The sequence below is a fragment of the Sarcophilus harrisii genome, chromosome 3 (assembly GCF_902635505.1).
Source record: "Sarcophilus harrisii chromosome 3, mSarHar1.11, whole genome shotgun sequence".
Classification (NCBI taxonomy): domain Eukaryota; kingdom Metazoa; phylum Chordata; class Mammalia; order Dasyuromorphia; family Dasyuridae; genus Sarcophilus; species Sarcophilus harrisii.
In genome coordinates, this window is record NC_045428.1 from 461,977,051 (window position 1) to 462,028,748 (window position 51,698).

At 34.6% G+C, this 51,698-nt stretch overlaps 3 protein-coding genes across 3 annotated transcripts; all 3 read right to left on the minus strand.

Annotated features, from left to right (window-relative positions):
• Positions 1-9,448: 9,448 nt before the first annotated feature.
• On the minus strand, positions 9,449-10,384 carry LOC100929057 (olfactory receptor 8G1-like). Its single transcript, XM_003764335.1, has one exon. The coding sequence runs from the start codon at positions 10,382-10,384 to the stop codon at positions 9,449-9,451; it is 936 nt and encodes a 311-aa protein (XP_003764383.1).
• A 15,158-nt stretch (positions 10,385-25,542) lies between these two features.
• LOC100928798 (olfactory receptor 8G1-like) lies at positions 25,543-26,505 on the minus strand. The gene has a single exon (XM_003764334.2). The coding sequence runs from the start codon at positions 26,476-26,478 to the stop codon at positions 25,543-25,545; it is 936 nt and encodes a 311-aa protein (XP_003764382.1). The 5' UTR covers positions 26,479-26,505.
• Positions 26,506-42,746: 16,241 nt separating this feature from the next.
• Positions 42,747-43,679, minus strand: LOC100928538 (olfactory receptor 8G1-like). Its single transcript, XM_003764333.1, has one exon. It carries the CDS (start codon positions 43,677-43,679, stop codon positions 42,747-42,749), a length of 933 nt encoding a protein of 310 aa, XP_003764381.1.
• Positions 43,680-51,698: the final 8,019 nt, after the last annotated feature.

Here is a 51,698-nt window from a genome sequence, read left to right on the forward strand (position 1 = left end):
CACTATTTTTTCTCCCTTTATACTATTCCTGTTGGTGATTTCATTAGCTCCCATAGATTTAATTATCATCTTTATTCTGATGATTTCAAATCTAACTATCCTGCCCTAACCTCTCCATTGGTCTCATATTTCTAGATGCCAAATATGTATGTTAAACTCAATCTGTCCAAAAGTGAATTCATTATCTTTCCTGCTAAACTCTCCCTTTCTTTTAGAAGGCATCATCATCATTACAGTCTACCAGGTTTCCAATATAGGTATCAACCTCAACTTCACTATCTCTCACCTCTCAATATCCTATCCATTGCAAAATTCTATCCATTTCACTTTTGCAACATTTTTCAAATATCCCCCCCCTTCTTTCCTCTGATATTGTTACCACGTTGGTCAAGGCCCTCGTTACTTGGACTATTTCAACAGCCTGCTGATGGGTCTGTCTGAAACAAGACTATCTCCATGTCAATCCATACTTCAAGCACTAATGTGATTTTCCTAAAGCACCACTTTACTCAATAACCCCAGGTAGTAGAGGTGGAGCCAAGATTGTGGAGTAAAGGTAGGAACTCACTCAACCTTTCTCCCAAAGTGCTCCAAATTCCTTTAAATAATGACTAAAAAATAAAGAACACCCCAAAAGAGAGAATAGGACATTTTCCAGCTGAAGACAATTTAGGTCAGAAGAAAAGGTCTTAGACAGCAAAGTGGGAATTCAGAATGCAATCCCAGTGCAGGTCACACCAACGAAGCCCTAGGGGTCCCAGCCCTGGCCCCATGCCAGCAAATAGGAATGAATCTACTGATCTCTGAATCAGTGGCACTACTGATAAATTCTAGACTTCTCAGTCCAGAGTCAGCAAAGAGGACTTGGAAGATCAGCAGAAAAGTTTTCTGTCAAGCGGGTCCAGTGCTCAAACTCAATACAGGCTGTACTATCACAGCCTCAGCCCCAGCCCTGACTCTAGCAGCAGCAAAGCAGGACTGTATTGCTTTAACATGCTAGATCTTACAGGTACTTATGGAACTCTTCTCACAGTTTCAGGGCAGAAAAGAAAGCTTATTGTCAGGTCCCTAGAAGAATCTCTGAAAACAGCTGCAAAAAACTATCAAAGTTTGGGACAATGCACACTCCACCCTGGAAAAAGAGCTCTACTTTAAAAAATTAAAGATCAAGTAATGGGCTAGAAAAATGAGCAGACAACAGAAAAAAGATTCTGTCCATTTAAGGTTACCATGGTGACAAGGAAGATCAAAATTCATACTAAGAAGAAGATAAGAAAGTCAAAACTACATCTTTAAGCCTCTAAGAAAAATAAGAGTTGGTTTTAGGCTATGGAAGAACTCAAAAAGGATTTTGAAAATCAAGTAAAAGAGAGGAAGATTTAGGGAAAGAATTGAGAACGGTGCATGTTAAAATACAAAAAGCTTATAAGGAGAATTCTTTAAAAAGCAAAAATTAGCCAAATAAGAAAGAGATACAAAAGCTCATGTGAAAAAATAATTCCTTAAAAATTAGAATTAAGCAAATGGAAGCTAATAACTTTGTGAGAAATCAAGATACAATAAAACAAAACCAAAAGAATGAAAAATTAGGAAAAAAAGGTAAAATATTTCACTAGAAACTAAACTGGAAAATAGATTCAGGAGAGATAATTTTTAAATTATTGGTTCATTTGAAAGTCATGATCAAAAAACAGTTTGAACATAATTTTTCAAAAAATTATCAAGAAAAACTAGCCTAATATTCTAGAAGCAGAGGATAAAATAGAAATTAAAAGAATCTACCAATCACCTCCTAAAAGAGATCCCAAAATGAAAACTCCCAGGAATATTATAGTCGAATTCTGGAACTCCTAGGTCAAGAAGAAAATATTGCATATCTCCAGAAGAGAAATAATTCCAGTACAGTGGAGCCAGAATCAGGAAAACACAAGAGGTAGCAGCTTCTCTATTAAAGGATTGGAGGGCTTGGAATATGATGTTCTGGAGAGCAATGGAACTAGGATTACAACCAAGAATCACCTATCCAGCAAAAGTGAGTATAAACCTTTAGAGGAAAATTTAGAAATGCAATGAACTAGAGGAATTTCAAGCATCTGTTATAAAGACACCAGAGCTAAATAGAAAAATTGATTTTCAAATACAGGACTGAGGAGAAGCATAAGGAAGTAATCAGGAAAGGGAAATCATAACAGACTTAAGGTTTATCTGTTTATATTCCTAAATGAAAGGATGAGACTTATAACTAATAAGAACTTTCTCATTATTATGGAAGTTACAAGGAAAATATGTAGAAAAAGAATAAAAGTGTGAGTTGAATATGAAGGGATAATACCAAAAAAATTTAAATTACAGGGTGAGAGAGGAATATATTGAAAGAAAGAGAGAGAAGTGGAATGGTGCAATAAGTTATCTGCTATAAAAAGAGGCAAGAAAAAGCTTCTATAGTGGAGGAAGGAGAGAGAAGAGAGGGTGAATGAGCTTTATTGTCATCAAAATTGGCTCAAAAAGGAAATAACATACATACTTAATATTGGTATAAATATATATCTTACCCTGCAAGAAAGTAGGAGGGGAATGGAATACAGGAAGGAGAAAGGGTGATAAAAATAATAAAACACTTTTGAGAATGGACAGGGTGAAAGGAGAGAGAGAATAGAATAAATGGAGGGAAATACAGTTAGCCATAGTAATTATAAAAATAATGTTGAATCAAGTTTCTCTGATAAGGCCTCATTTTTCAAACAGAGGAACTGAGTCAAACATTTAAAAAAGGATAATAGCTGTGCTTCACTTGATAAATGATCGAAAGATAGGATCTATGTCCAAAGGCCATAAATTCATGCATATCCTTTAACCAAACAATGCTACTACTAGTCATGAATTCCAAAAGAGATTTTAAAAAAATGAAAAAACTATATTTACAAAATTATTTATAGCAGCTCTTTTCTCAGGGCAAAAAAACTGGAAATTGAGGGGATGCCCATCAAGGGGGAATTATTGGATAAATTGTGGCATGTGATTATGATGCATATTGTTCTGTGGGATATGATGAGCAGGATGCTCTTGGAAAAAAAAAAAAAAAACTCTGGAAAGTCCTCTATAAAGTCGAGCAAATGAGATGTACTGCATATAAAGTAATTGCAATATTCAAGGATGATCAGCTATAAATGACTTTCTCAGCAGTATAATGATTCAGAACTATTCTGAAGGACTTATGATGAAAAATTCTATCCATAATCAGAGAAGGTAGTGATTGTTTCCGAATACAGTTTGAAGTGCTCTCTCTCTCTTCTCTCTCTCTCTCTCTCTCTCTCTCTCTCTCTCTCTCTCTCTTTCTTTCTCTCTCTTCCTCCCTGCCCTTATTCCTCTCTCCCTCCCCTTTTCCCTCTCTCTCTCCTTCCCTCCCTCTCTCCTTCCTTCTTCTCCCTCTCTCCCTTTTTCCCTCTCTCCCCCCCCTTTATTTTTCTTCATGATTTTTTTAGGATGGGAAATTTATGTTTTCTTTTATAACATGACTTATGGAAATGTTTTACGTAACTTCACATATGGGTTCTTAATGGGAGCAGGGAATGGGAATAAGAGAAAGAATCATGGAACTCAAAATTTTTAAAAACAAATATAAAAAAATATTTCAAATTAACTGGAAGAGGGGGAAATATTGAATTAATTAATACTTTAAAAAGGTTCAAGTAGCTCCCAATCACTTACAAGAACAAATACAAAAATCTTGGTATTCAAGGTTCTTCAAAATCTAGTCCTTCTCCCCCAACTTTTCAATCTTTTTTTTCTTATTTTACACTTCATACTTTTGAATCCAATTACAATAGCTTCCTTGATCCATGAACAAAACACTCTGTTTCTTGACTCTGGGCATTTTCTTTACCTGTTTCCTTTGCTTGGAATAGTTTATATTCTCATTTCTGTTTTCTGGATTCAAGTATGAACTAAAGCCCCTTCTTTTACAGTAAACTTTCCCCAACCCCTCTTAATCTGATTGCCTTGTTTTTCTTAATTATTTTCTCTTTATTCTGTCTATAACTTGTTTGTACCTATTTTTTTTTGGCCTCCTCCATTACATTATGAACTCCTTGAAGGCAAGGGATTTTCTTTTGACTTTTTTGTTATTCACAATACTTATCTGAGGTCCTCCATTTCAACCAATAGAGAAAATCTCAGATTGTACCTAAGGAAAAACTCCCCAGTCTCTCGCTGGGGATAAGAACAAAATAGACATTTCCAGCTTCTCCAAATTTGAGTTTCTTCCTACCTTTTTTTTTGCTTCAGAGATCTGAAGACTCTGGAATGTCATGATATCTCTCTTGAAGATGGAAGCCAGAAGACAAAGATCTCTCTTTTCTACAGTTCTCACTAACTCTGTTTCTCTCATTAAAGTGAAGCACTGAATAGTCTCCATCAATGAGAATAGCCCCATACAACTGCCTCTTGCAATCAAGGCATACACACACAAACACATATGAATACATCACACATACAACATACATAATGAAATACAACTTATCAGTGTTTGAATAAAACTGGTTGGCATCAGGAAAAAGGAAACTTACTAGCCAAAAATCAATTAATTTTTTTTTATGAAGGTGAATGTGATTTGAGGCAAGTTTTATGATTCATGAACTTTCATTTGTAATTTGTTCTTTCTGAAGTTGTCAGGTTTCCTTCTCCAATTATGGCATCCATTGAAATCTAGTGTTAAAATAAACCGAATTTAGAATCAGGCCTTTAAATAAATTTATCACAAAGTGTCTAGGATTTTCATAGATAATAATACATGTTCATTTGTGTTGTTCTTATCAAAATATTAATTTATTTAATATAATTTTAATATTTAATTTAAAAACAAAAGAAGTTTCGAGCGAAAATATAATATTCACAAATGTTGCGTTACCTTATTCTTTTGTTGTAGTTTTTTACAAGGCAGTTGAGTTTAAGTGACTTGCCCAAGGTCACACAGATAATAGGTATTAAGAGCTTGAGATCAGATTTGAATTCAGGGCCTCCTTATTCTAAGGCTGGTGCTCTACCCACTGTGCTATCTAGCTGCCCCCTTATTTTACTCTTTTAAATTTCAATTTTATGTATGTTTTAAAGCTCTAGGCTCTATTTTCACTTCTCTCTGCTTTTTAAATTGGGGAACTCATCAGCTTCCATGGACAGTTATAATCTTGGTGTTGATGAATCTCAACTCTATCCAATCCTAATCTCTCTCTTGAGCCCACATTTTACATCTTCAGCTTTGAATTGGACATTTCAAACTGGATGGCCCATAGATATCTTAAATGTACTATGTCCAAAACAAAACACATTGTTCCAAACTACAGCTTCTAGAATGAGAACTTATTTTTTTGCAAAAATTGCTGGGAAAAAATATAGATTGCCAAGATTAACAGAAGAAATAAATTATTTAAATAGTCCTATTTGAGCAAAAGAAATTGAACAAGCCATTAATGAACTCCCTAAGAAAAAATCTTCAGGGCCAGATGGATTGACAAATGAATTCTACCAAATAGTTAAAGAAAAATTAATTCAAACAAAACATAAACTCTTTGGAAAAATGGTAAAAAAGGAGTCCTGCCAAATTCCTCCTATGACATAATGGTACTGATACCTACACCAGGAAGAGCCAAAACTGAAAAATTACAGACAAATCTCCCTAATGAATATTGATGCAAAATTTAATAAAATATTAGCAAAGAGATTACAGCAACTTATTACCAGGATAATATATTATGACCAAGTAGGATTTATATAAGGAATGTAGGACTGGTTCAATATCGGGAAAACTATTACCATAATTGATTATGTCAATAACAAAACCAACAGAAAACATAATTTCAATGGATTTCAATGGATGCAGAAAAAGCTTTTTGACAAAATACTGTATGTATTCCTATTCAAAACATCGAATAGGGATAAAGGGGGCTTTCCCTAAAATAATAAGCAGTATTTATGTAAAACCAACAACGAGCAATATGTGTAATGGAGAGATGTTGGATGCATTCCCAATTAGATCAGGGTGAAACAAGAATGTCCATTATCACCACTATTATTCAACATTGTTAGAAATGTTGACTCTAGCAGTAAGAAAACAAAAAGAAATTAAGGAATTAGAATAGGCAATGAGGAAACAAAACTATCATTCTTTGCAGATGATATGATGATATATCCAGAGAAACCTAGAAAATCATCCAACAATGTACTTGAAACAATTTACAGTTTTAGCAAAGTCAATGGATATAAAATAAACCCACAGAAATCATCAACATTTCTATATATTAATGACAACCCATCAACAAGAGATGGAAAGAAAAAGTCCATTTAAAATAATTGTAGACAAAATAAAATATTTAGGTGTTTACCTGCCAAGACAAACTCAGGAATTATATGAACACAATTACAAAACACTTCACACACAAATAAAGTTAGATCTAAACAACTGGAAAAATATCAATCGCTCATGGGTAAATCAAGCTAATATAATAAAAATGATAATTCTGCCTAAATTGGTCTATTTGTTCAGTACCATACCAAATCAAATGGACAAAACATTATTTTATGGAACTAGAAAAAATAATAACAAAATTCATCTGGAAGAACAAAAGATCAAGAATATCAAGGATATTAATGGAAAAAAAATACAAACCTACCTAGTACCAAACCTAAAACTATATTATAATGCAGCAATCAACAAAACCATTTAGTACTGGCTAAGAAATAGACTGGTAGATCAGTGGAATAGATTGGATACACATGACACAATAATCAAGGCCTACAGTTTTCCTGTATTTGATAAAACCTCAAACTCCAGCTTCTGGAATAAGAACTCATTTTTGACAAAAATTGTTGGCAAAACTGGAAAATAATGTCAGAAACTCAACATAGAGCTATATTTCACACTCCAAAACAAAATATCTTCAAAATGAGTACATAATTTGGGGATAAAGATGCCATAAACAAATTAGGAGAGCAAGGGATCATTTACCTAGTAGATCATTAGAGAAGGGATGAATTTACAACTGTTGATTAGAAAAATGCAAATTAAAACAACTCTGAGATACCACTCACACCTCTCAGATTCCCTAAAAATGACAGGAAAACATAATGATTAATGTTGGAGGATGTGGGAATACTGGGACACTAATGCATTATTGATGGTATGAAATTAGCCAACAATTCTAGAGAACAATCTGGAACTGTGCCCAAAGGGCTATCAAACTCGGCATACTCTTTGACCCAGAAGTGCTCCTACTGAGTCTGTATCCCAAGGAAATCATAAAGAATGGAACCCATACCCACATATGCAAAAATGTTTGTAGCAACTCTTGTGTGGATGCTCATTAATTGGGAAATGGCTGAATAAGTTGTGGTATATGAAGGTAATGGAATATTATTTTTCTATGAAAATGATGAAAAATCTGGTTTTAGAAAGGCCTGGAAAGATTTACATAAGCTGATGCTGAGAAAAACAAGCAGAACCAGGAATAGATTGTAAACAATAATAAGAAGACTGTGGTATGATCAACTATGAAAGATTTTGTTCTTCTCAGAAGTTCAGTTACCCAAAATAATCTCAATAGACTTTGGACAGAAAATGCCATCTGCATCCAGAAAAATAACTATGGGAATTTATTGTAAATCGACACATGGTATGTTCACTTCTTTTTTCTGTGTTTTTTAACCTCTCCTAAGGTTTTTTCCTTTTACTCTAATTTTTCTCTCCCAAAATGTTTTCATAAAACAATGTATTTTTAAAATAAAAAAGAAAAGCCACTATCCATTTCTTTTGTCTTTTAAGAAATGTATATATTTGAATCATTACATTAAGTCCAGTGTCAAGAATATACAAGCGTAATTAAAGTACTATGAACATTATATGAATAGTTTTAACTTGCTGAGAAACTCACCTTTTAGTTATGTACTGCTACTTCTGAATTTTTTTTTCTGAGTTGTTAGCCAGGTCATCAGGGGTAATGGTAGAAGACAGAAGACATTCCATGATATTCATAGAGCAATTATATCTGGATTTTCAATTTTACATTAAGGGTGATGAGATAGTCTTAGAGTACGTGTCAAAACAAATTTTAGCTCAGGCTATCTGATTTATCTCCTTATATCATATTAAATATTTACCTAGAATTATTTCCTAAGATATAAATATATTTTAAACATATAACTAAATGCTGCAATGGCACAAAAGACACAAAGAAAAAAATGAAAAGCCTCTGCCCTTTTCCTTAGAATAACATTTTATAACCTTATTATAATACTCATTCACCACAATCCTAGTTTCCTCTTTCTATCATGAAACACTTCCATATACTTTAGTTCAAAGATGAAGAGAAGGCATCTTCACAAAGCCTTTAACATTTTCTAAGATAGCTAGATAGCTAGATAGCTAAGATAGCTAGATAGTGGCTATTCAGAATCAACAACCAGGTTTAGCAGCTATATTCTCTCTTTGTGGCAATGAGGAAAAAGAAAACAACAAATCTTTTCTTCTCAGATTATTTATACTAAGTAACCCAACTTTTGAAATTTGGGGATCCATAATGAGCTCTAGATTAATTACATATACCTGTAAGGAGATCCTTAATAGTCTCTCTATTTGGTTGATATTCCTGTTAGAACAATGGATGTACCCAAAGTCCCAGATAAAAGTTGACCAAAGAGCGTCATGAGAATTGTGTACTGACAATTCCTTCTTATACTTTTTGGTAACAACAACAAAAAAACCCTATATCTTCATTTTATAGCTCAGTTCTAAGTTTCTATAAACCTTGAGGTTTTGGCAAGGCTAATGGTAACTGATAGTTACGTAACTTATTATAGGACACGGAGACATCGACAGAATTTGAGCACTCTGCAATCCTTAATGATGAGAAACTTTACCAAGAGAATGAAATTAATCACATTAGCAGTATAAAACAGAAAAAATTTTAGCCACAGACCCAGCCAATTAGTTGGTTGGGTAGATCACGTACATAATAAGAGGAAATGGGTCAAGTTTGAATGAAAGAATATAGCAAATGGAAGGCAAAGTTAAACAAAAAGCAGAGCACTTAAAGTACATAAAGTGATCATTGCAACAGTGAACAAAATTTACAAAAAGATAAGAATCTTGAGAAGTAAAATCTTTAGAGTATAATGGTAGGTAGCTACCATTTTGTGGTTCTTAAAACAGCATTGTTCATCAAAACAAAAACACAGTATTTTGATATTATTTATTAGTATATTTGATTATTATGAATACTCCAAGAAGAGCATTATAAGAAAAGAAAAGAAAGAGAATCATGGAATGATTTCAGAAAAAGATGTTGTGAGTAGAAAATGTATATCAGTGTATCTTGATATCTGAAAAAAAAATTTTTTTCCAGAGGGAATACAACTTCAAGAACGAAGTATAAAATCATTACCCTTGCACTTCTTTTCTTCACCAGAACATTCTCCTTTCCATGAATTTCTTCATGGCAACTTTCACATCTTTGTTTCTCAGGCTGTAGATCAAGGGGTTCAACATAGGAACAAGGATTGTGTAAAACACAGAGGACATTTTTCCTTGTTCCATAGAACTGACTGAAGAGGGCTGCAGATACATGAAGGCAGCTGAGCCAAAGAAGATAGAAACAGCTGCCATGTGAGAGCTGCAGGTGCTGAAAGCCTTGGATCTCCCTTCAGTGGAACGGATGTGGAGAATGCTAGCAATAATGAAGATGTAAGAGCTAAGAATGGTTAGAGTTGGGGTGAGGATATTAAATGCACTGAAGCAAACAACCACCACTTCATTAATATAGGTACTGGAGCAAGACAGCTCTAGGAGGGGATTGAGATCACAGAAGTAATGGTTGATGACATTGTCCTTACAGAAAAACAGTCTAAGCATGCATCCTGTGTGAGCTGTGGCACCAACCAAGCCCATGAAGAATACACCACCTACCAGCCAAATGCATACCTCATGACTCATAATGACATTATATAACAGGGGCCTGCAAATGGCCACATAACGGTCATATGCCATAGCTGCTAACATATGACACTCTGCAATTACAAAAATGAGGAAGAAATAGAGCTGTGTCATACAGTCATTGTAGGAGATGATGTTCTTCTCTGACACAAAATTCACCAACATTTTGGGAGTAATTACTGTAGAATGACAGAAATCAATGAAAGACAAACTGCTAAGTAAATAATACATGGGGGTGTGAAGGTGAGAAGTGACTCCAATCAATATCATCATTCCCAGGTTTCCCACAAAGGTGACCACATAGATGCTCAAAAATAGTAGTAAAAGGGGAATCTGGAGTTCTGGCCTGTGTGTTAGTCCTTCAAGGATGAAATTTGTCACTGCAGAATTATTGCCTCTGTCCATTTAAAAAGAGTATTCTGTTGGAATGGGAAAAAAGCAGTACATCAGAGGAGATCCTCATAGTTTGTCAGCAGTTCATAAACAATGGGATACCGTGAGGCAGTTAGGTATTACAATGGATAGAGCACTGATTCTAGGGTCAGGAAGACCTGATTCAAACCCCACCTCAAATACTTAACACTTCCTAGATGTGTGACCCCAATTGCAACCAAGAAAAAAAGAAAGAGAGAGAGAGAGAGAAGAATCAGTCACAAAAATATGCCTACCAGTGTTTCTTTGTGGCCAATGATTCATACTTGATATCTGTATCTGAAGTCTTAATAAAATCTCAGATGACAAGAAACAATGATTCTATTCCATTTCAAAGATAAGAAAATATTTTTGAGATGTTCATTTTTAATCTGAGATCAAAACTTGAAAATGCATTGAAACTGTGGCCCTCTCTTTAATAAAATACTACTAAAAGACAGGGGCTGGAACCACCTCGACAATTACTAATTCTGCACTTTCCCTTATAGTGAACTATTTCTTCACCAAGCATGTTGATATCTCCTAATGACCAGGAAGGCTTTTCAAGATGTCTTTCACAAAAATCTTAACTCCTATGACTCTAGGCTTAAAAGGAGACAATTACTCACCTGGCAGTCTTGGAACTTAAGGTTATCGTTCTCATTGTTCTAGATGATGAATGGTATTGATTAGGTTCATATTGACAGTTTGGAAAACTGTCCCTATTTGTTCTCAGCCTAATTAATAGTATGAATCTCATACATTGAACTTCTTTAAAAATTCTGAAATAGAGATCCAAGTTTCTGTTTGCAGGTTTTGAGAGAGAGTTTTCTCTTCAGATGTAAGGGGTCAAGCAGCACTTATCAATATAACTGGAGCTGCTGGCTTATTTGGTATGATGAGCGTTTTCTCTTAGGACTGGAGAACTTGGGAATTTGATTAGAAGTACAAATGGGCACTCCTAAAGTCTCACTTCTATCTCACTAGGGATAAAATAATTCTAATGTCAAGTGTTTTATTTTTCACCCTTCTTTTACTCCTATAAATAAGTTTATTTTGAATTTTAAATTGGGTTTATTATATTAAGTCTCTGCCTTATGTTTCAGAGGGAAACAGGATATATCGTGTATTAGTAGTGTAGAAAAAGTATTTCATATGCTATTTCTTAGATATATACTATTTGGTGAATTTTTTTCTTTTCTCTTCTTATAGAAAAGAAAACTCTTAAGATAAGGGAATTTTTTTTTAGATTCAGTTACTTTAAAAAAAGGTTTCATTTTTATGGAAGCACTATGAGTCTTGGAGTAATGAATAATTTAAATATGATTCCTTTTTATAACACATACTTATGCAAGGGACAGCTAAATGGTGCAGTGGATAGGGTATTGGGCCAAGTCATTGAGTCCTCTTTGTTTTTGTTTGTTCTTAAATAATAGCTTTTTTATTTTCAATATACATGCAAAGATCCTTTTCAACATTCACTCTTTTTAAATTTTTATTTATTTTTATTTTTTATTTTTTTAATAATTATAACTTTTTATTGACAGAACCCATGTCTGGGTAATTTTTTTTTTACAACATTATCCCTTGCACTCACTTAAGTTCCCACTTTTCTCCTCCTTCCCTCCACCCCCTCCCCTAGATGGCAGGCAGTCCTATACATGTTGAATATGCCACAGTATATCCTAGATACAATATATGTATGCAGAACCAAACAGTTCTCTTGTTGCACAAGAAGAATTGGATTCAGAAGGTAAAAATAACCCGGGAAAAAAAACAAAAATGCAAACAGTTTACATTCATTTCCCCGTGTTCTTTCTTTGGGTGTAGCTGCTTCTGTCCAGCATTGATCAATTGAAACTGAATTAGATCTTCTTTTTGTTGAAGATATCCACTTCCATCAGAATACATCCTCATACAGTTATCGTTGTTGAAGTGGACAATGATCTCCTGGTTTTGCTCATTTCGCTTAGCATCAGTTCATGTCTCTCCAAGCCTCTCTGTATTCATCCTGCTGGTCATTTCTTATAGAACAATAATATTCCATAACATTCATATACCACGATTTACCCAACCATGCTCCAATTGATGGGCACCCATTCATTTTCCAGTTTCTTGCTACTACAAAAAGGGCTGCCACAAACATTTGGGCACATATAGGTCTTTTTCCCTTCTTTAGTATCTCTTTGGGATATAAGCCCAATAGTAAAACTGCTGGATCAAAGGATGCACATTTTGATAACTTTTTGGGCATAATCCCATATTGCTCTCCAGAATGATTGGATTTGTTCACAACTCTACCAACAATGCATCAGTGAACCAGTTTTCCCGCGTCCCTTCCAATATTCATCATTATTTTTTCCTGTTATCTTAGCCAATCTGACAGTTGTGTAGTGGTATCTCAGAGTTGTCTTAATTTGCATTTCTCTGATCAATAGTGATTTGCAACACTCTTTCATATGAGTGGAAATAGTTTCAATTTCATCATCTGAAAATTGACTGTTCATACCCTTTGACCATTTATCATTTGGAGAATAGCTTGATTTCTTATAAATTGGAGTAATTCTCTATATATTTTGGAAATGAGGCCTTTATCAGAACCTTGAACTGTGAAAATGTTTCTCCAGTTTGTTGCTTCCCTTCTAATCTTGTTTGCATTAGTTTTCTTTGTACAAAAACTTTTCAATTTGATATAATCAAAATTTTCTATTTTGTGATCAATAAAGATCTCTAGTTCATCTTTGGTTACAAATTTCTTTCTCCTCCACAAGTCTGAGAGGTAAACTATCTTATGTTCCTCTAATTTATTTATAATCTCATTCTTCATGTCTAAATCATGGACCCGTTTTGATCTTATCTTGGTATACGGTATTGTGTGGTCCATGCCTAATTTCTGCCATACTAATTTCCAGTTATCCCAGCAGTTTTTGTCAAATAATGAATTCCTATCCCAAAAGTTAGAGTCTTTGGGTTTGTCAAATACTAGATTGCTATAGTTGACTATTTTGTCTTGTGAACCTAACCTATTCCATTGATCAACTAATCTATTTCTTAGCCAATACCAAATGGTTTTGGTGACTGCTGCTTTATAATAATATAATTTTAGATCAGGTATAGCTAGGCCACCTTCATTTGATTTTTTTTTTTCATTAATTCCCTTGAAATTCTTGACCTTTTGTTCTTCCATATGAATTTTGTTGTTATTTTGTTCTAGGTCATTAAAATATTTTCTTGGAAGTCTGATTGGTATAGCACTAAATAAATAGATTAGTTTAGGGAGTATTGCCATCTTTATTATATTTGCTTGTCCTATCCATGAGCACCTAATATTTTTCCAATTATTTAAATCTGACTTTATTTGTGTGGAAAGTTTTTTTGTAATTTTGCTCATATAATTCCTCATAATAATGACTTTCCTTTGGTAGATAGATTCCCAACTATTTTATGCTATCAACAGTTATTTTGAATGGAATTTCTCTTTGTATCTCTTGCTGTTGAATTTTGTTGGTGGTGTATAAAAATGCTGAGGATTTATGGGGATTTATTTTGTATCCTGCAACTTTGCTAAAGTTATGAATTATTTCTAATAGCTTTTTAGTAGAATTTCTGGGGTTCTCTAAGTATACCATCATATCATTTTCAAAGAGTGATGGTTTGGTTTCCTCATTACCTACTCTAATTCCTTTAATCTCTTTCTCAACTCTTATTGCCGAGGCTAGCATTTCTAATACAATATTGAATAATAATGGTGATAGTGGGCAAACTTGTTTCGCTCCTGATCTTACTGGGAGAGGTTCCAGTTTTTCCCCATTGTACATGATGCTTAATGACGGTTTTAAAAATGTGCTCCTGACTATTTTAAGGAAAAGTCCATTTATTCCTATCCCCTCAAGTGTTTTTATTAGGAATGGATAAAACATTCACTCTTGAAAAATCTTGTGTTTCAAATTTTTCCCTCCCTTATCCCACCCCCTTCCCTAGACAGCAAGTACTCCAATATATGTCAAACATGTACAATTATTCTATACCTATTTATACATTATGCTGCACAAGAATATGAACACAAAACTCAAGAGAAGCATAGAAAAGTAAACGGGAAAAATATATTATTTAAAGGTTAAGCTGTTCAGATCCCTGGGTGAGAAAACTATAGCTATAACTCTTAAGAACTATATCTGTTACTGGGGCAGAGAGAGGGAAGCATCACATGGACAGAGAATGTGGTTGTGAATGGACACTGATGTGATATGAAAGAATAAGATATTAATAAAAGATATTTTGATATTTAATCTCAAAAGTGATAAGGAAGGAAAGTACATTTTGATAAAGGGTACAATAAACAATGAAGTAGCAATGATTCTAAATTGCACCAAGTGGTAGAGAAGCCAAATTCCTAGAGAAGATTTTGAGTCAGTCATAGGAAGAAATAGACTCAAAAGTATATTAGTGGGAGATCTTAACCTTACCCTCTCAGAATCAGACAAATTTAACCACAAAATAAATAATAAAGAAACTAAGGAGATTAATAGAGTCCTAGAAAACCTAAATATAATAGACCTCAGGAGAAAGGTGAATAAGGACAGAAAGGAATATATCTTTTTCTCAGGAGTACATGGCACCTACACAAAAATTGATTTTATGGCATAAAAATCTCACAATCAAATGCAGAAATGAAGGAATAATAAGTGTTTCCTTTCCAGAAAACAATACAAAAAAGCAATAAAAAATCAAGGAAAAATACACTATCAAGGAAAAATCCACTAAAGATCAATTGAAAATTGAATAATCTAATTGTAAAAAAAATTGAGTGGGTCAAACAACAAATCACAGAAACAATCTAAGAAAATGACAATAATGAGACAACATACCAAAACCTATGTGATACAACCAAAGCAATTCTTAAAGGATATTTTATATCTCTAGATAGCTGCTTAACAAAATAGAGGAGATATCAATGAATTAGGTATGCAACTAAAAAACCTAGAAAAAGCATAAATTAAAATTTTCACTTAAATACCAAATTAGAAAATCTGAAACTCAAAGTAAAGATTAATAAAATTGAAACTAAGAAAATTGGTGAACTAATAAATAAAACTAAGAATTGGGTTTTTTTTTGGGGGGGGAACCAAGAAATTATATAAACCTTTGGTTAATTTGATTAGAAAAAAAAGAAAGGAATCATGAACACCAAAAGTGAACTTACCACTAAGGAAAAAGAAATTAATGAAATAATTAGGACATATTTTGCCCAAATGTATGGCAGCAAATCCAAAATTCTAACCAAAATAGATGAATATTTATAAAAACATAAATTGCCTAGATTAACAAAAGTAGAAATAAATTATTTAACTAGTCCCATTTTAGAAAATGAAATTGAACAAGCATTAATAAATTCCTTAAGAAAAAATCTCCAGGGCCAGATGAATTTACAAATTAATTCTATCAAACAGTTAAAGAAAAATTAATTTGAATACAATGGAAAATATTTGGAAAAACAGGTAAAGAAGGAGTCCTATCAAATTCCTTCTATTACACAAATATGGTACTGATACCCAAATCAGGAAGAGCCAAAACAAAGAAAATTACAGACAAATCTCTCTAATGGATATTGATGCAAAAACTTTAATAAAATATTAGCAAAGAGATTATAATAACTTATCAGCAGGATAATACACTATGATCAAATGGGATTTATATGAGAAATGGAGGACTCGTTCAATGTCAGGAAAACTTTTATCATAATCAACCATATCAATAACAAAGCCAATAGATAACCTACATAATTTCAATAAATGCAGAAAAAGCTTTTGATAAAATACAGCACCCATTCCTACTTAAACAAAAAACAAACAAATTTTACAAATCAGTCATAAATTTCTATAAACTTTGAGGATTTGGCAAGGTTAATAAAAGCTAGCAGTATTGATAGCTGATGGTTACACAGATTACTGCAGAGCACAAACATTCATTACACAGCTTAATACAGAAAACAAAGACATGCAAAGAATTTGAGTAATTTACAATCTTTAATGACAAGAAACTTATCAAGAGAATGAAACTATCACATTAGAAAGAAGTATAAGAAAGAAGGGATTTAAGCTACATGCTCAGTCAATTAATTGATCGAGTAGACCAAATACAGAGTACAAGGAAATGGTTCAAGATTTAATGAAATAATATAACAAATAGAAGGCAAAGCTAGAAAAAAAGCATAGCAGTTAAGGTACATAAACTTCTTGTTGCAACTGTGAACACAAATTGCAGAGATGAGGGTCTTGAGAAGTGACATCTTCAATGGTAGCTATACCACTTTGCAATTCTTAAAATTGCAGTGGCTTGTCAAAACAAAGACTAATATTTTGATATTATTTGTTGTTATATTTAATTCCTATGATTGCTCCAAGAGAATGACTATAATACATTTGAAAATATATAGAGTCATGGAGAGATTTCATTAAAAAGATTCTGAGTAGAAAGTATACATTACTGTATCTTGGCATCTGAAAAGAAAAGATTTTGTCAAAAGCAATACAACTTCCAGGCAAAGTATAAATTCATTACACTGGCATTTTCTTTTAACAATTTCCCTTGTTCCATGGAGCTGACTGAAGAAGGCAGCAGATAGCTGAAGGTAGTTGACCTAAACAACATAATACATAGCAGTTTAGAGATTGTCTTTGCCCACTAAATAGTGAGCTCCTTGACAGCAGATATTGTTTTTTTGCCTTTCTTTGTTTTTCCAGCACATATCACAGTACCCAATACAGCGGGTTCTTAATAAATGCTTATTGACTGACTTGTCAGTAATTTGAACAATGTTAGCAAGGAAGATCAGTTGTTTAATTTATAAATGAATAGAGTTATATTTAGGATGCAGGCTCAAAAATTTTCTTACAAATTTTTAAAAATGCAAGATCAAAAAATGTGGAGGAGACCCTTGCTCTAGGCAATCATTAACATGTATGTTCACATCAATGAAGATAATTAAATCTCCAGTTACAGGATACATGTATAAGAACTCCCTCCAATTTCTCATATAGTCCCTCAAAAATAATTCCATCCATACTGTCTCTCTGGACCGATGTAGGTTTAGTTGGCACAATTATTTCCATAATTTATTTATTTAATATCATTGTCCCAGAATACCTGTAACCACATCCTATTAGGAATCACATCACAGCAAATCACTAGCTTTCCTGCCTTAAACTCTGACAAATGCTAAAGTAGTAGCTGTAGAGGACTGAAACTCTGAATAGGTTGAATCTGAGAATGCCCAGCACTTCAGGCTAATTACCTATTCAATGTGAGATAAGGGCTTTATTAGCATATATTTGGATCATGGCTCTCTTCACCTTTGGTGCGTGCTAAATGTTGGGTAGTAAGATAATCATAGGCAAGGATTGGGGGGACAAAGTGAGAGAAAGGAGAGTGACTTGGTATGCTTAGAACTGGACAAAACTTGTTGTGGTTTTCTGAATATACTAAGCTCTGTAGGATACAAGCCCAACGAAATAAGCAAATGGGAATTAATACACCTATCACCTGTGACCAACTAACAGGTGTAGGTTCTTATGCAGACACGTCAGCACAGATTAATTACCCTACAGAAGCATATGAGCAAATTGCTGCTGCTGCTATCAAAGCTTGGGGCTTTATTCCAGGTAAACAAGACAGAAGAGAAGCCTTTGCAAAAATAGAACAAGGTCCAAATGAATCCTTTGTTGATTCTGTGGGACATCTGCAGACAGCTGTCATATGAACTATTGGTGAAAATGCACCAACAGAAATTATGATAAGACAACCTGCTAAAGACAATGCTAATGTGGTTTGTAGAAGAGTTATACTAGGACTATGCAAGGATGCTCCTTTAGAGGAGCTCAAAAGATGTTGTGCCACAGTGGGCAAAACTACCTTTTATACCCAGGCTATGATGCAGACTTCCCAAGATCCAAACATGGGAAGACAGGGTCTCTTTTTGGCAAGGGACTTCCAGAGAGACTCATTAATGCTTTCATTGTGGTAAAGTAGGGCATCTAAAAGTTCAATGTTGGCATAAAGACAGAGTGAGAAAATAAGGTGGGAGGACAAGAACCATAACCCCATGTCAAAAATTCAACAGAGGCTTCCATTGGGCATCAGAATATAGATTGATTCAGGAAAATGAGATGGGTGGGGGCAGTCCCAGGGCCAAAAACAAAAAATACTTGGGGCATGATGGCAGCCAATGCTACACCTAGAGAGTCTTTAGAAGTTCAGTACTCAAACATGACCAATCAGCCAAGAAGTAATCTGATGGGAGAAAGGGATTATGTAACCAATCAGCCAGGAAACAACCTGATGGGAGAAAGGAATTACAGTTGGGGAGAATAGAGTTGTATGCACCTGGGACTACTGAGATATCCCCTGGAGAGGTGAAATCTGTTCCTCTCCAGCCTGTGGATCTCTTGCCTTCAGGCACAGTAGGCTTGACTATTTCACCTCCTGAGAGCACTTACAAAACAGTGTCCATCCACACACTGATGTGAGAAACTGGGGAATGTGTAGGTAATATCCCTGTCACTAATACAGATAGACAATGTGGGACTTATCAACCAGAAGGAGTAGGATCAGGTTTACTAATACAGACTCCTAATAAGCAATCTGGTGATAGTTGTCCAGATTCTCACTCCAAGCAACAGAATCCTGTAATATTCTGGACAGCAGCTGTGAGAGCTGATCATCCTATGCTCACTATCTATATAAATGGCATACCATTAGAAGAATTGGTAGACATAGGTGCAGATCATACAGTCATTACATGTGTCAACTGGCTCAGTCACTGGCCAAAGATTAAAGCAAACACCTATATGTCTGGCATGAGAGGATCAATAGCAGCTGAAGTTAGTGCTACTCCTTTGAGATGGACATTTGAAGGCAAAACAGGAGTTTTTACTACTTTTATAGTTGGAAAAATCCCCATCAATCTGTGGGGAAGAGACATTTTACAACAGTTAGGATTACAAATGAGTACTTCAGTTTTTTAGGCAGGGCTGCTGTTGAAGGCCTGCCAACACTCTCACCTGTTCCTATTCAATGGATACACCAGTGTGGATAGAACCGTGGTCCTTAGCTAGTGATAAAATTCAGGCCTTATTAGATATATTACAGGAGCAACTTGACCAAGGACACTTACAACCTTCTCTAAGTCCTGGGAATTCCCAGTATTTGTTGTAAGAAAGAAATCTGGAAAATGGAGGATGTTGACTGATTTAAGAAAAGTAAATGAACAGATGGAAACTATGGGTATTTTTCAGCCTGGATTTCCATCTCCTACTCAGTTGCCTAGAGAATGGCCTCTTTGGGTTATAGACATTAAGGATTGTTTCTATTCTATTCCTCTAGATAAGACTATGAAAAGATTTACTTTTTTCAGGTGCACCATTAACTTAGCGGAGCCTTATAAAAGATATGAATGGATACTCTTGCCACAGGGAATGAAAAATAGCCCTACTATATGTCAAATGTATGTTGCTGGTATTCTTACTCCAGTAAGAAAAGCATTCCAAAATTAATGTTATTACATTACATGGAAGATATATTGGGATGTGCACCTGAGGAGCAAATGTTAGAAGCATGTCTACAAAAGACCACAGAAACACTAAGGAACTACAAATTGCTCATAGCTCCAGAAAAAATTCAAAGACATGCTCCTTTTCAATATTTAGGATATGAAGTATACCCTAAGGTGCTTACAGTACAAAAACTTTCCTTGAGAACAGAGAAGCTGAACACCTTAAATGACTTTCAGAAATTGGTAGAAGATATCCAATGGATGTGTCCAGTGTTGAGCTTGACTCCCTATTAATTGCAACCATTATATGACATTTTAAGGGGAGAGAGTGCTTTAGACTCACCATGTCAGATTACAAAAGAAGCTCAAGAGACTTTTTGAGAAGTTGAACTGGCTTTATCCAGTGTGGTTGAGTCACTCAAAAACCCTTGGAAATATCAATTTTTGCTACAAAAGAGGCACACACAGCAGTCCTTCATCAAGGAGACAGTGTGATAGAGTAGGTGAACCTCCCAGCACAACCAGAACAAAGTCTTACTCCTTACCCAATGCTTGTGGCTAGAATTTTATTAAAGGCCATTAACCAGGCAGTACAATTATCTGGGATAAGACCTGACAAGATATACACCTTTTATGCTAATGCACAAATTAATGTATGCTGTGAAACCATCCCAAAGTAGCAAATTTTATTGGCTACGGCTCCAAATTTTACACATGGGTCTCCATTAAAGATAACACAACTATTGCATAATTGGCAATGGATTCTTGAAGAAAAGATTTCTAAAATTCCTCTTAAAGTACCAACTATCTTTACAGATGCATTCAAACATAATATTTGTGCTGTATACTCTCATGACTTAACTAAAAAGAGAGTAGTTAGAAGTCCTTTTCAGTCCACTCAGCAGAATGAATTGTATGCAATCATTGTAGCTCTTACTTATTATCCAGGAGATATAAATATAATATCTGATTTGGCCTATTCAGTAGGTGTGGTACAAACAATTGCCACAGCCCAAATAAAATTTGTAGCTTCTAAAATATATCAGCTCTTTAAGGAACTTCAAGAGCTAGTGGGAAAGCATCCAGGTAAGATTTATCTCTTGCATGTCCACTCAACATAATGGACTCCCAGGTCCTATTTTTGATGATAATTCAAAGGCAGATAGCCTTCTAACCATGTTAATCAATACTCCTTTATTTCAGACAGCCCAAGGATCTCATTCTAAATATCATCTAAGTCTAAATATCATCAGGCTGCTCAAGCTTTACCTTTACAATTTGGAATAACAAGAGTTAGGAGCTAGGAACATAGTAAAAGCCTGTACAGCTTGCCTTCCTTTCCACACTCCTACACTCCCTCTGGGGAAGAACCCTTGTGGTTTGAGACCCAATGAAATTTGGCAAATGGATGTGACCTATTATAAATCTTTTGGTCATCTGTCTTTTATCCACACTGTGGTAGACACCTTTTCAGGATTTACTTTTGAAATACCAGCAGCAAAAGAGACAGCCCAAGTGGTGACAGAATTCCTTATACAAGCATTTGCAATTATGGGTATGCCACAAGCAATAAAAACAGACAATGGACCTGCATATACTTCCAAACATTTTGCACATTTTTGTGCACAGTATAAGATTTTACACACCACTGGCATACACTTTAATTCTCAAGGACAGGAAATAGTAGAGAGGAGAAACAGGGACATTAAGATGCTCCTCCAAAAACAAAAGAAAGGGAGAGCCACAGGTAACCCTAGGGAACTTCTAAATGTAGCTCTTTATACTATTAATTTCTTGATTTTTGACAAAGATGTATTGGCCCCATTAGACAAGTTTTATAACCTACTGGAAGGGCAGTGTCCAGTGCGAGCAGCTCCACTATCTTTAGATAATCACAGGTGATGTGGAGAGACCCAGAAAGTGGTGAATGGAAGGGACCAGATAGGCTAACTGCTTGGGGGAGAGGGTTTGCTTGCATCTCTGCAAGGAGATGGAGAAGAAATCAGATAGGTGCCAACAAGCTATATTCGCCTTGTCCATCGCAGAGAGACGGAGCAGACCCTTGAAACAAAGGAGAAGACCCAAGAAACATTGGGTGGTACCATCGCTGATTGTGCCCACCACAAAAAGAGCATGGCAGTTATGGCAATTGATTCATGAACATCAAAAATTGTTAATGAGACTAATGTAGGACTTCAAAACCCTCAGGAATCATTGGATTTCCTGAGACATGATAAGATTGCTGTAGAATTTCAAAATCTGCAGGAGTTATTGGACTTCCTAACATATAAAAAGACTGTTGCAGGACTTCCAAAAACTTGGGGGAATCATTGGATTCCCTGACACATGAAATAATGGACAATAGATTGGTTTTGGACTATCTCTTGGCTGCTGAAGGAGGCGTATGTGTGATTGTTATTTACATACCTTCCTTCTAGGACTTCTGGAAATCTTTTACAACACCATGTTGATTCATATTGTTTGTTATATCACTACTCGCATGTACAATTCATGTACATTAAGCCTGTGCCAGCTGTGGGGAGAGTCATCACTACTACCCTGCGTGTTATTGCTATGTGCTTATGTAATACCTCTCATGCTGATGGGTTTGTGCATGCCTCTTTCTAGTAAGACCCTTCAGCCCAGAAATCCGCTAGCAATCCCCACTTCCCTTTGGTGCTTTTCATCTCCCTTCCTGAGAAGTCAGGGGGTGGGGAGGCATGATCACCTCCTTTTTAGTGTTTTCTGTAAGAGAACCTGCCAACCCCCCACCAGCCTTGGACACTGCTTAGGGCATGGCTCAGGTAATCTGAGAGTAGCCTTGTAAGGGTGAACAAGATGGAGCTGGGAAGAAGAGGTTCCCACCCATGGCTCTCGCCTCTCATTGCTCAGAGTCTTTGCCATTTCAAGTGGACAGGTAGTGCTGGTCACTTAAGACCTGTTCCACTTGGGAGCTGGGGACCATGGCCCTTAACTGTTTTCACCTCCCTTCCTGAGAAGTCAGGGGGGGCATGATTACCTCCCTTTTTGTGATTCTCACCTCTCTGAGAGTCAAGGAGGGCATGACCACCTGTGTTCTAGAACAAAAGAAAGCAGGAAATGTAGAGGACTGAAACTCTGAATAGGTGTACTTGAATCTGAGAATGCAGAGCACTTCAGGTTAATTACTTATTCCACGTGAGGCAATGGCTTTATTAGCATGCATTTGGATCATGGCTCTCCTCATCTTTGGTGCTTGCCAAAAGTTTGGTAGCAAAAGAATTGTAGGCAAGGATTGAGGGAGGGGGGGTACGAAGTGAAAGGAGAGTGACTTGGCAGCACGATGAAGAGGAGAGAAGCTGGTAACTCTGGATTCCAGAATCCAGGAGACATCTTTGGTAAGGCTCATAGTAGCTTGCCTGCCCTCTTCACTTCTCCCGCTAAAGACCAAGGCCTTTAATTTATCCTGACTCTGGCTGACCCTGAAACCCTCCAGGGAACTAGCCCATACTCTACAAGTAGCCTTTTTTTATTTCTTCCTCCTCCATTTCTTCTTTGCCATGATATCATTTCTTAATTCTCTATCACAAGGCATATCTACACGAGATGAAGCAAAAATGAGAATCTGCATTCTAAATACATTCAGTAAGAGAAGTCACTATCTATTTCTGTTGTACTTTAAAGATAAATGTATGTGATCATTACATTAAGTTCAAAGTCAGGAAGAATATGCAAGCATATTGAAAGCACAATAACCATTATATGAACCAATTTCACTTGCTTGAGAAACTCATCTATTAATTATGTACTGCTACTCCTGCATTTTTTTTCAAAGCTTTTAAACATATCATCAGGGCTAATGATGGAAGAAAAAGACTTTCCATGATATTCCAATGGAGCAATTATGTCTGAATTTTCTTTTGTTTTTCTTTTTCTTTTTAGGCTAAGCAAATGGGATTAAGTGAATTGTCCAGGGTCACAAAGCTTGCAAGTGGTAAATGTTAAGTGTCTAAGGTCAAATTTGAACTCCAATTCTCATGACTTCAAGTCAGTACTCTATTCACTGCACCATCTTGGTGGTGTACCTTGGAATTTCACTTATACTCTAAGGGTGATAAGATAGAGCAAGTGTTAAGACAAATTTCAGCCAAGGTTATCTGTGTTATCTCCTTACCTCATATAATATTCCCTAATATAATATTATAAACATATAACTAAATGCTGCAGTGGCACAAAAGACACCAAAAAAGAAGGAAACGTCTATTTCCTGTGTCTAAGAATCCCATTTTACATGCATAGTATAACACTCATTCACCACAACCCTGATTCTCCTTCTTATGCCAGGTAACACTTCCATATTCTTTAGTAGAAGGGTGAATAGAATCCCAAAGTCCTTAAGATTTTACAAGATAGCTCAGTTGATAATTAGCTATTGAGAATCAAACACTTGGACACTGCATAGGTTCAACAGCTTCATCCTTTCTTCATGGCAACCAGGACTAAAAAAAACCCTGAGTCTTTCTTCTCAGATTTTGTACACTGAGTGATCCAGCTTTTGAAGTGTAGGGATCCATAATGGGCTCTACATAAACTGTACAAATCTGTAAAGGGATCTCTAAAGTCTCTCTATCTAGATGCTACTACTGTTAGAATAATTGGTGCATGCAAAGCTGATCTGAGAGTGTCTTTATAAGAATTACGAACTGAGAATGTCCTCTTATACTTTTGGTAAAAACACACACACAAAAAAAGAACACAAAAAAACAACAACTATCTTACATCTGCTAATTAAACTCATTGCCTCCAATGAACCTATTGCCTGCTACTAATCTTAAAGTTTGATTATTAAAACTCTTAAGCAAATAATTGATTATTTGTTTCTTCACCCTGAAAGGTCTTTAGAACACAAAATTTTACTCGCCAATTCTAAGTTTCTATAAACCTTGAGGATTTGGCAAGGCTAGTAGAAGCTAGTAGTATTAGTGGTTGATAATTACACAGCTTGTTAAAGGACACAAAGTCTCCCCACAGAATTTAAGTGCTCTGCAATCCTTAATGATAAGGAACATACCAAAAAAAAGAAATTATCACATAAACAGTATAAGAAGGAAAGAAATTAACCCATAAAACCGATCAATTAATTGGTTAGATAAAACAAATACAGAGTCAAAGCAAATGGGCCAAGATTGAATGGAATAATATAACAAATGAAAGGCAAAGATACAGGAAAAACTGAGCAGTTAAGGTAGATATAAGTTGCTTGTTGCCACAGTGAAAAAAATTACAGACATGAGAGCCTTTGAAAGTGAAATTTTTAGAGTACAATAGTAACTACACTACTTTGCAATTCTTAAAATAGCAGTGGCTCATCAAAACAAAAAAATGATATTCTGATATTATTTATTAGTATATATGATTATTATGAATGATCCAAGAGAAGTACTGTCATATATTTGAAAACAGAGAATCATGGAGAAATTTCAGAAAAGACTTTGTGAGTTATCTCCTTATCTCACATAGTATATAGCAATGTGTCTTGACATCTGAGGAAAAAATGATTTTTCCAAAAGGAATGCAGCTTCAAGAACAAAGTATAAATTCATTACCCTTGCATTTCTTTTCTTCACCAGAACATTCTCCTCTCCATTAATTTCTTCATGGCAACTTTCACATCCTTGTTCCTCAGGCTGTAGATCAGGGGATTCAACATGGGGACAAGGATTGTGTAAAACACAGACGACATTTTCCCTTGTTCCATTGAGGTGACTGAAGAAGGCTGCAGATACATGAAGGCAGCTGAGCCAAAGAAGATAGAAACAGCTGCCATGTGAGAGCTGCAGGTACTGAAAGCCTTGGATCTCCCTTCGGTGGAACGAATGTGGAGAATGCTAGCAATAATGAAGATGTAAGAGCTAAGAATGGTCAGAGTTGGGGTGAGGATGTTAAATGCACTGAAGCAAACAACCAACATTTCATTAATATAGGTATTCGAGCAAGAAAGCTTCAGGAGGGCATTGAGATCACAGAAGTAATGGTTGATGACATTGTCCTTACAGAAGAACAGTCTAAGCATACATCCTGTGTGAATTGTAGCACCAACGAAGCTCAAAAAGAATACACCACCTGCCAGCCAAATGCACACCTGATGGGACATAATGACATTATATAGCAGGGGCCTACATATGGCAACATAACGATCATATGCCATAGCTGCTAACATATGACACTCAGCAATTATAAAAATGATAAAGAAATAGAGCTGAGTCATACACTCATTGTAGGAGATAGTGTTTTTCTCTGACACAAAATTTACCAACATTTTGGGAGTAATTACAGTAGAATGACAGAAATCAATGAAAGACAAACTACTGAGTAAATAATACATGGGAGTGTGGAGGTGAGAAGTGACTCCAATTAATGTTATCATGCCCAAGTTCCCCACAACGGTCACCACATAGATGCTCAAAAATAGTAGTAAAAGGGGAATCTGGAGTTCTGGCCTGTGTGTTAGTCCTTCAAGGATGAAATCTGTCACTGCAGAGTTATTTCCTCTGTCCATTTGAAAAGTACACTCTGTTGGAATGGGAAAAAAGCAGCACATTAGAGGAAATCCTCATGTTTTTTCAGAGATTCATAAACAATGGGAGACTGTGGGTCAGTTAAGTGTTGCAATGGACAGAACACTGACCCTGGTGTCAGGAGGACCTAATTCAAATTTTGACTTAGACATTTGCTGGCAGGTAAATTTGCTTTAGGGCACAAAGACATTCCCACAGTTTGAGTATTTTATAATTTTAATGAGAAGAAACTTATAAGAGAATGAAATTATCACATTAGCAGTATAAATTAGGAGAGATTTGAGCCACTGGCTCAGTGTGACACCTGTTTCATTTTTAAAGTAACTGACTCTAAAAATAGCATTTACATTTTCTCTAGAATTTTTCTTTTCTATAAGAAAAAGGACAGAAAATGATTTGCCTTCTCTCACAGCAACATGGTAACTTCAAAATTTCACTAAATGGTATATATTGAAAAACAGGCACAGCACATGAAATACTTATCCTAGAGCATGAATGCTCTATATGCTACTTTCCCTTTGGAACATAAGGGAAGTCATTTAATCCTGGCTCCAAAAGAAAAAATAATTACTAGGTGAGTGAAGCCAAGGCTCTTCGGCCACCATTCAGTTGGTGGCCATCACCCTGCTTATTCTGGACACCTAATGTCTCTAGGGGCCTCATTCAGTTGCGAGTCTTGTACATCCAACTATTAAAATTACCTTTACCCAATTTTCCTCCAGTCAGTGCTATGGTTGGGGAAATATTAGTCATAAGAGATATAATAGGGACAGCTGGATAGTGCAGTAGATACAACCAGCCCTAGAGTCAGGAGGACCCTAGTTCAAATCTAAATTTAAACACTTAATCCTTCCTAACTGTGTGACCCTGAGCAAGTCAGTTAATCCCAATTGCCTCCAAAAAAAGAGAGACAGAGATATAATGAAAAATCAGTCACAAAAAGAAATGATTAGCAATGTTTCTTTGTGGCCATCTGAATCTGAAATCCTAAAAACAACTCAGATGACTAGAAACAATGATTTCTGTACCTATTTCAGCGACAAGAAAATATTTTTGAGATGTTCCTTTTTAACCTGATATAAAATTGTGAAAAATCCAATGAAACTGTGGTCTTCTCTTTAATGAAGGACTACTGAAAGACAAGGATGGAACCACCTTGACAACCAGTCCTCATTTTCCTTCATAGTAGACTATTTCTTCACCAACCTCAGGTTGAGATATCTTGATGCCCAAGAGAGGCTTTTAAATTATGTTTCACAAAATCTCAGCTCCTGTGACTGTAGACTGAGAAGGAGAATATTACTCACCTGGCACTCTTGGAACTTAGGGTTGTCTTTTTCAGTGTCTAGAAGGTAAATGGCATTGGTTAGGGTAGTGGTGACAGTTTGGAAAGCTGTCCCTCATGGACCATTTTTATTCTTAGCCTAATTTATAATATTTATCTCACCCACTGATTTTTTTTTCAAAATTCTGAAATAGATATCCAATTTTCTGTTTGTGGGTTTCAGGGAGAGTTTCACTTCAGATGTAAGGGGACAAACAGCACTCATCAATATAATCCTGCTTATTTGGTATGAGTGTTTTCTCTTAGGACTGGAGAACCCTGGGAGTTGATTAGAAGTACAAATAGAGACTACTGAAGTCTCTTATTTATATCACTAGGGATACAATAATTCTGATGTCAGTTTTCACCCTTCTTTTCCTCTTGTTAAGAGGATTATTTTGACTAAGTCTTTGCCTTATTTTGCAGAGGGAAATCATGATATATAAACTATCAGTAGTCTAGGATAAGTATTTCACATGTTCCTTCTTAGATATATACTATTTGGTGAAATTTTAAAGCTACCATGATTTTGGGAAAGAAGGCAAAATTTTTCTTTCTTTTTCTAATAAAAAAGAGAAACTGTGGAGAAAATGGGAATATTACTTTTAGACTCAGTTTCTTTAAAAAAAAAAAACAAATATGCTATTCTGGAAGGACTTTGAGGACTTGGGATATGAATGATCTGAGCAAAGGGCAGCTAACTGGTGCAGTATATAAAGTACTATGCCAAGAATCATGAAGACTCTTTATTTTTTAATTTTTTAAAAAAATAATAGCTTTTTTAGTTTCAAAATACATGCAAATATACTTTTCAACATTCACCCTTGCAAAATCTTGTGTTCCAAATTTTCTCCCTCCCATTCCCCACTGCCCAGACAGCAAATAATCCAATACATGTTAAACACCTATAATTCTTCTATATATATTTCCACATTTATCAAGCTGCACAAGAAAAATCAAATCAAAAAGGAAAAAAATCATGAGGGGGGGAAAAAAAAAACAAAAACAAAACAATAAAAAGTATGAAAATACTATGCTGTGACCTACACTCAGTGCCCCCAGTGATCTTTCTGGGTACAGATGGCTCTTTTCATCACAAGTGTATTGGGATGAGCCTGAATCACCTCATTGTTGAAAAGAGCCACACCCTTCAGAAGTGATCATATGATCTTCTTATTGCTGTGTGCAATGTTCTCATTTCTACTCACTTCACTCAGTATCAGTTCATGTAAGTGTCTCCAGGCCTTTCTGAAATCATCTTAATGATCATTTCTTAGAGAACAGTAATATTCTATAACATTCATATAACAAAACTTATTCAGCAATTTCCCAAATGATTTGCAAAACTCAGTTTCCAACTCTTTGCCACTACAAAAAACACCAGCATACATTTTTGCATATGCGGGTCCTTTTCCCTTTTTATTCTCACTTTGGGATATGATCTAGTAGAGATACTGCTGGATCAAAGTGTATGAAATTTGCCCTTTGGGCAAAGTTCCATATCACTCTCCAGCATGGTTGGATCAGTTCACAATACCACAAACAATGTTAGCATCTCAGTTTTCCCACATCCAGTCCAACATTTATCATTATCTTTTCCTTTCTTTTTAGTCAAGATAAGAAGTGTGAGGTGGTATCTCAAAGTAGTTTTAATTTACATTTTTCTAATCAAGAGTGATTTAGAGCATTTTTCATATGACTGACATAGCTTTAATTTTGCCAGCTTTGTACTTCCCTTTTAATCTTTTTTCTGTTGGTTTTTCTTGGGCAAAGCTGGTTTAATTTAATGTAATCAAAGTTGTCCATTTTGCCTTTCATAACGCTCTCTAGTTCTTTGGTCATAAATTCCTTCCTTCTCCAAAGATCTGATTTTGCTGTCCTAATTTGTTTATGGTATCTCCTTTATGCCCAAATCATGTACTCATTTTGACCTTATTTTGATATGGGGTGTGAATTATGGATCTATACTGAGTTTGACATTATTTTACAGTTTTCCCAGAAATTTTTGTCAAATATTGAGTTCTTATTCCAGAAGCTGGAGTTTGGGGGGTTATCAAATACTAGATTACTATAGACTTAGATATTGTGTCATATGTATCTAATCTATTCCACTGATTCCCCCACTCTATTTCTTAGCTGGTACCAAACAGATGTGATTATTGTTGCTTTATAACATAGCTTTATGTTTGGTAATGCCATCATCCCTTCAATTTTTTTCATTAATTCTCTTGAGATTCTTGACCTGGTGTTTTGGTAGTTTGATTTTTATGGCACTGAACAAGTAGACCAATTTAGGCAGAGTTGTCATTTTTATTATATTAGCTGAGTCTACTCATGAGAAATATATAGGTATAAGGATAAGATTCTATAGGCCTCGGCCCTCAGTTTCCCTCCACATACATGGGGTAATAACAGTACAGTGAATTATTATTCACCCCTGTTTTGCAGCTGCAGAATAATCCTGGGAACAAATTAATGAAAAGAACACCATCCTGAGTGTATTCCAGCCAAATCTACCAAGGATGCATTATCTATATACTGGAACTAATCACTCTAGGAATAAAGCTTCACTCCTGAGAGACTCTGACAGGACTGGCCCCACTTCTGGATTCGCTCAAGAAAGTAAAGTCAGTATTGCTGGAATTTTTTCACCTTTGTTAATGATAGATCAATATCCAAATTGGAATCTCACCCATGGAGAGGATGCTCTGCCTGAGACCCTCCCAGTAGAGATTTGCGGGGCTTTAATCCTGGATTCCCCAGCCAGAGGTCTGTGAAATTGGTGCTTCCCTGAGTCAGTGTTGTATTCTTTCTTCTCCCCTCTTCTAATCTAGATATCTCTTTATATTGTAGTAATTATATCAATCATAGGATGTATTAAGTGCTTTTGTTGTTAAGAACTGTACTGTTTTTGTTTTCATTTTTTATAATTGTTATTGTTATTATATTCACTATTATTAAACATTTTCATATAACCTGATATCTTAGGTCTTATGGGAGCAAGCCACTCTGTAGGAGCAAATTAATAAATCTTAGCCTAACACCATGAACAATCGATATTTTCCCAATTGTTTAGATCTGACTCTATTTGTGTGAGAAGTGTTTTATAATTGTGTTTATATACTTCTTGGGTTTACCTTTGTAGGTAGACTCCCAAATATGTAATTTTGTATGCAGTTATTTTAAATGGAATTTCTCTTTCTATCTCTTGCAGATGGGGTTATCAGTAATATATAGAAACACTATATAGAATATATAGAAATTATTTCTGTGGGTTTATTTTATATTTTATGACTTTGCTAAGGCTTTGAATTGTTTCAAGTTGGTTTTTGGATGATTTTCTAGGATTCTCTAAGTATAACATCATATCATTTGCAAAGAGTTATAGTTTTATTTCCTCTTTGCCTGTTCTGATTCCTTTAATTAATTTTTTTCTTATTGCTAAAGCCAACATTTATACTATAATGTTGATTAATAGTGGTGATGATGGACATCCTTGTTTCATCTTATTTGGAATGCTTTTAACTTCTCTCCATTATGAACAATATTTGCTATTGGTTTTAGATAGATACTGCACATTATTTTAAGGAAAGCTCCTTTTATTCCTGTGCTCTGTAGTATTTTTTATTAGGAATGGGCTGTATTTTGTCAAAAAATCTTCGGCATCTATTGAGATTATAATATGATCTATGTTGATTTTGTTGTTAATATCGTCAATTATGGTAATTGTTTTCCAGACATTGAACCAGCTCTACATCCCACTTGGTCATAGTGTATTATCCTGCTGATAAGTTGCTGTAATTTCTTTGCTAATATTTTATTTTAAAATTTTGCATCATTATTCACTAGGGAGATTGGTCTGTAATTTTCATTGGTTTCTTCTTCCTGGTTAAGATATCAATGCCATATTTGTGTCACTGAAGCAATTTGGCAGGACTCCTTCTTTACCTGTTTTTCCAAATAGGTAATTGGAATTAATTGTTCTTTAAATGTTTGGTAGAAGTCACTTGTAAATCCAGCTGGTTCTTGAGATTTTTTTTTTAGGGAGTTAAGTAATAGTTTGTTCCATTTCTGTTTTCTAAAATGGGACTATTTAAATAATTTATTTCCTTTCCTCTTGATCTGAGAAATTTATATTTTTAAAATATTTATCCAATAAAAATATTTAAAAAACATTTTTTCATAATGCCTCATTCTGAAGCAGAGAGAACCAAATCAGACTATTAAAAAAAATAAGAGCTATGCCCCAGTTGATAAATGATCAAAAGATATGATCTGTACCAAAAGGGCTATAAATTCATGCATATCCTTTGACCCAGTAATATTATTAGGCATGATTCCCAAAAGGGATTTTAAAAAAGAAGGAAAAGGACTTATATGTACAAAAATATGTATAGCAGCTCTCTCCTCAAGCAAAAAAACCAAAACAAACAAACAAACAAAAAAACTGGAATCTGAGAGGATGTCCATAAATTGGGGAATGACTGAATAAATTGTGGTATGTGATTATGATGAAATTTAATTGTGCTATGGTATTTGATGAACATGATGCTCTCAGGAAAAAAAAAATTCTGGAAATCCCTATATGAACTGGAACAAAGTAACAAGTACTATATACAAAGTAATAGCAATGTTCTAAGATGATCAGTTGGAAATGACTTTGCTATTTTTAGCACTACAGTGATCCATGACAGTATCTGAAATACTTATAAACAACCCTATCTATACCCAGAGAAAGAACTGGTTGTGTCTGAATACATTTTGAAGAACTCTCTCTTTTTCTTTCTTTCTGATATTCTCTCTCTGTGTGTCTCTCTCTGCTGCTGTTTCTTTTTGTCCCTCTGTCTTTCTCAGTTTGTCTCTCTGTCATTGTTTCTTTCTGTCTGTCTCTCCCCCCCCTTTCTTCCCTCTTTATTTTTCTTCAGGTCTTTTTAGGGTAAAAGAGATATGTTTTCTTTCACAAAATGAATTTTATGGAAATGTTTTACATAACTTCACATGTTTTGTAATGAAGACAGCCATCTGCATCCAGATTGAGGACTGTGTGATCTGAGCGTGGATCAAACATAATATTTTTACTATTGTTGTTGTTTGCTTGTATTTTGTTTTCTTTCTCATTTTTTTAACTTCTTATGCAGCATGATAATTGTGGAAATATGTATAGAAGAATTACACATGTTTAACATATATTGGATGACTTGCTATCTAGGGAAGGAAGGGAAGTGCAAGGGAAAATTTTAAGGGAAAGGGAAAGAATTTGTAGTTCAAAAATTTTGGTTGATGGAAGAAGAGCAGACATTTTCTCAAAGCCCTTAACTGTTAAACTTTCCAAAATAGTGCAGTTGATACCTGGGTATTCAGAATCAACCACCAGGTTCAGAAATTTCATCCTCCCTTTGTGGCAACCAGGAATAAAAACAACTCTTGTTTTCTCAGATTTTACATACTAATCCATAATCCAATATACTAATCCGTAATCTCTACATAAATTGTACATACCTGTAAGGAGATCCCTAAAGTCATTCTACCTTGTTGTTATTCCCATTAGAATAATTAGTGTACACAGAGTCCCAGATTAATTTAATTTTCTTGGTAAGTTTCTTATCTAAGGATTGTAAAGTACTCAAATTCTGTGGAAGTCTTTGTGACCTACAGTAAGCAATGTAAGTATCAGTCAACAATACTGGCAACTTCCACTAGCCTTGCCAAATCCCCAAGCGTTACAGAAATTTAAAACCGATCTGTAAAATTTTGTATTCTAAAGACCTTTCAGGGTGAAGAAACAAATAATTAAATATTTGCTTAAGAGTTCATGAACGAGTGATTATTATTGATCACAAAATAGGTCATTTTGATTATATAAAGTTTAAAAGTTTTTGTACAAACAAAACTAATGCAGTCAAGATTAGAAGGGAAGCAATAAACTTGGAAAACATTTTTACATTCAAAGGTTCTGATAAAGGCCTCATTTCTAAAATATATAGAGAATTGACTCAGATTTATAAGAAATCAAGTCATTCTCCAATTTATAAATAGTCAAAGGATTTGAACAGACAATTTTCAGAAGAAATTGAAACTATTTCTACTCATATGAATTGATCAGAAAAATGTAAATTAAGACAATTCTGAGATACTACTACATACCTCTCAGATTGGCTAAGATGACAGGAAAAGATAATGGATTTTGGAGGGGATGTGGGAAAATTGGGACAGATACATTGTTGATGGAACTGTGAATGGATCCAACAATTCTGGAGAGCAATCTGGAACTATGTTCAAGAAGCTATCAAACTGTGCATGACCTAGAAATGTTATTACTGGGCTTATATCCCAAAGAGATCTTAAAGGAAGGAAAGAGACCTATATGTGCAAAAATGTTTCTGGCATCCCCTTTTTGTAGTAGCACGAAACTGGAAACTGAGTTTCCACCAATTGCTGAATGGCTGAATAAATTATGATGGATAAATGTTATGGAATATTATTGTTCTCTAAGAAACAACCAGCAGAATGATTCAGAGAGGCCTGGAGAGACTTACATGAACTGATGCCAATTGAAATGAGCAGAACCAAGAGATCATTGTACATGGCAAACCTCTAGTCAGTGCTATGGTTGGTGCAATCTTAGCAATAAGAGATATAAAGGGAAGCTGGATGTGCAGTGCATAGAGCACCAGCCCTGAGTCAGTAGAACCTGAATGCAAATCTGGCCTCAGACACTTAACGCTTCCTATTTGTGTATGGGACCCTCAGCAAGTCACTTAACTCGCCTCAAAAAAAGAGATATAATGAAGAATCGGTCAGAAAAAGAAATGACTATGGGTGTTTCTTTACAGCCAATGACTCATCCTTAACATCTGTATCTGGACTCCTAATAAAAACTCAGATCACCAGAAACAAGGATAAATAGATATAAGAAAATATGTTGAGATATTCATTTTTAACTTGACATCAAAACATGAAAAATCTATTGAAACTGTGGTCTTCTCTTTAATGAAGGACTACTGAAAGACAGGGGCTAGAACTACCTTGACAACTGCTAATTTTAAACTTTCCTTCATAGTATACTATTTCTTCACCAACCTCATATTGAGATCTCTTCATGACTAAGCAGGTTCTTCAGACAGTGTTTCAAAAAATGTAAGCTCCTGTGACTCTTAGCTTAAAAGGAAAATATTAATCACTTGGCAGTCTTGGAATCTAGGGTTATCTTTCTCATTGTTCTAGAAGGTAAATGGCATCTCTTAGGGTAATGGTGACAGTTTGGAAAACTATCCCTCTTGCACTGTTTTTATTTTCAGTCTAATTAATAGTATGTATCTCACATACCAAACTTCTCTCAAAATTCTGAAATAGAGACCAAGATTCCTGTTTGTGAGTTTTGGGGAAGGGTTTCACTTCAGATGTAAGGGAGTAAGCACTAATCAATATAACCCAAGTTGCTGGCTTATTTGGTATGAGTGTTTTCTCTTAGGACTGGAGAACCCTGGGATTTGATTAAGAAGGACAAATAAGGGCTGCTGAATTCTCTTATCTATCTCACTCATTTCCACTATCCCAGTTTTCCCACATCCCCTCCAACCTTCATCCATATCTTTTCCTATCATCTTAGCCAATCTGAGAGGTGTGTAATGGTACCTCAGAGATATCTTCATTTGCATTTCTAATCAATAGTGATTTAGCATTTTTTCCTAAGACTAGAAATGATTTAATTTCTTTGTCTGAAAATTGTCTGTTCATATCCTTTGACCATTTCTCAGTTGGAGAATAGCTTGTATTGTTATAAATTTGAGTCAATTATCTATATATTTTAGAATTGAGGCCTTTGTCAAAACACTTGGATGTAAAGATTTTTCTCATTTTTCTGTTTCCCTTCTAATTGTATTTGCATTACTTTTGTTTGTACAAAACCTTTTTAATTTAATATATTCAAAATAATCCATTTTGCCTTGCATACTGTGCTCTGCTTCTTATTTGATCATAAAGCCCTTCATTCTCCACAAATCTAAGAGGTAGACTATCCTTTGTTCTCCTAATTTGCTTATATTTTGCTTCTCTCTTTATAACAAAAGACTTTCGAGAAGGGACAAGATGAAAGGAAAGAGAGAATAAAATAAATGGGGAGAAATACAATTAATGATAGCAATTGTAAAAATAATTTTAATACAAATTTCTCTGATAAAGACTCATTTATCAGGCAGAGCGAACTGACTCAAACAAAAAATAAGAGCTGTGTCCCAATTGATAAATTATCTATGCCAAAAGGGCTAAAAATTCATGCATCTACTTTGACCTAAAAATAACACTACTAGACATGAATCATAGAATAGATTTTTAAAAAAGGAAAAAGACTTATATGTACAAAAATATTTACAAAAGCTCTCAGGCAAAAAACCCCTGCAAATTGAGGGTATGCCCATGATTTTGGGAATGACTGAATAAATTGTGGTAGTGATTATGATTAGGGTATTGTTAGGATATGATTTAGGCTATATTTTCTATTATTATTCTATGGGATATGATGAGCAGGAAGATCTCAGAAAAAAAAAACCCTGAAAAGTCTTCTATGAACTGGAGCAAAGTGACATGTACTATATACAAAGTAATAGTAACGTTGTGAGATGATCATGTAAATGACCTTGCTATTGTCAGCAGTATAATGATCCATGACTACACTGAAGCACTTATGATGAAAAATCTTAACCATACCTAGAGAAGGAAGTGATTGTGTCTAAATACACTTTGAAGCATTCTCTCTCTCTCTCTCTCTCATTCCTTCCACCTCTTTCTTTTTATTTTTCTTGAATATTCTTTAGGGTGGGAGATCTCTGTTTTCTTTTACAACATGACTTTTATGGAAATGTATTACATAACTTTACATGTAGTTTACATAACCCCACATGTGGTTCTGGAGGATGGGAATAAGGGAAATAATCTGAAGCTGAACAAATTTTAAAACAAATATAAAAATTGCTTTAAATGTAACTGAGGAAAATATTAAATAAATTAACTAATAATTTTAAAAAGATTCAAGTAGGTCCCATCATCTCTGAGAACAAATATAAAATCGTTGGTGTGTAAGATTATTCAAAATCTAATCCTTCTCCCTACTTACTTTTCCATTTTCTTTATCTTACTTTCTACTTCATACTCTTGGATCCAATGACACTAACCTCCATAATATTCTATAAACAAGACACTCTATTTCTTGGCTCTGGGCATTTTTTTTAGCTGTCCCCTTTGCTGGGAATGTTCTATGTTCTCATTTCTATTTCCTGGATTCTCTATTTTCCTTCAAATCTGAACTAAATCCCACCTTCTACAGTAAACCTTTCCCAGACCCTCTTAATTTGACTAACTTGCTTTTAGCTTTTCTTAATTATTTCCCATTTATTTTGTCTATAGTTTATTTGTACATATTTGTTTGTTTTTTGCATCCTCCATTAAATCATGAACTCCTTGAAGGCAAGGGATTCTCTTTTGACTCTTTTGGTTTTCACAACACTTAAGTGAGGTGCCTCATTTCAACCAAGAGAGACTATCTCAGGTCTTATCTAATGAAAAATTCTCCAGTCTCTACTTTAAGTTTCAAGCTAGGGATAAGTACATAATAGAGGCTTCCAGCTCCTCCAAATGTCAGTTTCTTCCCAGTTTTTCTTTCCCTTCAGGGACCTGAAGAGTCTGGAATGTCATGACTTCTCTCTTGAAGCTGGAAGCAAAAAAACACAAATCTCTCTTTTTCTTCAGTTACTACTAACTTGGTACCTCTACTAACATGAAGCATTGAATAGTCTCCATCAATGAAGATAGCCCCCTGCAATTGACCTTTGCAGTCAAAGGATACACACACATATAAACACACATGCACACACTCACACACAAATATGCATGCACCACACATACTGTTGTATTTTAACAATACCCACTTATTAATGTTCAAATACGACTGACATCAGGAAAAAGAAAGTTACCAGCCAAAACTCAATTAAAAAAATTTTGACTAGTGAATACAATTTAAAGTGAGTTTTATGATTCATGAACTTCTTCCATTTGAAAATTTGTTTTTCTGAGGTTGTTGGGTTTTTTCCACAAATATGAACAACCAATGAAACCTAATTTTAAATTGATTGAATTTGGAACCTTGCCTTTAAATCACTTTATCACAAGGTGTTTAGGAATGGCAAAGATAATAATACATGTTTAATCTTGTTATTCTTATCAAAATGTTAGTTAATATAATTTTAATATTTCATTTAAAGATAACTGGTTTTGAATGAAAATACAATATTCCTTTTTAAACCTTTTTATTTTCAAAATATATGCATAATTTTCAACATTCACTTTTTCAATGTCTTGCATTCCAACTTTTTTCCCTTCCTTACCCCTATTCCCTTTTCTGAACAGAATGTAATCCATATATATAAAACATGTGCAGTTCTTCCATACATATTTCTACAATTTTCATGCTGCATGAGAAAAGTCAGATAAAAAAATGAAAAAATAAGAAAACAAAATGCAAGGAAACAACAACCACAAAATGAAAATACTATGTTGTCATCCACATATATTCCTACAGTCCCATCTCTGGGCACAGATGGCTCTCTCTCAGTCACAAGGCCATTGAAATTGGCCTGAATCATCTTGCTGTTGAAAAGAGATTTATTTGTGCATCAGAATTAGTCATCACATAATGTTGCTATTGTTGTGTACAATGTTCTCCTGGTTCTACTAAGTTAACTCAATATCAGTTGATGTAAGGTTCTCCAGACCTCTCTAAAAACATCCTGCTTACCTTTTCTTATTGAACAATAATATTCCAAACATTCAAATAGCATAACCTATTCATCCATTCTCTAACTGAGGGGCATCCACTCAGCTTCTAGAGCCTTGTCTCTGCAAAAAGGGCTGCTATAATAATTTATGCACATGTGGGTTCTTTTCTCTTTTTATGACCTCTTTAGAATACAGGTCCAATAGAAACACTGCTGCATCAGAGGATATCCACAGTTTTTTAGCCTTTTGAGCATAGTTCCACATTGCTCTTCAGAATGGTTGGAAAAGTTCACAACTCCAACAACAATAGATTAGTTTTCCCATATCCCCTCCAACATTCAGTGTTATCTTTTCCTGTCATTTTAGACAATCACAGATGTAAGAAATGGTACTTAATAGTTGTCTTAATATACATCCCTCTGATCAATAGTGATTTAGAGCATTTTTTTATATAACTAGAATGGCTTTAATTTCTTCATCTAAAAATTGCCCATTCATATTCTTTGGACATTTATCAATTGAATGGATTGGAAAATGCAATATTCTTAAATGTTTATTTCATCTTTATCTTATTCTCTTATTTTTTTTTTTTTGCAAGACAATTGGGATTAAATGACTTCCTCAAGGTCACACAGTATTAAACTGTCTAAGGTCAGATTGATTCCTCCTGATTCAAGGACTGGCGCTCTATCAATTATGCCATCTAGATATCTCCTTATCTCATTCTTTTTAACTTCAATTTTATGTGTTTTAAAGTACTAGACTTTGTTTTATTCTCTTTCTTTTTTTATTTGTTGTTTTTTTATTTGGTGAACTCATCATTTTCCATGAATTCAATTTCATCTCTTTGATGATGAATCTCAACTCTATTCAGTTCAAAACTCTCTCCTAGATCCAATCTTACATTTCCAGCTTTCTATTGGACATTTCCAAATGGATTTCCCATAGATAACTTAAATGCACCATGTCCAAAGCAGAACTCATTATTTTCCTCTATACCCTTCCTTCTTCCTAACTTTCTGATTACCATTGAGGATAGCACCATCTTCCCAATCTCCTCTGCTTACAACCTAGGTGTCATCCTCAATTTATCATTATCAGTCTAATTCCTTATAGAAAATCTCTTGCCATATCCTATCAATGTTACCTTCATAATATCTTTCATAAATATTTACTTCTTTATTCAAACATTATATCCATCTTGGTGTTGGGCCTCATTATCTCAGACTAAATTATCAAAGTTACCTTTAGATTGGTCTCCTTGCCTCAGGTTTCTCCCACTCCAGAACATATTCCACTAAGTTTTCATAATGATCTTTTAAAAGTTTGGGTCTATGTCACTTTCTTCCATTCAATGAATCAGAGTGACTTTTTATTACCTCTATAATCAAATAAACATCATATATTTACAAGGAAAGCCCTTCATAATCTACACCCTGGCCTTTCCATGATTCTTATACCTTCTCATACTTTGTTTCCATGGATTTTGTGAATTAGTGATACTTACCTCTTTGTTGCTCCTTGTACGTCATATTCTGCATCATGACTCCATAAGTATTTACTAAATTTTTGCATGTCTGTAATTCTCTCCCTCATCTCCAGCTCCTGCTTCCCTGATTTTCCTTCAAGAGTGATATATAGTCCATCTTGTAGAAGAAGTCTTTCCTGATACATTTTAGTGTAATTGCCTTCCCTGTAAGGATTACTTCCCATTTATTTTGTACATATCTTGTTTGTACATAACTATTTACAAATTGTCTTTCCCCACTAAATAATGAGCTTCTTGAAAGCAGAGACTGTTTGCCTTTCTTTGTATTCCCAGCACATATTACATTGTCATTGCTTATTGACTGTCTTGATGGTAATTTGAATAATATATTAACAAAGAAGATCAGTTATTTAATTTATAAATAATTAGAACTATATTGAGGGTACAGACTCAAAAATTTCTTACTTTTAATGATCAAATTCAAGATAAAAAATTTTGGAGACCGCTACTTTAGGCAGTTATTAATGTGTATAGTCATGTCATTGAAGATAATTAAATCTCCAGGTATAGGATATGTGTATGGAAAATCCTCCTCTTCCTCACATAATCCCTCAAAAATATTTCCACCAATATTGTCTCCCAGGAAAAATATGGGCTTTAGTTGGCACAATCATTTGCATAATGTAACAATGAATTTATTTAATGTCACTGTCCCAGAATGCCTGTAACCATATCCTATTAGGAATCACATTACCAAAAAATCTCTAGATTCTCTGCCTTAAATTCTTACTAATGATAAAGCAGTAGTCTCTTTTGTTTCTTCCTCCTCCATTTGTTCCTTTCCAAGATATCATTTTTTAATTCCCTATCACAATGAATATCTGTACTTGAGAAGCAGCAAAAATGAGTGTGCATTTTAAATACTAATTCACATTCATTAAGAAAAGACATTTTAAAGATATGAGTGGATGTAAATCATTTCAATGAGTTCAGAGTAAGGAAGAATATATATTCATATCAAAGGCATCATATCAATAGTGTTATCTTCCTGAGAAACTCATCTATTAGTTATGTATTGCTACTCCTGTATTTTTTGGAGCTTTTAACCAGGTCATCAGGGGTAAGGGTGGCAGTAAGAAGATTTTGCATGATATTCCAATGGAGAAATATTGTTTGGATTTTTAGGCATACTCTTAAGAGTGATGCCTTAGAGCAAGTGTTGAAATAAATTTAAGCCCAGGCTACCTTATTTATCTCCTTATGTCATATTGAATCATTACCTAAAATTATTCTCTAACTATAAATATATTATAAATATATAATTAAATGCTGCAGTGACACAAAAGACACCAAGAAAGGAATGAAACCTTTCTGCTCTATTTCTTAGAATCATATTTTATATTCATATTATAAAACTCATTCATCCCAACTCTGATTTTCTTTGTTATGTCAGGTAATACTTCCATATTTTTTTTTTTGCTGGAAGGGTGAAGAGAAGGCATTTTCCCAAAGCCCTTAATTTTTAATTGATACCTTAGTTGATACTTTGCTATTCAGAATCAACCAACAGGTCCAGCAGCTATATTTTTCTCTTTGTGGCAGCCAGGGGGGAAAAAAACTAATTCTTTTCTTCTCAGATTTGCTATACTAAGTGATGCAGCTCTTGAAGTTCTAGGATCCATAATGGGCTCTAGATAAATTGTACATATCTGTAAGGAAATCCCTAATATTCTCTCTACCTTGTTATTATTTCTGTTAGAACAATTAGTGTATTCAGAGTCCCAGATTAAAGCTGACCTGGGAGGGTCCTTATGAAAATTGTGTACTGAGAGTGTCCTTTTATACTTTTTGGTGTCAAAACAGTATCTTACATATGTACATGTAAATTCATTCCCTCCAATGACCCTATTGTCTGCTAGTAAGTTTACAATTTGATCATTACAACTCTTAAGCAAATAATTGGTTCTTTGGTTCTTCACTCTGAATGGTCTTTAGAACACAAAAGTTTCTATAAATCTTGAGGATTTGGCAAGGCTAATGGAAGCTAGCGGTATTGGTAACTAATGGTAAACTAATAGTTTACTAAAGGGCACACAAAGATCTACAGAATTTGAGTACTCTACAATTCTTAATGACAAGAAACTTACCAAGAAAATGAAATTATCATATTAACAGTATACGAAAAAAGAAATTAAGGTACATATTCAGTCAATTAGTTGGTTGAGTTGGCCAAGTGCAGAGTAAAAGGAAATGGGTCAAGATTGAATGGAATAATATAAAAAATGGAAGGGAAATCTAGACAAAAAGCAGAATGGTTAAAATACATGAGCTGCTTGTTGCAAGAGTGAACAAAAATTACGAAGAGATGAGTGTCTTCAAGTGAAATCTTTAGAGTATAATTGTAGTTACACCACTATATAGTTCTTAAATCAGCAGTGGCTCATCAAAACAAATACATGATATTTTGATATTATTTATTGGTATACTTGATTATTTATATGCTCAGAAAGAAGCACTGTAATATATTTTAAAAAGATAGAAAATCATGGAGATATTTCAGAAAAGAAGTTGTGAGTAGAAAATACACATCTGAAAAAAAGTGATTTTTTTGAAAAGGAATACAGCTTCAACAAACTATAAACTAATTACCCTGGCATTTCTTTTCTTCACCAAAACATTCTCTTCTCCATGAATTTCTTCATAGCAGTTTTCACATCCTTGTTCCTCAGGCTGTAGATCAAGGGATTCAACATGGGGACAAGAATTGAGTAAAACACAGAGGACACTTTCCCTTGTTCCATGGAGCTGACAGAAGAGGGCTGCAGATACATGAAGATAGCTGAGCCAGAGAAGATAGAAACAGCTGCCATGTGAGAGCTGCAGGTGCTGAAAGCCTTGGATCTCCCTTCAGTGGAACGGATGCGGAGAATGCTAGCACTAATGAAGATGTAAGAGCTAAGAATGATCAGAGTTGGAATGAGGATATTAAATGCACTGAAGCCAAGAACCACCACTTCATTAATATAGGTGCTAGAGCAAGAGAGTTCTAGTAGGGGATTAATATCACAGAAATAATGGTTGATGACATCCTTACAGAAGAACAGTCTAAGCATGCACCCTGTGTGAGCTGTGGCACCAACCAAGCCCATGAAGAATACACCACCTACCAGCCAAATGCACAACTGAGGGGACATAATGACATTATATAACAGGGGTCTGCAAATGGCCACATAACGGTCATATGCCATAGCTGCTAACATGTGACCCTCAGCAATTATAAAAGTGAGGAAGAAATAGAGCTGAGTCATACACTCATTGTAGGAGATGATGTTCTTCTCTAACACAAAATTTACCAACATTTTGGGAGTTATTATGGTAGAATGACAAAGATCAATGAAAGACAAACTACTGAGTAAATAATACATGGGAGTGTGAAGGTGAGAAGTGACTCCAATCAATGTTATCATGCCCAGATTCCCCACAGCGGTGACCACATAGACGCTTAAAAATAGTAGTAAAAGGGGAATCTGGAGTTCTGGCCTGTGTGTTAGTCCTTCAAGGATGAAATCTGTCACTGCAGAATTATTACCTCTGTCCATTTGAAAAGGGGTACTCTGTGAGAATGAGAGAAAAGCAGCACATCAGAGGAGTTCCTCATGATTTTTCAGCGGTTCATAAACAATGATAGACTAGGGGGCCATTAGGTACTGCAGTGGACAGAGCACTGACCCTAGTGTCAGAAGAAGTTAAGTTTAAATCCAGTCTTAGATATTTATTAGCTATGGGCAAGTCATTTAACCTTGTTTGCCTCCAAAAACAAAGAAAATACTGGGAGAGTGAAGCCAGGGCTTTTTGACCACTATTCAATATTTTCCTGTTGCCTCTGGACGCCCAGTGTCTCTGGTGGCCTGATGGGGTTATGAGATATGTATGCCCAACTATTAAAATTATCTTCATATGATTTTCCTCCAGTGAATATTATGAGAGGGCAAGGATAGCAATAAGAGATATAATGGAAAATCAGACACAAAAAGCAATAACTACCAGTGTTTGATATCCATGACTTGATTGTGTATCTGAAGTTCTAATAAAAACTCAGATGTCCTGTACCTATTTCAGAGATAAGAAAACATTTTTGAGGTGTTCATTTTTCACCAGAGGTCAAAAAGTGAAAAATCCAATGAAATTGTGGTTCTCTCTTTAATGAAGAACTACTGAAAGCCAGGGACTGGAACCACTTTGACAACCATTATCTTTGCACTTTTCCTCATAGCAGTTTATTTCTTCACAATCTCATGTTGAGATCTCTTAATGACCAAACAGGCTTTTCAGATTGTGTTTCACAAAACCTTAGCTCCTATGACTCTAAGCTTAGAAGGAGAATATTACTCACCTGTCAGTCTTGGAACTTAAGAGTTATCTTTCTCAGTGTTTTAAAAGGTCAATGACATTGCTTAGGGTAATGGTGACAATTTGGGGAAATTATCCATTTTTATTCTCACCCTAATTAATATTATGGATCTCATATAATGAACTCTCAAAATTCTAAAATAGATCCAAATTTTTGTTTTGGGTTTTGTGGTAGAATTTCACTTTAGATGTAAGGGAACAAGCAGTACTCATCAATATAACCAGAGTTGCTGGCTTATTTGGGATGAGTGTTTTCTCTTAGGACTGGAGAATCCTGGGATTTGATTAAAAGGACAAAGAGAGCTTCCTGAAGTCTCTTATCTATCTCACTAGGGATACAATACTTCTGATGTCAGCTTTTTTTTCTTTTTTTACCTCTTTTTTCCTTTTGTTAATGGGTTTATTTTGACTATGTCTCTGCTTTGTGTTCCAGAGGAAAAACATGATATATGGTCTCAGTGCCACAGAATATGTATTTCACATGAATCTTCTTAGATATATACCATTTGGTGAACTTATAAAGCTACCATGATGTTGGGAGAGAACACAAATCTTTTTCTTTTCTTTTCTTATAGAAAAAAGAAACTCTGGAGAAAATTGGAATGTAGTTTTTACATTTAGTTACTTTAAAAAAATGTCATACTATTGTGGAAAGACTATGAGTCTTGGAGTAATGAATGATCTGAATATGATTCCTTCTTATAAGATATACTTATGCAAAGGCAGCTAAATGGTGCAGTAGATAGAGTACTGGGTCAAGAGTCATGAAAAACTCCTCTTTGTGGCTTCCAATTGGGCCTTAGACATTAGCTGTGTGACTGGGCAAATCACTCAACCCTGTTTGCCTGTTTCTTCACCTGTAAAATGATCTGGAAAAGGAAATGAAAAATTAATATATTTCAAATGGGATCAAAAAGAGACAGATATGACAGAAATAACTGAACAATTTAATATGTAAGATGATCCAAAAAAATAATCTCTCTAAGATCAATTCTTGTATCAGTAAAATAGGGATAATAATGCCACACAAGCTTTAATAATATAAATATCAGTTATGATTGTCAAATTCACCATTATATATGTATGTATAAATATATTGTAAACATATATGTATTTGCTTATGTAATTATGTGACTTTATATTATTTATATAATATATAAATATTAATTATAAATGTCATTTCTAAGTGATATATCTATAACTTGATGTGTTTATGAAACCATCATTTAGCATATTACATTTATAAGAATATTTTGCCCAGGTAAACTGCAATACTTCAGGCATCTATGGATGCTCCTATTTACACAAACTACTATCCCTCTGTGGCTCAGTATATTTCTTTGAGAAATGCTATTGGCAAAAAAAAAAAAAAAAAAAAATATATATATATATATATATATATATATATATATATATATAAATTTTGTAACTAACCTCCTAGATAAAGATATAGAACTAGACAATACCTTAAAAGTCAACAGGCCTAAATAAATTAAAATAAATTTTGAAAAATAATTAAATAAATGTCAACAAGCCTGATCTCACATTACAGAAGATGAATATGAGAATCTAAGAAATTAGGTGACTTGCTCAAGTTAACAAAAGCAAATGAGCATTTAAATATAGCTAGTCTTCTCTTTAGATAAAAAGCATGTAGCTAATTTCTGTGCATATACTCCAGACTTTTAAGAGCTTGTGCTCCTTGGCACTATCTTCTAGAATCCAGGATTAGCTTCCTTCCAGACCATAATTCGGGCATTGTGATGCAATGAGAAGAATGCTAATTTTGAGGGGAGGGAGAGGGAAGCACTGAACTTAGCATCACAAGAGCTGAGTTCAAATTCGAGTTCTGCTATTTACTACTTGTATATGCTAGGACAGGTGAGTTTTCTGGGGCTCAGAATTTTCAATATGAAATGAAACGATTTTTATGTTACCACATCTATTCTTTCATTCCAGATAAATGGCATACAGGCAAGTATTTGGTCTACAGGATAGCATGTTGTGCTTAGAGTCAGGAAGATCTGAGGTCAGATCAAGCCTCAGAATATTTACTTCTCATGTGTCCCTGAGCAAATCATGTCATATCTATCAACATTTTTCTCATCATTTTTCTCTGTAAAATATAATAACTCTCACCTTCTACTGTCATTTATATCAAAAGAAAATAATATTTGTAAAGTACTTAATATAGTACCTGACACATAGTAAGTGCTTTAAAAGTGCTTGTTTCCTTCTGTCTTTCCACACTTAATCTATCATGATAATAAATTCACCAACAAAAAAACTAATTAAAAGTGCACTCCTCTAAATGTCAGGTTGGTTTTCTCTCATATTTTCTAGCCAGAGAGATCTGTTGTCCATGAACTGAGTAAAAAGGTTATCAGTCATACAACTCACTTTATAGAATTGTCCCCTCAGTTGTGAATGATTACCATGGAAGAACAGGTTTGTACATTCCAATTTTAAGTTTAAATATGGGAGTTCTGATATCCTAAGCACCCAGAACCAATTCTTGCTAATCATTTCTGCTTCCTGTCCTTCTGTAAACTCTTCTTCAAGTATATCAAGAGAAAAGGCATTACCATATTCTTGGGACTTCTTTCTGTGATGATGACAAATCTTTTTTCCTGGTATGGTATGATAAACTAGCTACCCTTGACTGGATTCCATCATTGGAATCATTGAGCCTTTCAATCAAGACGTGGGATCTTATGGGAATCTATCTCTTGATAAGCTTTCCCAAATCAGACTTAGGACTCTTTTCTCTTCTTAATAGTCTCCTTCTATAGTCTTTGACATAGTGGCACAAGCTAAATAGATGGTCAAGAACACTACATAAAAACAAATTCCATGGAAAGAACAGTACTTCTATTTTAACAGGGATATAGCTGACTGACTATTAGAAATTTGGGTTTGAGATTTTTTGGCCACCTCCCAAATTTACATATTCTTGGTTTTTAGGTGGCAATATAGTACAATAATACAAGCACTGGACTTGAAATTGAGTGTCATAGGTTTGAATAAACTCTTTCTCAGGAATTTACTGTCTTTTTGACCATTAATAAGCCACTTAACTTCCCTTGGCCTCAGGTTCACCATATGTAAAAAAACAACACATTTCATATTTTTTATTATGAGTGTTTTGAAAATCTTAAATTTATCTATGTGAAAAATGTGTTTTTTTTACTCTGAGGTCGACCTTTATTCCTATCCTTTAGACAATTAGAAAGATATATGGTTTCATAATTGGAGGTCAATAGGTCTCTATGGATAGCATGCCTTGTAAGGTCATCTTTCTGGTTTCACATGTGCTCTCATAAACCAATGATGTTTCTCTCAAACCCAGATGGATCTCGTTGGCAACTCTCATTTGTATATGCTAACAACTTATATAGCTACATAGCATTTGCAATGGAGATACTTCCAAATCTGCATTTATCTTAAACTTTTGACTACTTCTGACTAGTCACCTTCTTTCTTTGATTAGTAATTATCCAATATTGAGTAGCCGCTTTTAATTGCCTATGATTGTGTAATAGAAATATGATATTGCATGTTATTACATGACACTAAAATATGAGTTCACACTAGTCAAAAAAGCTAATATTATTTCTGCTAACTTAATGGATGTGTGATACAATTGGTTAAGATCAAAGATGTTTGTCTGTAGCTACTTATACTGAAGGCACAGCTATTATACTATGAATAGACTATTGTTACTGAGAGAATTACCTTTTTGTCATAGGATATTTCTTTTGTGCTTGTTCTTTAAGGCTCTACCAGGTGCTCAAGGAATATAATGGAAGAAATTATGATTTGCCTAATATTTCTGTCTCTCCTTCCCTCCCCCCCCCCGTTTCTGTCTCTATCTCTGTCTGAATGTCTCTCTCTTTCACACACACATACACACGAACACACTTATTCACATCCCACAGAAACATACATATACATGTCCCTTTGCTGCTTTCTGCTTACCTATAAAAAGATTTCCATCAGACTTATTTCTCTTTGGTATTATCAAATAATGGAATTCTTTCAGAAGCCTTACCTTGCCTTATTATTCAATATATTTACAATCTAAATCATCCATAGATAGTGAGTTGGGAAGAATAGTTGCCTATTAAAAGTTCTAAAGGCCCGTTCAAACATCTAACCTCCAAGCATCAACCAGGATGCTAAACATTTTTAGCAGTATATGCTTTTAATAAATTCATTCTTTAGACAGGTTTCCCATTTCTGAAGCAAGTTAAATCTTGGGAGATGAGATTTGTGTTTGGGTTGCCACTTCATATATCTATAAATCTTTTTTTGTATTTTTCTACCTATAACCTATCAAAAAAATAAAAAATTTCTATTGGGTGAATACTCCATAATTCCTATCTTATCAGTGAATTATTAGCTTCTAGTCATGACCATATAAGTTCTCATAAAAGTCAAAATCCTAGCATGAAATAGAAATTCAGAAGTAATATAATTCTACTTATAGCTAAATGAGAAAATCCTTATCAAGAACTCTGAAATTTGTTGCCACATCTCTTCTTGAAGACATCCTGTAATGGGAAATTTACTAGTGTTTTTGAAGCTATCCAATTACGTTTGGGATACATTGGGATAATTTCAATTATTGGGGATTTTTCCCCATCACATCCTACTTTGTTCTTTAAAGTGAAGGAAAACAATCTCTATTTCCTTCAATTAATTTTCATTCTGCCTCATCTTCAGTATCCTCTCCATCCTGTTTTCTATGCCCTAAAATTGGCAAATCTTGTTTTAAAAAATTTTCTGAGCAGAACATTGCTGATGTCTCACTTTCATATCCTTTTATTAATCTTGGTTCTCACCTCATTTATCCTCATTTACTCTTCTTCTATAAGGAAAACCTGGAGGAAAACTCAGTTTTCCTTATTTTTATAATGCTGTATGAGATTGGATCTTTCAGTGCTTATCATTGTCCTTATGTTCTAGTAGATTTTGTGCCCTGATCATGATTCTGACCATGCCTCCAACATTAGATGGACCACTTTGGTTTCCCATATCAATAATGAAGACGCCTATTCTCTCTGTTTTCTTGTTCTTCATCCTTGTTAACAGATTCATCCCATCTGTTGAGTTTCTCCTTTGTTTTTCAAAGGGAACATCTCTCTGACCTTTGGTTGCAAAGTGAATAAAATTCATCCTTTGAGAGTTTTTTGTATTTTCTGAGTATTCTGAAGTGACAGCTTTCTAGGTCAAAGATTTTAGCAGTTTTTTCCTTCTGCTGGTGGCCTGGTTGAAGATGTATTTGGCTTTTGGTGGGAAGGGGCCTAAATACTTTGCAGGGGAAAAGATACTTTGTCTATGGACAAAGCTTGGAGACAGAAGTCCAGCACCAGAAAAATAAAAACTTCTTTGTCTTAGCTCATCATGGATTAAGTTAATAAAGTTTGAGCTTTTCAATATGGGAAGGGCTGAAGGTAGTATGGCTGCTGCTCTGATTTAGATTCTTCAGAGAGCTGTCCAGTTTTAATGTGCATGACTGAAAGGCAGAAGTTGCATTTAGAATCAGAACTTTTGGCCTATCCTTTTGCAGAGAACAGATTGAAGCTGTAGTGAAATTCACTTTGTTCACCTTGAGTAGTTAGTGATAGAAGCCCATGACCGAAAATCCTACCAACCACAACTTAGTTTCTCTTTATGGTTAAGATTTTCATTCACATTTAAAGAAAAACTACTAATTGGATGTTCTATCCTTGTAAGCATAAAATGCATAGAATCAAGAAATTGGGTGGTACTAGATCTCAGACACCTCTCATCTACAGTTGAGCCAAATTCTTGATGTTACATATTGATGCTATTTTGGATAACATAGAAGTGTCCATAAAATGATGGTCACAAAAACCTTGTTGGCAATCATTAGTAAAGGATTTAATAGTAATGAAGCTTGGTAGTTCATAAACAAACTACAATTTTTAGTTTTGAAATGGATTATCATTTAGAAGTTTAGAGTTTACATTGTATGTAAAATTTGAAGTGTGAATGGACAACCACTAACTTAGCTGGGTTGTTGCATGCTGAAAATGGCTAATGGCACTAGCCAACTAAAAGGTATATACACTATTAAAATGGAAAAAACCTGTTACCCTATGTGCAGATCTCATGATGCTAAAATTATATTGATACCTGTAGGAAGAACACAGCTATATGTGATTCTCAATGAACTAATTTGTAATCAAATTTAATAAAAGCTTTAGATTACTACCCAAAGGTATACTCTCCATATATGTGACTTTTATTATATTCTGCAGTATAATGCATTATTTCAGTTTGTCTTTGGAAGTTTGGTTATGATGACAAATGCATGATGATGGAATATGCGAAATAATATAAGCAATCAAATTACATTTGATCTTTGAGGGCACAATTCAGAGGGGATATTACTGTTAAGGCAGTGGTGGAAGTTGGAAATCTTCAGTGGGGTGTTACACTGGACTGGTACTGAATCTACCCCATTGTGTTACAAAAGTTGATGCTGACTTGTCAATTTTATGCTCTAGCCATGAAAACATTTTGTGACAATTTTGGACTTTTGATTTATGAGAGAATTATTGAAATTTAACTATTGAATGGTTATTTGGGGGAAGGAGTAGGGAAGGGCTTATTATTGATGGCTTAAAATGGCAACTGATATTTGCATTCAATGTATAATCTATGAAAAAAAAAATTTAAGCAGCTACAGATATAGCTAAAGCTATATCACATGGCTTATGAGCAAATCCCTGAAAATCTATTATTTTTTTTCCAAAACTTGGAAAGCAAAAATATAGTTTGTACAGAGACTCTCAGTCTAAAGCTGACTTGGAAAAAATATCTTTATAAGAACAAAAATCTGGTGACCTCCTCACACAAAATGTGCAAGAATTATTTAATTTTCAATGTCCCTACTATTCTCTAGTAAGTATATAGTTTGATAAACCATGACGTCTCAAATGTCATTTGTATTCTTGAATTCAATGTCTTGTATGGACTCTTAGGAAACATGGAATTATTGAGAAACTGAAGAATTTACCAAAGTTATCAGGGCCAACTAAGTGGTGCAGTGAATGGAATGCTGGGTCTGGAGTCCAAGACTCTTCTTCCTGAATTCCAGTCTGGCCTTGGGCACTTACTAGCTTTATGACCTTAGTCAAATGACTTAACCCTGTTTGCCATAGGTTAACATTCCTTAT

Bases quoted from the DNA above. Each gene is read 5' to 3' on its own strand.
- LOC100928538 (XM_003764333.1), bottom strand. From the start codon at position 43,679: ATGGACAGAGGTAATAATTCTGCAGTGACAGATTTCATCCTTGAAGGA.
- LOC100928798 (XM_003764334.2), bottom strand. From the start codon at position 26,478: ATGGACAGAGGAAATAACTCTGCAGTGACAGATTTCATCCTTGAAGGA.
- LOC100929057 (XM_003764335.1), bottom strand. From the start codon at position 10,384: ATGGACAGAGGCAATAATTCTGCAGTGACAAATTTCATCCTTGAAGGA.